The following is a 72089-nucleotide window of genomic DNA, read 5'->3' on the forward strand; positions in this document are numbered from 1 at the left end:
AATGAAAAAAAAAACAAAAAAAAATCCCAAAACACACACACACGGCCGAGAGCTCTTGGAGGAAAGGAGGAAAAGTGTTTTTTTTCCAATTCTTGACCGATCGTCGTTCCGTTCGTTGCTAATCGAAGACATCGAGGTATAGTTACTATCCCTCACTTCTGATCGTCAGATCTGTCGACTTTTTCTATGTTTTTCTGAGCTCAAAGTTTGGAGCTTTTTGTAAAACTGTCCAAATAACTTGATTTCAGTGTCTAAACTTATTGCCTACGTGCTCTAGAGCATGAATATCCGGTTGTTTTCTGTTGAATCTCGCCGAATTGCCGCCGAGTTTCAATTCTGCTCAAAAACCCATTTTTATGCTGAGGTTCCGCTTTTTGGATCAAAAACTCTCGACTGAGCTTAGCTTTAGTAGGATTAGTTGTTATAAATGTCGTTAGGATCGACCCCATCTAATTTGTTTTTCGAAATTCTGATTTTGAGTTTCCGAGCTAAAAATATTGACCAAAATACCCCTGCGACAGTTTTCGACCCGATAATTTTTCTGAGTTTCCCTGGCCTAGATATCGCCTAAGAATACCTAGGAATTGATTTAGATCGAAGAAAAAGTTCGAAAACCCTATTTTCCATAGTGGCCGAAACCTATTTGCTTGGGTACCGTGTCCAAAAATAATTTTTGAGTCTCTATGACCTGAGCCATTGCGTAGCTCTTTCAATTGTCGAAATTTTGGCGCTGGTTTTGTGTCATTCCGAGTTCTGTAGCTCGAGTTATGCACGTTTTAGCGAATAAAGTGTTTTTGTACAAAACTTGAATCGAGTCAAAACTCATCCATTCGGGGGAAGCCCTTCCATTCGTGCCTAAATGTTGTACTCTGGAGCTTCTCGAGCTTTGTCGACCATTAGTTATGATTGTTTCGACTGTATCGACTTGTGTTGATTCATTATTGCTTTGTTTGCTCAAAGGTTCAATTGTGGAAACCTTGGGATTGACTGAGCAAGCTTGTGAGCGAGACCTGCACCGCGAGACTAGAACAACTCGAGGTTAGGGCAACTTACTTACTAGCTATTTGTATTGTAGGCGTCGATAACTTCGACTTGAATATTGCTTGGATATTGTTTATCGCTTTGAATTGGAAAATGTTTTCTGGAGGCTTCGGCCGGGTGAACTTATATGAGACGTGTGTCTCCGTTTTCTGAGAGGCTTCGGTCGTTTACTGGTTTCTGTCTTACCGCTTTCTAGTGGATATGACAAGGTTATGTTTACAGCACTGCCATATTGATTCATCGCTCGATAGAGCTTGATGTATTTGCGTTTATGATTAAATTGTGCTGACTATATTCGTGCATTTTGATGCCACTTTTGGAGTGTAGAATACACTTACCTTCGTCATGACAAGGACGGGTTTGTTTTGGGAACGTTTGTTAGGTCGGACCAAGGTTCGAACCTTCATTGTTCTAGGGGATCTAGTGTTTTCTCGGGGAGTTGTTTGGGTTTGATGGAAACTTTGAACTTATAGAGTTTTGGACTGAAAATAATCATAATCTGTTTTATGTAAATAAATCCATAATATATTTATTAAGAATATAATGTTTTTAATTAATGACGATGATTCAACGGAAAAGACTTAGGAATGAAAGTGAGTTGGAAAACGGGAATGGGTCGGTGATCCTAGCTTTGGGAACTTTATTTTGAAAGGTGTTGGAAATGAAAAACTGAACTTTGGAATTAACGACATAATGGACTAATTCACGATGGAACATTTTACCTAATAAGAGAACTATTGTTTTAAGGGAACTCATTTTATGGGGAAGAATTTGAAGACGGGCTTTAGCCAAGGGTCTGGGCGTTAGTAAGGTACCTAGTAGAGTACACTTGGCACAACAGGTAGTGACGGTCAGCCGTGTAGAGTTGTATCGTGCCTGTTGATGTCTGGCGTAGCAAGCAGAATGGTTAAACCCGTGGGGTCACAACCGACTTGACTATAGCCTAGGTTTCTCGTTGTAGATGCCTTTGGTCAATGAACCAATTTTACCTGTGAGGACGAATCGTTGTTTAGCTAACCATATTGCACCCATGCATACACGCGATAAAGTGCCAAGTGGAGTACTTCGGTATAGCAGGAAGCAACGATCAGCCGTGTAGAGTTGAATCGGTCCTGACTATACCTGGCACAATAGGAGGTAACGATCATCCATGTAGAGTTGTATCGTGCCTGTTGATGTCCGGCATAGCAAGCAGAAATGGTCGAACCATGTAGAGTTGGATCGTCTTGACTATAGCCAAAGGTGATAAGCGACGCCCGAGCATAAATGGTTAAACACGAGGCCAGTGTTACGACCGTCTCGAGGTGCCCAGCCTTTAAGTGGCAATACCATTGGTTTGTCCCGTCGCCAAGCAGAGTGACGTTATTCGGGTTTGTGTCAGCATATTCTGCATTGGCACACCATGCATCTTACTATGATTACCGTTGTATGACATATCATGCACTCTAACTATAATTGTTGAGACTTGATGATTTGATGTTGATAAACATCGTTATGTGTTTTGATGATTGAATTGTGTAAGAGATTTGATAACATGTCATGTATATACCTTAGGGTAGGCAACGCATAACTTATATGTATATATACAACATATATATACCCCCTTTATCGCATGTTGGTTGTATATCTATTGTATTCTGTAAGTTGACCCTAGCGCCTTGGCTTTGTTTGTATGTTTGTGTTTGGGCGGTCGGCCTGCTGCCAGGCGTCCGTCAGCCGATTCGTGATGACTCGTCACTCGAGGAGGACCAGGAGCGTAATGACTATTACTGAAGCTTTCGACGAGGACCCGGACTTCAGGCCTGATCGAGGAAGGGTCGATGAAAGTAGTGTGGGATATGGGTGGTTAGAGTCTTTGAGTTGGTTGTTAGAGTCATAGCTCTGATTGTCATTCCTTATTTTGGGGCAGGGCAGGTCCCCGACTATTAGCTTTTCGTGTGATTCCCTTCCATGAGGATCACAGGGAGTTTGTCGGACGTAGGAAGTCTTTTGAGGCCGTTTTGGGCCGACTTACTTTCGTTGGAGGACTGTATTCAGAATACTTGACCTTTTGTTTTAGTTTGTACATAATTGCCCACGAGCACTACCTTTCCGTCACTGGAGGTCACTCGTGACGATGTTTTTAGTTGCAGCGAGGGCTGTGCTTGTATTGTATATTAATCGCTGTTAATCGCGATTGGGTTGAGTCTTTATTTCGACAAGTCTTTTTATTTAAACAAAACGAAAAAAAATAACTGCTTTTCGGCTTTATTTTATTTTGAGTTACTAAAGTGACGCCACCGAAATCGGGGTGTTACAAAAACTAGAGCAAAGAAATTGTCGGAAAAATTTTAGAACGACCGGGTCGAATTACGACTAGTTAGGGGCACTTTAGTCCAAAATTAAAGCTCAAAAACACAAAGTTGAAACTTCGGAAAACAAATTTGATGGGGTCGTTCACAACGACATTTATGACAAGTAATCCTAAGGGCACTAAGTCGGATTGTGGCTTTTCGAAGATAAAGTTTCAATATGTGCGTAAATGGGTTTTTATACAGTTTTTCAGATCTTTGGCGACTCGATCAAAATCGGCGCGCATCGGCGAATGATTTAGCTAGTTGGGCAATTATAGAAGGTAGTTTAAAAGAAAACTCGGGAAAATCGAACAATTTTACGAAAAGCTCGAAACTTTGAGCTTAGAAAGAGATAAAGAAACGCGATAAAAAGAATGATCAGAGGTAAGAAGTAAGTAGATTACCTCTGTGTCATGAAGTAGAGACAAACAGCTCGAAGATCCGTCAAGAAACGAAGAAAATCTCTCCTCTCCCTCTCCTCTTCTCACTCGTGGCCTCAACAAGGAAGAATGGTGAGATATTTTGTTTTTTTCGGATTTATAGGAGAGTGAAATCGCAGGAAAATGAATATTTCGCGATTCCAATTTTTGCAGTACGTTCATCTGTGAATTCTAAGAGAGATTCTGGCGACAGAATTCCAGAACTCAAAACAAGTCTCTTGAATTTGAAGAAAACGATCCAAAAGCGGTGTGAGTTAAATTGCATCCAAAAACTACTTTTTGCTGTGAAAGTCGGATGACAAAACTTCGTTTTGAAGAAAGGTTGGAAACGTCGAAAGAAAACTGGCAACGTGGATGGAAACTTCGTTAGAAGCTCCGAATAGAAAAGTCTTCATTCAGCGTTTGAATTTAGAGTTTTTAGAGAAAAGAATTTAGCGTCGTCAAACTTCCGAGAAGTGAAACCTATCGTGCGTATAGTCCAGAGTTCCGAAATGAAACGCTGGTCGAGGGAAAATTAAAGAGAACTTCTTATTTTTCCAAGGATTTATAATTTCGCATAAACAATGCTTTAAGAGCGGAATTAGCCTATTATGGACAATCTCGCCATAAGGCGGGTGTGCAGACGACTCGTGCTAACTCCTAAAACGTCCATGGTACTATCCTCAACCAATTCCTGAACTTTCTTCTTCAGTATACTTTCCCAAACAGCAAACTCCTGTCACGCTTACACCGATCCTACGCGTGAGTCGGAAAAATAATCATTGTGATTTTAGTGGCGTTGGATAGATACGGAGGTAAGGATCGTCATCCTTGCAACCTTTTCTTCTTTCTCATATCTTTTTCCATGTCTATCTGTGCTCAATCTTTGGAGGTTTTTGATAAAATTTGAAATTAACTTCATTTCTTCTTTCAAATACCTTCTATACACTCCATAACGATGACCCATGCGCTTAGATTCTCGTTGTGGTGCCGTAGATCTAAAATTTGAGCCAAAAACCAATTTTTAATTAATTGTTGCTTTTTTACGCTTAAAGCCTTGAACTTGCTTAGCGCCTATATGATTTATTGCTAGTAAATGCATTTTTTATAGCTATTTAAAACTCGTTTCCAAAAATATTAACTTTGAGTTTTTAAGCTTTAAAGTTGGACCAAAAAGCCCTTATTCTAGTTTTAAGTCCCATAATTTTTCCGAGAGTTTTTCTACCCTAGATATCATCTAAGAATGCCTAGGAATTAAATTAGATCGAAGTAAAATTTCGGCGAGCTTTATTTTTGGCGGAGGTGGCCGAGAGCTCAATGGGGGAGGGGGAGAGAAATCTTTTTCGTTAAAGCTCTTCCATTCGTGCTTAGATGTCATACTCTGAAGCTTCTAAATATTTTTCCAACGTTAGTTAGCATTTATTAGATCGATTTGTCCATTAGTCACTAAGTAATGTTTTGCTTAAGGTTCAGACTTAGCTGGATCTAGAGGAGCTGACTTGGAGCAAGCTGAGGATTAGCTGGATAGAGCAGAGCATACGAGAGGTGAGGGAAACTTACTTTTTAGCTAATGCCTTATGTGTAGATAATTTGACATATATTGATTATTGTGTTTGTTTGAGGCTTATACCATTATTGACTGCTAGGATTATGCCATTGTTTTTTGTTGAGGCTTCGGTTGTTTACTCTGGTTTCTGTTTTACTGCTTTCTAGCCTTAGGACAGGGTTATGTTTTATAGCACATATAATCTGTCTTACTACTTTCTAGCCTTAGGACAGGATTATGTTTTACAACACTATATTGTTGTTTCATCGCTGAATCAAGCTTGATGTTTTGTGCATAAATGTATTTTGTTGGACTGTGTTGACTGGAATTTATGCATGTTTATGCAATTTCGGAGAGTGGGTAACACTGATTTATGTCATGTTGATGACCGTTTGTTTTTAGAGAGATGTTTGGGTAGGCTCGGACAAGTGGTCTGAGCCATTGTTGTGTTGTGGATCGAGGCTTTCCCGGGGAAATCACATGGGGGTTATTGAGAACTTTTGACTTAGTAGGTTTTGGAAACAAAAGAATAAGGAGAAATTGATTTTGTAAATAAATGACATAATGAATTAACTCATGATAAAACCCTTTTTATGTGTTAATTGAATCAATTCGAAGGAAACTTAAGCTTTAGAAAAAAGTTTGAAAATGGGAAATGCCGACGGTCCGACTTCTGATAAAGGTGGAAAACCTAAGTTGCGGACTTCGAGGGATGTGCCGTTGTGACGGGGAGGTCACTGGAGTGTGGAAGTTATGCCTTACTGCTTACGTGTATTGTTTCGAACATCATAAGGATGCGCCGATTTGATGGGAAGGTCACTTTACTGCGGATGGCACTTTTGCTGGTTAAGCAAGCTTTTGGTCTAAGACCATCATTTTCCTTAAGGTACCATAAAGACAATATACTCTAGCTAGACACATGTATCCTGGGGAGGACGATTGTTGTTTGGCTAACTATATTACACTCATTCATGAAAGTGCCTACGAGTATCTCAGACACGATAGGGGATGTGGTCGGCCGTAAGGTTAGAATCTACCTGTTGAAGTCGGGCAAAGCGGAGGGGGGGGTATAGTGGAGCCAAAGGGTTAGGACTAGTCCGGCTATGTCAAGATTACTAAGTGACACCCGAGCGGAAATGGTCGATACAAGGCCTGTGTTAGGACAGACTCAATACTGCCTGATAGCTCCTTTGCAAGTGTACAAAGTTGCCCGTAGTAATAAATTATCGATCCCTCGAGGATTGTGATTCAATACTAATTATATTAACTTCTAGTATTCAGATTATGAAAATAAAAACCAATTTTAAGGATTTTAAAGATTGTAACAATCACTCATAAAAAGTAAAAGCGAAAAATTAAATAGTTTATGAAATCAGATGAGAAAAATAGTACTTGGGTCCTGTTTCACCTAATCGGCTTATGCTTTCATTCTAACAATGTTCATATGAATCAAATAAACTTCTCTACGGCGATTTAGCCTATGTTCTAAGATGTTGATAACTCACACGCCCTAGACTTTCAATTCAATTACTAAGTCTGTTTTACGAGCCCCTAGACCAGGGAATTGAAGATTAAGTTCTGTTTAAACTAGCCAACGCAATTAGGTTCTACTCTTGAATCAAGCAGTAGGGAACGCCTAATCTAATTGTTTCCTTGTTTCTCTAATTCCTAATCAACTTCCGTTCTCATAAGAATCAGTAAATTACTCGCATGCATTCAAGTATAATCAAGATAAATTGAAACAACTACGTAGATTAATAAACAAAATTCATATGAAGCAAAGGTTCGAATCAAAACATAATCCTAAAAAGGATCCACACCCAAGTACTAAAAGGGATTTAGCCAAGCATGGCCATAATCAAGAATTCAAGAGAAAAAGAAGAAAAACCTATCAAAGATTCACCGTCGTTTCTCAGTTCTTCTTTACGCTATTTTTCGTCCAAAAACCTCCTCCTTTCAATTCTCTCGTTTTTTCCAATCTATATATATTAGAAAAGAACAACTTCTAGCATGACGTGTCGCTCTCACAGGCCAAGTTAGTGACGTGTCGCTCCGAGATTAATTCTCACTTAATTATTTACACGTCAGCTTTTCCACCTATTAATTATCATTTAATAATTTACACATCAGCTTTTCCACCTTGGCCCTATTTGCCACATGTGCCTTGATTATTCTTTACCTTATTTCTCCTTTAACATTTTTTCAATTGCACAGCTCACTGTATCTTTTCAATTGCATCTCGGTAAAAAGTCTGCTAGGGTTCCACTGCCTTTCTCAAACACGAGTCTGCTAGGGTTCCTAATTTCTCTCTATTGTTTCTCTGCTCCGCACGCGGCTTCTTCTCTCGGCGGATTTCAATCTCTCACCGCCCCAGATCCAATACCTCTACTACCCTAGACGACCCAACCACCGCTGTCGACGCCGTTTCACCTACGAACCCCAATCCCATGGCGTTCGTCGTTCCCCAACCCACACCCCGAAGGTCTCTCGACCTGAATCCCTCCTCTTCCTCCAACGGAATCATTTGATTATTAAGTGTGTCACCCTAAAGGTGATTCACAAGTGAGTGTGTAGAGCAGAGATGTGAGTGAATCGTTTTTAAGCTCTAATATGAGTTCTTGGTTGTTGATTTCTTTTAGTGATTATTTGGTGTCCTTTCTTTTGTTTGAGGAAGAGACTTTTTGTGTGTGAATTCTTTCTGTTTTTGATAAATGAAAGCTTAATGGATTGCAAGGCACAAAAAAGGCGCACATGAAGCCGCTGGAATTGTTCGGTGATAAACTTTATGATAGGTATAGCTAACCTTATTGGCCATTTACCTCGCTGTTCGATACCGGCAAAGCACGGTTGCACATGTAATGTAAGCTTCTGAACAAACTATTTTTTTTATCAATTAATCAACGTGTTCTTCTGATGATACTGTGCTTCCTGATTGGTCTTCTGGCAATTTGTTTTACCCAGTTAAAAAGATTTCAAATCTATTTGATTTTAGGAATTTCATTTGCTGATGATTCTCTACAGCAGAGTCAAAAAGTTTACTTTTTGCTGGTTTTAGGAATACATGATAATAAGTTGAGACTTGAACAAGTGAGCATTCCTCTTCAGCCAAATGCACCAAATTGCAAGGCTTCCATTTTACATGATGCAAACTCTGCTGAATGAGAAACACTCACTTAGGCTGTTTTGTGGCAATTACATTGAAATTCAAGATAATGGGATTCCTTTGCTTTGTGTGCTTATTAGCAAATGTACTTTAATTGAATTTTTCTTTTTCTTGCAACTGTAGAATTAGTAGCTGGACGTGATTAAAATGTTCCTTAGAAGAATAGTAGCTGCATGTCCTCAATCAAAAAGGATGTTCAGCTCTTCTGTTAGCCATGACTATTCAAGTGCTATTCAAGAACTCAACAAGGTGAACTTTTTCTTTGCCTTTTTCTGCTACTGAGGTATAGCAAACCTTATTGACCATTCAAAAATTTCAAGAGCACTTTAATGATGGTGTTGATAAAGAAAACAGTAATGGATCAGAAGTCTGAACATTCAGATGCAAAGGAGTTGACATGTGCCGGTGGGCTCCAAGAAGAAGAATTGGAAGCCAAACTAGATTACTTAGAAGAGGAAGCCAAAGCCATTTTCTTCTCATGTCTCCATTTTCTACTGATTTAGTTCACCCCATTTAAGAATTAAAAATGTTATGCATTAGCTTGAGGTTTGTTTATATTTTTTTGAACTGACCTATATTTTAAATGTGAATTTGTGCATTCAGGAGTATGAGTTCTTCTTTAGTTTTTGTGATAATTGTGAAGCATCTAATTGTGAAGTTACTGGTTATACTTTTACGAGTTGCTTTGGTTCTTGGTTCTAGCTGTGATTGTAAGTTTTTCATTGAAAGCCTGCCAACTTGACAACACATTTGTACCACTTTTTTCTAGGTATTTTATTTTTGTAGGCACAATCCACTCTCATCCTAACTTGAATCAGAAGTGAGCAGAAGAAATTTCCTTTCTTTGGTTTTGTTTGATAATATCCCTTTAAAGTTGAAAGCTGATTTCTGCTTTAATTTAGGACATATGGTGAAGTATTTTAGCAGAGTCAAAAAGTTTACTTTTTGCTGGCTAAAATGCAGTGAAGGGATCAACTATGATTGTACCCGAGGTATGTTATGCCAAATTGCTTTTTGTTCTCTTAGTTTTTTTGTCTCTTATTTTTATTTTTTTGAGGGGGGAACACTGCACTATCTCATTTAATTTGAAATGTGGATTTCCTAACAAAATGCTATACAGATTAGGAGTGCCCTTGAAAATTGATTTGCTCCCAATCAATCTTAAGGGGCCTATAAAGAGCTATGTATGTGTAGTATAACATAGAAGATTATAGCTTATATTTTTCGCTCATGAATATTATTCTAAGGTTTCTCAACATAATCTGGTGAATTTTAAACCAATGAGATTGTTTTTAAAATGAGTTTCTTATTTCGGATGACTATTGTCTCTGTATCTTGCACTGTCAAGTTATGTGATTAGAGTTTATTGGGTTTTGAAATAGCTTTTATACAGTTACTATCACCTAAAGTTGGTTAATTTAATTCTGGTGTTATTTTGTTATTAACATAGTTTAGCAAGGATTTTTCTACTGGTGCTTTTTTGGATTTTTTTTTTCCTCAACCTTAAGCAAACCTTAACAATTGATTTAATTGATTTATGATGAGAAAGACAACAAAACCTTAGGGTCCTGTTTGCTTTAGTTCGTGATATCCTATCTTCAATGCTTACTATTCTTAATGCAACTATTTTTAAATTACTAACCACCATTGGTGAAAAGAATTAAATTGTTTTGTGCTTTAATGTGCTATGTTCTCATCAATCCCTAATTTCATTTCAAGCATCTCATCTTATCTGTTTAACTTCCTTGCAGAATCGCAGTAAGCCAGTGACAGTCTTTCACTCTGTTTGTTCCATTACGGGCATATGTATATGATTTGTTTGCAGGAAATCGTTAGTACTTATTATGAGTATGAACGCCGAAGAGAATGGGGCAGCCGCAAGAGGAAACCATCAAGTTGCAGGGAACTTAACATGGTAAGTTCTCATACTACATGATTTAATTTTTTTCATAACCATTATCAAGGCAACATTTTCATAACATGTAAAATTTTGAATATAACTCTTGGCCTACAGACTAGGAACTGAACAATTAAGTTCCAGTTTTTTCACCTAATCACCTAAGATAAACTAAAAGATTATTTTTCTTCTTCATTCCCCGAGGTGTTTCTGATTTGTTCTTTTGTTTTGTAATGTCTCTTATTGTTTGTGTGTTACTAAATGCACTGCTTTTATCATTTGTTATTTGTTTTTCAAACTCCTCTTCCTCTGATAGGTCTATGTGGTGGTTCCAGGTTAAATGCTCAACTCCTCAATTAATTTTATCTTTTCCTATAAATTGCTTTCAATACTTTCAAATTCCAGGTTATAGATTGGATTTGGACATTATTTTTCATTGTAGACTGCTTTGATTGATTGGCTAGATTAGAAATGTTTTCACTGAAGATATCATTGATTGAATTCATTATACTTGCAGGTATTTGCTCTAAAGCTTCGGGTCATTAATTTAAGTCTTTGTATTGGTCTTTGAAATCCTCCATATGATGTGATTACCGCTAAATGGTCGAGAATTCTCACTCATCTCACTCATCATATATGATATTCCTTCTTATAGTGTATTTTTCATGCGCAGCCTTTGAATGCTGCAGTTACACATTCCAATGTTTCTCTTTTCATACTCCACGCACCTATACATTGCTTCTTGCAATCTGGATTTTATTATAGATACAGGTGAGAACTGAGAAGTTAATCATACATTTAATTAGTAGTTCTCCCATATCATTGAACTGACGCATCCTTAGGTTACAACAGTTGTTCTCTAAGTTCCCTTACAATATTAGCATATGATGAACAACAAGGAAGATTAATAGAAGAAGACCTCCAAATGATATATTTTGATTCTTATCTCAAACTTTTATTTTTTTGTACTCTTTATTTATGACTAGCATTCAGTGTATTTTGATTTTTCCTTGTGAATGTTTTCTTGCCTAGATAAAATGTCCCCGAAGCAATCATGGATTGATGCTTAAGTAAAAGGCCTGACATATATGCTTTCATGAATTTTTTGTCTCATCTGATTCTGAGTTTTTTACTTGCAATTTGATATGAGGCTAGAAGCCACATGGGGAAAGGATCATCTATTGTGGTCTGTTTGCCTGTCCGCAATCTATTAGTGGAGCCAAGATGCTGGTAACAACTAAAATAATTGGGATTGGCAATAATTAGATGAAGAGAGAAAAAAATAACTTTTTTCCTCTTCATTTCTCTTCTACAATTTCTTTGCCGGGAACTAGGATTTTGCTTAGCTCGAAGTCCTTGAGCTATGTTTTGCATTAAATCAGATCAACATGGATGCAAATCAAAAGTTGAACTGGATCTGTTTCGTGTCCGAGATTTGTCAAAGCTATCATGCTCTCTCCTTTGCCAGGTGCTGGAAGCTATAAAACATTTTAGAGGACATGAAACATCTGTTGTGGTTCTTCTCATAGAATCATATTTGCTCTTATTTGACAGATTGTATTTGGGGATGCAATTTCGGGGGCCATTGGAATGTGCTGCTTTTTCAGATAGATGAGTTCGTGTTTGACATTGAGCTAGATGGTTTTGGTTTCTTATAAAATTCTCTTATGTTTCCAGCTTCCTCTCCTTTTTAAAAGATTATTTTTTCAAATCTTTCTCTGTTGTCTGTACTATCTTCAGCAGATGGCATGGATAGGAACTAGATGTCTATCATATAACTGAAGAAGACTTTTTATCATTTGTCATGTCCCTTTTAAGTTATTTACTTTTTTGTCTACAACATGAGTATCTAGAACAGAACATGAACAATCATGAGTTATTTGCTTTTTTTCTATCAAAGGCTTTTTGTAGTTTTTCCTATATGTGCTTTTAAACTGGATTCTTATTGGCTCTTTACCAGTTGGAAGCTTATCCAGGATTTCTTGATGGGTCCCTGCGTCCAATATTAGACTGATGACTGTGCTGATTTGGCGTGCATTTATTCGTAGTCTACTGGAGCGTTAACGGGGCACTTCAGGCGGGGGGGGGGGGGGGGTTGACAAATATGGGAAGGAGAATGAGGCCTATTTAACAAGGAGAATATTTGATGTGTTTCAAGTTATAGGTTTTAGGATTGGTAGTTTAAGATTCCTAGCTTTTGTAGGCTCTGATATTAAATTGTATTTCAGTTTCTATTTTTGGATATTTAAAGTGTTTTTTATTGGTGTTCTTAAATTATTCTTTATGGAAATAATTAATATATTTACTTTTATATTTTGTTTAAAGTTTTATTCTTTGTAGAAACAACAATTTGATTGAGAGGTTACCACTATATTTAGATAGGTAAATAGAATGTATAACCGGAGTATACAAATCCTCTCCACTAACTTGACCTATGAAGTTTAGTAAGTCCCGTCTTTACATTGCAGCTGTTTGATTCTTTTAGATTGCAATGCTCTAACCTTCTTCTAAATCCAAACCTATTTTGAAAAATGCTCCGACTTCTCTTACTCTTTGTTAGGTTCTACTGATCTTTACAAATGTTTGATCATTCCTTTTCTTGCTCTTCATCGTACTCTTTTTTCTTTTTTCATTTTGTTGGTCCACAACCTAATAGATCCAGATATATGTATTTTCATCTTGGTAAGCAAAAATCTTTTGTACCTCGCATAAATGAAGATATTTACCGATTGATTCATTTATATTTTTAATCCTTATATTTGTTAAATGAGTGTATGAGTACAATATACTATAATTGAGTTTCACAATTTAAATTTTTAAAATATCTTTATTCTTATTATGATTTTTTTTCATTTTTAGTATTTCAACTTATTTGAAAGTATTGATTGATGTCTTAAATACAATAACGAAATTTGTCGTGCAACGCACGGGTAAAAAACACTAGTATATATCCCCTTTCATCAACTAACCAAAACCTAATATAATATAATAATATTAATTTTCATTCCAATCAGAATCTGTTTCCTCTTCCGATTCAATCACGTGATCTCCTTCTCAAACAAGTCAAACTTTGTCTTACTGATACCACGTGTCACCCTTCTATTGGTCCATGCTTTACGTGAGTAATCCAGCGCTTAGCAATTCACAGCCTTATGGTGGTGCCCTGGCCAGGTTGTGCCACGTGGCATGGAAGAACACAAATGCCATCTGATCTCCTGCGGTGCATGACAGCTACGTGGACCCTCAGCGCAGGATCAGCGCCCTTTTCCTGATTTTCTCTTTTCTTTTTATTCTGAAAATCCTAAATAAAATAAAATAAAAATAAGAAAATAAATCAAATAAAATACAAGAAAGATAAGAACCCAAAAATAAACAACTTAAATCCTAACTAAATCTATAATTTAAAAAGTACTAATTAATAATAAGATAAAAACTACTAAAATCTACCAAATCATAATAAAAACTCCTAAAATCCTAAAATAATTAAAAATACGAAAATTATATAAAACTACCATAAAAACTAATTAAAACTTAGAAAATAAACTAAAAATAAAATAAAAGACCCACAAAAATACCCTTATATCACCGGGTCAACACTGCCCAACCTAAGTGGCGATCTAGCGTGACGATTTTCGGATTAGTGTGAGCATACATTACATTATCACACCATGCATTTAACTCTATAGCTCATGTATTGAAGATAGAATTGTCATTTTTGATTTGATAACATGCTATACATATATACACTAGGAAAGGCCATGCAAAACCTATATATATATGTATATATCCCCTTATCTTTCACATGTTGTTTGTATTATATTGTATACCGTGAGTTGACCCTCGCACTGCCTTGTTTGTCTGTTTGTGTTTGGGCGGTTGGCAAACTATCAGCGCCTGGGTGGTGGACCCTGATCGCCATAGGGCCGAGTACACGGGGAAGTTCCTCGAGGAGCAAGAGGACGAGTACGGACACCTGACTAGGGGAGTGCTACGACTGATGACGCTGAGTTTCAACCTGCCACCATCAATGTGCACGAGACCAGGCACCAACGTGCCACCACCTTCACCACCTCCATCTTTAGAGGAGGAAGAGGATCCTTTGGATGTCCTCTCTATTGTAGTAGCACATTAGGATTAGACCTCTCCGACTAGAGTCAACCCCATGCACATCCCTTCCACCTCTGGTACGAGTACAGGAGAGGCTTGTGCGGTCGGAGATGTTAAACATAGAGACCGGTGTGATCAGGGCTCCGTTCAAGATCGTGAGGCGCAGGGTCGTAGACGTCGACACAGAGGTGATCACACTGGAGGACTCTGACTCTGATGAGGATTTGTTGAGCGAGCAGGAGGAGGAGGGCTGGGAGACACGTTTCCTGGCTGATTAGTGTTGGGATAGGTGTTCAATGTCATAGCTCTAATTAGTGTGTGTCTTGTACATTTTGGGGCAGGGAAGGTCCCGACATATTACTTTTTGTGTGGTTCCCTGTAATGGGGACCACAGAGAGTAGTCAAATGTAGGAGGTCTGGAGGAGGATGTTGTTTTGGGTTGACTCTCCCATATTTTGAGGAACTATATCTGTGATGTCACTACTTTGACTTCAGGATCTGTACATATTGCCTTCGGGCTAGCTTATGTCACTTTTGGCTACTTTAGTTAGCTTGGGGTTGTATATATTATATTTTGTTATGTCATGCTCTACATGAGGTTAAGTCTTTCGCCTTGAAAAAGAAAAGAAAAGAAAAGAAATTACTTGCATTTTCCGCATTTGTTTTAATTTGGGTTATTATGTGACACCCGAAAGTCGAGGCGTTACATTCATCTCCAAACAAATGAGAGAGAAGACAAAAAATGAAGAACACCTTGAATCCCTTTGAAAATTTGCTCTCAAATCTCTAATCTCTTGTGAAAGTGAATTGTGCTGTGTTTATGAGAGTACGAAAGCTTTATATAACAGTACCAAACCTCTCATACAAGAGGTATCACTTCTGAACTTATCCAAGAGAGAAAAGAAAGTGTTTTTATGAAAACCCGTGCTTGAAATCGATTTCCCACTAGTGGTAATCGATTACCACTATGTACTGTTCAGCTCGGTAATCTGTTACCGAAATCTGGTAATCAATTACCCAAACTTGTTGTTTGCACAATGAAAAACACTTAAAAGCACTGTTAAAATCATTTTTCCTAGGATTTCTAAGTCTTTTAATTGTGAAAACATTTAAGTTCATATTAAACACATTTTAGAGATTTAGAAAGCCAATTAAGTAAAGGACTTAGGTGTTCTTCCTAAAAATCAAAAACCTACTAATAAAATAATAAAGAAAGCAATAAATCTAGCTATTACAATCTTCATTTCTCTAACTATAGGTCTTCAATCATTCTTCTTCTTTGTAGTGTTGTTGTGAACTTGTGATCATGAAAACCATGCCCAAGATTGTAGGAGCAGATCTCTTCTCCACACTGCCTTCTAAAACGGAGGTGGCTTGGAAGTGGGCGCCTAATAAATCATCGTATTTTTTAATTGAAAGCAAATATACTTTTTCATTTAAGATGGTTTTATATCGTGTGTGTAACAGCTGCATATGTGGAGATCGGTAGTTAGAAGAATAAAAACTGGAAAATAATAATACTTTCCTTGTCTACATTGTTTCTTTCTTCCCTACTAAGATACAAAACGTAGCTTTTATGTGGTCAGAAAAATCTATAGATAAATACAAAGAGAGCCACACAACCATCCATGTAAAGAAGTTCCTTAAAGTATGCCTAGAGACGTGGTTATCATGTAAGTAATAAGTTCATGAAAAGGTCAATTCAAGTATCAACTTTTACTGGGAATTTCAGATCCAATTCACGTTCTCTTTAATTACCACATAGTTTCTCCATTTTAACCCCATTTGATGAATTTTCTTTAGAAGATATTACAACTCTCCTGTTCGATTTGTGCAATAACAAGTAGCAACTACCTCTGTGCTGTGTACTCTTGTCTAAGAAATGGATGAGATATTTGGATATATGGATGGAAGATTTGAAGTATCTCTGGCTGGTTCCACAATGATGTGGATTGTGCACCGGGCCATGAACAGAGCTCAGGAGAAAATGAAGACAAAAACGGGAGTCATTGAGCGCTTGAATGAGATATCGAAATTCTACGAGCTAGCAGTGATGCAACTTGAAGGTTGTCTAAGCATTGTTCTTGCAGAGACCGAAACCAGCTTCCTTGAGAGTAAACATGAAGAGGTACTAAACGATTTGAGAGAAATCAAAGATCGCCTTCAATGGCGTTTGAAGGAATCCGAATTAGCCATGTTAGAGAAGGATAGAGAATTGACAAAAAGATTGGAAAATGAGTTTCAACTCAGGCAAGCTTTAGAGGTAAAAGAGAGGGAATTAGTTGCTTTAGGCGCAAACCACACTATCGAAACAAGTAATTTCCATGCTGAGAATGATGAAACAAAAAGAACTGTGCATGGTGATGGAGATTTTCGCGATTTGAGGACTAGTGTGGATCAACAAATGATGAATATTAGACAAGGACTCGAAGCACCACAACATGATAACATGTTAGGGGAGGTAGCATATAGTGTTAATGACAGGAAGAAGATTGAAGAGATAGGTTCAGACATTGACATGCTAAAGGAGTCTATAGATCTTGCTTTTGGGAAGATGCAAAGTGCACTTTTCATGGGTGAGATGGGTCCAAAAGAGAGGCAGTGGAAGTTGACAATTGAGAAAGATGTAATGTCTATATCAATTAAAAGTTTCATGATGGAGTTTCAAAAGAACATTGAGAATCAGGTTTTCAAATGTTGGAAGAAGCACTGGTCACAATTCATGTATGAAATTACAAGTTTGCAGCATGAACTAGCCACCTTGAATGAAACATGTCCTGAAGATTCTGATTGTTCTACCCTTTCTTCCCCAACAAAGTCTTTACAAGAAGAAGGAACTCATGAAATCAAGGAGGAAAAATCATTAGCAGAGGAAGAGAATGAAAATGGAAGCAACTTTGTTGCTAAGATGAAAAAGATTCACGAGTCAATTATTCGCCAGAAGAGTGAAGAAGTGAATATGAATAAGCCTGGAACAGTACAAGAAAAAAAGGCCTTCAACTCAAAGAAAACAAAGGAGCTTAATTTTCTGAGAGAAAAAATTCATTCTGTTAGTGAAAGGTTGGAAAATATTATAAATTGGAATGGTAGATTGAGTGAATCTTTTTTCAACCAAATTGCTATTCAAGACAAGGAAGAACTTCCAGAGAGGAGGCTATCAGAAGTATATGAGGCTGGTAGAGTGAGAAAGAATGTTGATGCATGGGGAAGACTTGGGGAAGAGGTAAAAGAAGTCTCTAATGCAAGAAATATAAGTGTGTTAAACGTAGAAAAGGAGTATAGCTCAATGCGAAATTCAATATTTGAAGACATGTATGGTTCTATAAATGATCTTGTAGAAGAATTTGAGAGTAAATCATGTAATTTTGAGTTTGAGAAGCTAATACAGGAAGGTTTATACCTGTCCTACTTAAGGGAGATGATCAACGAGTGGAATGAAAGAATTGAAAGAAACACAATCGAAAGGAAAATTAGAGACGACATAGATCTCATTATCTTCTACAGGGCGGTTAAGGATATCAGTTATAATCAAGAATTTGCCATGGTCAAGAGTCATGGTGGTGAAGCTAAGGAGCATTGTTTGCAATGCTCAATATTTAGTAATCAATTAGACAAAATAAGAAGCAACATAGACGAGGATATAAGAGAAAAGATACAACATCTTGTGTTAGCAGAAACATTTAAAGATTTTGTCAACATTGCAACTTCAGTTTTAATGGATCATATAGCGAACACCATTCATGATACTTTTCATGATCAGTTAAGCTCCATAATCACAGAAGGTATTGTGAAGGAAGATGTCACTATGGTTGTATTTAGAGCTGTGCTTAAGGAATGGAAGTTGGATTTAGAAAATTACCAAATGGAGAACCTCATCAGAGAGAAGATACACCAAGTGCTCTTTGTTGAGACATTGAATGATGCATGTGTCTTATCCATGGAATTCAAACAACCAGTTAAAGACATTATCACTATAGATGACGATGACTCTATTATGATGCGAAATCAAATTCAGAAATTTCAGGGAGAGAGAAACTTGACCATTGTATTGTTAGAGTCTCTACTTAGTTGTTTTGAAGCTGAGGAGAATTTGATGCTAAGTGCTCGGTCCGAGATTAAGGAACATAGCAAACAACTTGACTTGGGTTCAGAGCGTGGAGACCTATATGAGCATGAAATATTTGAAGATTTGTTAACTGGAGAGGAACAAACTTTCTCTTCACTAACAAGCAAGGTGGAACATCTTTTGCAGCAATTAGGTATAAGCAAAGCACTTCTGAGGGAGTTAGGCACAAGCTTAGGACACAGGCTACGTGATTCGGAGAATTTTCATTATCAAATGTCTACCAACGTTGATGTGCAATTGAAGCTGTCTTCTATTTTCTTGCCTCTTTTCAATCTTTTACCAACATTTGCAGAATTTGACACAATGGTGTGCCAAAAATTTAAGATGATGACTATGAGGTATTTCACTTGTGATTGACCAATATTTTTCATTTTCATACTACATACCGACAGCCTTATACACACCCTTACATTTTCCCAAAACTATGGACATAGGCTCGAAAAGATGAAATGTTGTTTGAATCCAGTTATTGAGATGGTCGATTGCTTGAGAAACAAGGAATTACTTTACCAGAAGGCCTTCGTTAGAAGGTGCCAAAATCTCCAAAAAGCTGAATCTGAGGTACATATTGTTATATTAAATTCTAGTTTAGACTTCCTTTAGTACACCACCACTCCTCCACCTCATTATTTTCCTTATATCTCTCTTCACATCTCATCATATCAAATATCATATCTTTTTCTTCTCTCTCTTCTCATCCTATCTTTCTTCTCTCATTAACTGTGATTACACCTGTTAAGTCACACATAGAAATATGACTAATGGTAATGGAGTAGTTATAAATGAGAGGTCAATTCGCATTCACAAGCTGACTTTTAGGGTGGAGTAATGTCTTATCCAAATTTAAATATGGTATCACAATCAATCCTAGACCTATTGTTAGACCACTCATTGAAATTTGAAATACATAAATTCACCGTCAAAGCTCCCCGCGTCATTTCCTCGGGCTGAAAGAGTGTTAAGTCTCACATTGACTAATAATGTAATCTTAAATTGAAGGGGAATTTTCATCCCTAGGTCAGTTTTAGTCTACATTTAGAACTAACTATAATTCTAATAATACCCATGGACATAATCTTACGGTCTATACATTCAGTGTTATCTAGACAAGTAAGGAAATAAAAAAAGGTTATGGTATTTCATTTCCACCTTGGAGAAATTTCATTTCGGATTAGTCCCATTCATGGAAATGCTGGTATTTTTGAAAATGCTCAAAACTAAAGACTGAATGTTTGAATGTATATATATATATAGGTTGATCTTCTAGGTGATCAAGTGGATGCACTTTTAATATTACTTGAGAAGATATACGTAACCCTTAGTCTGTGTGCTCCATCTTTGCAGCAGTACTTTGAGGTGAGAAGCTTGCGTTCTTCCCTGATATTATTTTGGAAGAACATATATGCTCTTACTTTATATAACTTAATTTGGCACATCATAGTGTATTGCGTGTTTAATTGTTCTAATCTTTTTACAGGTCTATAACATACTGGAGTTAATAAAAACAGAACTGACTAATTGAGCTGTTAGGCTACCAGTGTCGTGACTACTGACTAGACTTCACCAATTGACTTGCAAAATTCGCTGCTATCAAATCTACATTAAGACAACTGGTTTTCAAGGGTTGATACTTGATAGTATATGTTGATATGTGATGCATATCTCTAAAAGCTTCAGCATTTTGTAGAGAAAACATAAGAGCCCATCACAATTGAGATGTTTGTAGAATTTGTATTTATAGAATGTAGTATCAATATTATTGATAAACACGGTGGAGAGATGCCTATAAATAGGCATGATTGTCACACTTTGCACACGCGTGTGACACCAACATGCGACGACATGCTTGGGACACGTGTCTAACACGTGTTTGAAGAGCTAAAATAAAAATTATCTTTTCGGTTTGGACATGGCTAGGACACATCTTGAACAATAAGCCGACACTCCTACATTGCTACATACCCAAAGTATGTTAGTTATGTGTTCTTTTGAGTTTTACATTTTGTTCCATCTCAAATAATTGTGTTGTTTTTTCCCCATGAGTTTTGTGATTAGTTCTTTATTCACATTAGTTTCTCATATTTTTGTGATTTTTAGTCGTTTGTTTGAACTATGAACTTTATTTCTATGCCTCATTCCCTTATTTTGAGAAAAATATATTAATGTTTATTTTTTAATATATATAAATTGTGCCCGTGTCCTCCTTTTTAGATTTTAACCGTATCGTGTGGTGTTCTATGGCCATATCGGAGTTCGTGCTTTATAAATTTGATGCCTTTCAACATTCCAACTACTCATTCTAAATCATGCTTTACGGTTCTTATAAAAGTTACAGTAATCATCCTGAAGCATTTCTTTCAAAGAAATTACTATTTTAAATTATCATCATCTATTACCTAGAACTACTGTGATATAACAGCTACGTTCGGTGCGTAAGCAAATAATATATTAAAATGAAGTACAAGGGTTACTTCAACCCAATACAAAAGAAGAGAAGGAAAGACTGAATTACAATTCAAAAACAAAAGCTAAAACAACCCCATTGGAGGTAAGATTGCACAAGCTAATGCCTCATTAAAACCTTACTAAGAAAACCCCCTTAGGAAAAACCTAGTGAAGGGAAAAAGAGTACATAGTTTATGCAATCAGAACAGCACCTCCAAGAAGTCCAAAATAAGTGATCCCTAGTACATGAGTCACTCTCTATTTATCTCCTTAAAGTAGTCAAATTATATCAAGTCACCCCACGAGCTCACAGGAAGCTTCCAATATCCATATGCTAGAAGGAGAAGCACGTATACAGAGGCCAAATAATTGTTTCTATCAAGCAGCCAAATTCCATGAAGATAGGCCAGCAAAAAATACATCCCGCGTAATCCGATGACCATTGAGATTGCGCCCTTGGCTATTATAATACACCAACGCTCAATTGCTACCAAACACCACACCTTCAACCTGGCAGCAACGTCCAAACGCCATCTGCCGTGGAGTTGCAGTGTAAGACCCAGGATTTTAGAATTAAATAAATAATTAATTTCCAACTCACGCATAGGATTTTGTGTCAGCGTGAGGGGAACCTGACTTTCGTTTAACGTTTGGATTAGTATTATGAAGAAAAAAATTACTCGCTTTATAAATCCATTTGGAAAATATTGCATATTTAATTTAATAGGTTACTAAAGTGACACCCGAAAATCGGGGCGTTACATGCAGCACCCATTCCAAACCAGTAAACTTTGAATTGCAAACCAGTAAAGCACAAGAATAACGCCCCACCCTTGTAGCCAAGGTTCTAAATATCGGTCGCGGTCGCGTTGCGGATTTCACGATAACGGATATTACCGTTGTTGCAGTATGTGTTGCGCCTGTTGCGGTGTGAATGATTCCCAGATTTTCACAAATTATGTTCAAAAAGCATAAATTATGTGAAAAAATATATATTATTATATAACCTATATTATAGATCATAATAGTAACCTATAACAAGTCACATTTTAAAATCAACAAATATAAAAAATTAAATTAAAACAATTCACTCACGGACATCCAATTACGCCAATTTCATATTTAATTTTCATAATTTTTTTATTCAATTAATATCAAGATTCATTCAAAAGAATCATATGATCAATTAAGCTAGATATAATATAAGAGAAAAAGTTTGATGCACCGACGGTGTAAAGTTTTTTTACACCGTCAACCAATCTGATTTCAAGGATGTGAGAAAATCTCTCTTTTCATTTAATTTCTTTAATTGACATGTCACATCATTGAAATTTGATTGGTTGACGGTGTAAAAAAACTTTACACCGTCGGTGCATCAAAATTAAACTCATAATATAATAACCCATTCATGATTTTTTTTAAAGTCATATAACCCATAATACCCATTCAACGAATTTGTATGAGCCCAATACACCCCAAACTAACACCCTTTTAAACAAACTAATTCAGTTTGACCAAAAAAAAAACTAATTCAGAAAACAACTAAATTATGGGCATAATTTTAGGGAAATCAGAAAATCAAAATATGATAAAAAAACAAAATAACAAATTGACCCCACTTCTCTGAAGAGAAAAAAAAAATCAAAATCTCTCCTCACATTCCAGAACGTTCTTTCCTCTTCTTCTCCCCCAAAAAATCAATTAAAACCCAAAAGCAAGAGATGATGACAACATATTTGAAGAGATTGAACTTGAAGGGTGGGTAACGTTACCACACTACTAGCTCACCTCAAGGCCAGAGATGATGATTGATGAAGAAGAGATAGAAGAGAAGAGTGAAGACGGGAGCGTCGTGGATGGTGGTTTGGGGTGGCAGCGTGGCTGCGCCTGTCGGTCGGAGGCTTGGAACACGAACTCGTCTCAGTTCTCACAATCAAAGTCTCAGAGAGCAAGAGGAAGAGAACACAGGAAGATAGATGCCTCAGCTGATGGAGATTGGAGTGGAATGGCTCAAAGATCTTCATTCTATTGAAATTAATGAAAATACAGGTTAAGTTTGCTATGAATTTTGAGTTCAATCTAAGAAAAAGATGAAATTTTGTACAAGTTTCTCTGATTCTCCTCTGATTCTCTCTATTATTGGTTATGAAAAGGGGTTTTTGGGGAGAAAAAAGAGCTGTCACGGTAAAACCGGCGTTGCGGCCGATACGGCCGTTACGTTGCGGCCGATACGCGTGATTCGGAATAGCACCGAAAAATCGTTCCATATCGGTAACGTCTCTTGCCATTATCGCAACATATCGGACGATATTCAGATATCGTTCTGATATGTAGAACCTTGCTTGTAGCCCTCAAAGTGACAGGACGCACATACTCAGACTCTGCTGCCATTCAAACTAGGAGTAGGTGAACCTATCGACTTTTGCCCTCAGCCACTGCCAAGCCTTCAGCTGCGCCAGTTCCAGTACATGTCTCTATCAAATTGTGCCCCCGCTAAAAATATCTTTGTTACGGGCTAGCCATATATTCCACATAATTGCCATCCATTTAGTGTACTCCTGTAAGGAGAACATAGGCAGTTAAGTTTGTTGACTCTGTTAGTGAATCAGTTATGGTTCAGTTAGAATTAGTTAGGGTTTGTTATTCATTCAGTTGAGCTATTCACACTATATAAGTCAGTCATGTAATTGATGTGACCACCGTTCAATTTCATTCAGTAAAATTCATTCTCTCTCTCTAACTGGTTCACTCTCTAACTCTCTCTTTGAATCTCTGATACCTTTCATCAGAGCAAGGTTCAGATCCATGGATCCCGTTGTGCAAACCTTTGCTCATGTGTTCTCAATCAAGCTCAACGATGAGAACTATCTACCATGGCGCCAGCAAGTACTAGAACCAGTAAAAGGCTTCAAGCTTCAGAAGCACTTCAATCAAGATGAGATTCCAGCGAAGTGTGCAACGGATGAAGATAAAGCGGCAGTCGATCAACTGCAGCATATTAACTTTGGGAGCAGCAAGATTCTCTTCTTCTCTCGTGGCTTCTCTCATCGATGTCGAGTGCGCTAGCAAATCGCATGGTTGGATGCCTCGTGTATGTCCATTACTGCCTTTGCTGATTCTGATTGGGGTTCAGATCCGGATGATCATCGCTCCACTTCTGGAATGTGTATCTACATTGGTGGCAATTTAGTATCTTGGGCAGCAAAGAAGCAGACTGTTGTAGCTCGCTCAAGCACAGAGGCTGAGTATCGCAACTGAGCCTTGGTTATCACTATGATTATGTGGCTTCGATCTCTTCTATTTGAGCTTCGGGTTCCTACCTCTTCATCCTCTCGTATATACTGTGATAATCTCAGTGTTGTTCATCTTGCTGCAAATCTCATTCTTCATACAAAGACTAAGCACGTTGCTCTGGATCTTCACTTTGTTCGAGAGCGTGTGGTTGATAAACAAGTGACTCTTGTGCATATTCCAACACCATCTCAAATAGCTGAAATTTTCACTAAACCTATTTCCTCTACTTTGTTTCATTGTTTTAAGACCAAACTCTGAGTTTTGGCTAAGCCTACACCTATGTTTGCAGGGGAGGGGGAGTGTAAGGAGAACTTAGGCAGTTAAGTTTGTTGAGTCTATTAGTGAATCAGTTATGGTTCAGTTAGAATTATTTAGGGTTTGTTATTCATTCAGTTGAGCTATTCACACTATATAAGTCAGTCATGTAATTGATGTGACCACCGTTCAATTTCATTCAGTAAAATTCATTCTCTCTCTCTAACTGGTTCTCTCTCTAACTCTCTCTTTGAATCTCTGATACCTTTCATCAGAGCAAGGTTCAGATCCATGGATCCCGTTGTGCAAACCTTTGCTCATGTGTTCTCAATCAAGCTCAACGATGAGAACTATCTACCATGGCGCCAGCAAGTACTAGAACTAGTAAAAGGCTTCAAGCTTCAGAAGCACTTCAATCAAGATGAGATTCCAGCGAAGTGTGCAACGGATGAAGATAAAGCGGCAGTCGATCAACTGCAGCATATTAACTTTGGGAGCAGCAAGATTCTCTTCTTCTCTCGTGGCTTCTCTCATCGATGTCGAGTGCGCTAGCAAATCGCATGGTTGGATGCCTCGTGTATGTCCATTACTGCCTTTGCTGATTCTGATTGGGGTTCAGATCCGGATGATCATCGCTCCACTTCTGGAATGTGTATCTACATTGGTGGCAATTTAGTATCTTGGGCAGCAAAGAAGCAGACTGTTGTAGCTCGCTCAAGCACAGAGGCTGAGTATCGCAACTGAGCCTTGGTTATCACTATGATTATGTGGCTTCGATCTCTTCTATCTGAGCTTCGGGTTCCTACCTCTTCATCCTCTCGTATATACTGTGATAATCTCAGTGTTGTTCATCTTGCTGCAAATCTCATTCTTCATACAAAGACTAAGCACGTTGCTCTGGATCTTCACTTTGTTCGAGAGCGTGTGGTTGATAAACAAGTGACTCTTGTGCATATTCCAACACCATCTCAAATAGCTGAAATTTTCACTAAACCTATTTCCTCTACTTTGTTTCATTGTTTTAAGACCAAACTCTGAGTTTTGGCTAAGCCTACACCTATGTTTGCAGGGGAGGGGGAGTGTAAGGAGAACTTAGGCAGTTAAGTTTGTTGAGTCTATTAGTGAATCAGTTATGGTTCAGTTAGAATTATTTAGGGTTTGTTATTCATTCAGTTGAGCTATTCACACTATATAAGTCAGTCATGTAATTGATGTAACCACCGTTCAATTTCATTCAGTACAATTCATTCTCTCTCTAACTCTCTCTCTCGAATCTCTGATACCTTTCAACTCCCTAGCTCGCTGCTCCTTGTTTCCATCAATTGTAGAAAATTACAATAGGTGATCTCGTGGCGTAGGTAACAATGTTGACAGCACTCCAAGCCACTCCGCACACTTATACCAAATAGAGTAGGTGGCAGTACAATGATAAAATAAGTAATTAGTAGACTCCTCCTCCTGCCCACAATGGGGACATAAGGATTCATCCCCACTCACTATAACACACCTCTTACAGAGATTGTCCTTGTTTGAAGTCTGTCCCGCAGCAACCGCCAAAATAAAAGCTCTAATATTTGACGGAACCAGAGTTGTCTAAACCAATTTGAACAAGCAACTATTCTAAACTTTCATAACAACTTCAAAATTTTCAATTGTACTTTTAACTCACTTCTAAGATTTTTCTAAGCAATTGTTAACTACATGACCCAACTATTATATATCATTGTCCCTATTTTCAAAAGTGTAAACTATGATTTCGGGATCATAAAGATTAATACATAATCTTGCTCCCATGAATCATAGGACATCATAGAAGAAGGGTTTATTACTCCCGTAGATACTTTGACTCTTACTGCAGCTCAACGAACAGAGTTGAAGGAATTAATATAAGCATAAAGAACCAAAAACGTTTATCACTATACAACAAGCCGTGCATGATGCAATTTTTCCAAGAATAATAGGTGGTAAAAGTGGCAAAGATGCACAGAACAAATTACAGAAAGAGTTTCAATGAAGCAACAATGTACGTGCTATTAAACGTCAGACTCTAAGTCATACTTCGAATTAAAGAATTCTATTCCAAAGTTAAAGAAAATTGTTGAAATTTTTTTAATTACTATTCTCCGTAAGTTTGACCCAATCGTGACAACGATTGAGTAAATCAAATATCTATCTACTATATTTGTTGGGAAATGAGTAACTCACCAAGGGAATTGAAGAGTGTAGGGCTAGGATTCAAACCCTAGTGAGTAACAATTTACCAACAATTTAAAACTAACATTTATCTATAAAAAACAATATATACTCTATTTGTTACAGAACTAATGAGCAAAGATTGTGTAGGCATATGATGAAGACACGCTTAAAAATAAAATTCAATCAAAGCTCAAATTTGGACCTCAAAATAAAGGAGATGGAGGAAATCAATATTATGGCAAAAAATTTAGCAAAAGATAAGTTTCTATAAATTTCCCCAACAATAAAAGTCCTCTACACAACATTTCTAAAAGGCCAAGAGTCACATGGAGAAATTTTTATGGTACCGTGTAATGTCATAATACAACTACCGCAAGAAATTTGGCCACAAGGAGAAAAATTGTCGCTATAAAAATAGACAACAAGCTAAATTTGCATAATAAGAGCATAATGAAGAGCAACATCTTTTCTACACGACCCAAAATTCAGCAGATGAAAGAGGAGGAAGATGGTAATGGATAGCGGTTGCAGCAATCACATGGCCAAGAATAAAAGTATTTTCATAAACTGTAACACCCCGACTTTTGGGGGTCACAATTAGTAACCTATTAAATAAAATGAAATGATTTTCCAAAAAGGATTTAATAAAAGAGGGTATTTTTTTTTTGTTTGCTTTCTTCTCAAAACATTTCCAAAACCTGATATGCATACTCTTACCCAAACCCTTACATCCGGCCTTGTCAAGGCAAGCACCCGTGAGTGACGACGGATGTTCAAGACATAAAATATACAATGAAGTAATGTCTTAACCGACAACAAAGTTCAAAATGCGATAACACCCTAAGTCCAATATACTTCCTACAATCCCCTCACTGGAGATTCGCAGAAGAGTAATGCATCAGAACCTACCCAAGACCAAAGTAAGTAATACAATCATCCCTACGAGCTTCAACCAATGACGGTAAGCTTCTCTACCCAAGGCTCTAGCCTTACATCTAACTATTACTTCCACAAGTCTTCGGTTGGTTCACTCACTCCAAGGAAGTCTCATCGTCAATCAGTCCAATCACCTTCTTGCAGCAATCAACAGCTCCTCAGAGACATACCTGTTAGGGCCTGGCAGTTTGCCGACCGCCCAAACACAAACAAAGCAAACAAGGCAGAAAGGGTCAACTTCCTAGAGTAATGTAATATAAGTCCTAGCTTGATTTAGCATAGTTAAGTAGCGTGTGAATAATAATTAGACACAACATAAGTCAATCTCTATCCTGTGAACGTCAAGTCATCAATCCATCACTCGTCGTCTACGCCTAGATGTATCTTCATTTCCTTGCTAGGGCAGCATCACGTCTCACTAATGGAAACGCACGACTCAACGGTCAATCATCTAGCACGATGAACTCTATACTCTCTAATCAACAAACAGATAACAGGATCAAGGACTAGCCCCTTAATCGATCCAAGTAATAGGAGTTAAGGTCTAACCTCTTAAGCAAATAACAAATAGTATGACTAAGGTCAATCCTCTAAATCAACTAACACATAATAGGATTAAGGTCCAGCCACTTAAATCCAAGGACAAATAATATGATTAAGGTCCAACCACTTTAATCAAATAGCAAAAATAGGATTAAGGTCCAGCCACTTTAATCCACAAGCAATAAATAGGATTAAGGTCAATCCTCTTTAATCCATAAGCAAATAATAGGATTAAGGTCCATCCTCTTTAATCCATAAGCAAATAATAGGATTAAGGTCCATCCTCTTTAATCCAATAACGAATAATATGATTAAGGTCATATCCCTTAATCAAGAGTAATTAATAGGATTAAGGTCCAGCCACTTTAATCTAGGGGTGAACAATACGATTAAGGTCCATCCTCTCTAATCGATGGATAAATAATATGATTAATGACAAACCTCTTAATCAAAGAATAATTAATAGGATTAAGGACAAGCCCCTTAATCAAGTCATGCAGGTATGCAAGAGCTAGCAAACCACGATTCGTCCTCACCCGGATACGTGTCTAGCTATGGTTCATGTCTCTATCTTTTTTTCCCTAAGGTAAACGTCGGTCCTTTGACCAATCACTTCACACAAGGAGTATCACTTGCACTTAATGGCGGTTCTACTCATAACGGCTCCTCTTCATGATGTTCACAACTCGAATCATTATCTTTCCTCGAACATCGAATCTTCGACCCTTCCCATTTTCGAACTCATTTCATATCCTAAGTTTTCCTCAAAATGGGTTATCTTTATTATTCAAAGTGTTCTATTTTGAGTTAATTCATTATGGAATTTATTCTCAAATCAAGTCTTATGCATTCACTTGTTTCAAAATCTAACAAGTCAAAAGATCAATATCATCCCCAAGTTCTCTTTCCTGAGAAAGCCTCGATCCATCACGTCAGCAGTAGCTCAGACCTTCCGTCGGGTCCTACTTGCTAATTCTTATAACACTCCGCATTTACAATCGATATAATCATAAGGTTTTGGCATAACTTCATGTGTATGCACATACCTAATTCAAGAAATAGCAAATGTCTATCCATTAAAAGAAATAAGACTGAAATCTCAGTAAACGGCCGAAGCTTCAGCAGTCAACAGAAGCATAAGCCTCACATATCAATATCATTTAACAATTGCCGATTCCTCGACACCTAAGCATATAGCTAATAGCTAGGAGAGTTGCCCTTACCTTAGCCAATATTTCTTTCTCCTTCGCCTTTCCTCAAGCGTTCCAATTTCCTCGAGTCCCAAGCTTGCACGTCTCAAACCTTAAGCAAAAGTACGATCACTTAATCACTAAGTAACAACTCGACTTAAAACGACTACCAAAACCGGAAAAGCTTTCTAAGCTTTAGGAATGCAACATTTAGGCACGAATAAGAGGATTACCCCGAATGAGTGAAATTGACCCAAAACGATGTTTCAAGTAAGCAAGTAGCAAGTACGCAATTAATGTTCTAACCTCAAATTAAAAAACATGAAACTTGTAAACAACCATAATTGATTATCCTAATCATGCTCCTAGTGCATTTGGACATTTTCTCTACTCATTTTCTACTTTAAACTCACGGCCTCAAGCCCCCTTTTTAGCATACAATTTCATATTCATTTTTACGCATGCCATCACCGAAACCTGGTAACAACAACAATAAGTAGCAACAGCAAAACAGCGACAACAGTTACAGCAAAACAGCAACAATAACAGTAATTACAGCAGGTCAGCAACAGCAATTACAGCAAAAACAGAAACAGTGACAGCAACAATAAAAACAGAACAGCAGCAGCAATTACAGCAAAAACAGAAACAGTGACAGCAACAATAAAAACAGAACAACAGCAGCAATTACAGCAAAAACAGAAACAGTGACAGCGACAACAAAATCAGAACAGCAGCAGCAGCACTTGATACATAACAGAAACAGCAGCAATTAAAACAGCAAAGTCCCGTTTCCTTTCTCATTAATATAAAATTCATGCAACTTGATCATGCTTCAAATCTGAACAGGTCTCTATAATTTTTCCCAAAGCTTCAGCTCATTTTTAAATCACCATGCTTATAGTTGAATCTAAATTTCTCACCATGCATTCATTTATGCCATAAAATGCACTTACTTAAGAAACAAGTAGCACTTAGCATGTTTGAAATAACACATAACATATTCCACATTTCCATTGCTTCTCACATAAGACATGATTACTTAAAGGAAAAGTAACATTTAGCATGCTCAACCATTCATCCACAAAAATCTACCCAAAATTTTCCCCGAAATCACCCTAAACATCATGCATCATTACTAGAGTTTCAAGAAAAGGTTTTTCTCCCCCAATACACATGCTAGCTCTCGGCCAAAAATGGATAATCCAAGATTGATGTTTTCTTTTACTACAAGCTAATTCCTAGGCATCATGCATCATTATTAAGGCATAAGAATTGTTTACCGCATGCTTATACTCTCGCCAAGGCGCTAGAATAAAAGCCCCAATTTGGAACCCTAAAATTTCAAAGTTATGATTTTTCTGAAATTGGTTTTACATAGCTCAAATTAAAGCATATATAAACAACTAATGCAAAGACCTTAAGCATGAATATGACTCTAACATAATCAAAGTCCAATTTTTTTGTAAAAGTTCAACTTTTCCACACAACATTTATATTAATAGAAAGCTACTCCTAGTTTATAAATATACATTTTGATAGCCACTGCAATTTTGATACAAGTATTCAACAGATCAAAAGAAAAGCAATCCGCAACATGAAAACCCACATCATCAATTTATTTGTCTAACTACATGTATCCACTTAGCCTAAGACGAATGAATCAGGTCCATAAGCCATCAAGAAAACCAAAAAGCAAGCCTTATCACATCTCCATGATACAACATAAACAGGGGAAAAACAATTGAATACCAGAAATATAAATGTAATGAAGGTGAAATGAGGGACTAGGGAGTTCATACATGGTGATCTTGGTGAAGAAGAAATTGGAGCATGGCATGGTGTTGGTGGTGCTATGGCTAGCGGTGGTGATTCTTTGCTGGCCATATAAGGAGAAAACCATGGCGATGGTGATGGTGTGATCAGCGGCTGCAAGAGGGAGAGGAAAGCATGATGATGTTGGTGATTTGTGGTGCTGCAACGTGAAGAGATCAAGGTTGTATGGGTGCTGTCATCATGAAGAAGAATAATGAGGCTGGTTCTCGCATTGATGGAGACACAAGGTGGGGGCGGTTGCTCACGTGAAGAAGGAGAAGCTCGTGGTTGCTTGCTCCATTGAGAGAGGAGGTACGGTGGTGATGAGAGGAAGGATAAGTTGAAGATGGTGATAGGGTTCGGTTGTTGTAACAAGAAAGGAAATGAAGGAGAGTTTAAGGGAAAATTGGAGAAGTGTGGGTCGGTAGCTTGGGAGAAATAAGGAGGAGAAGAAAAGAAATGGGTCTAAAGCAGCAAAACAAAGAAAATGAAACTGAAATTAGAAGAGAGGGACAGTGTGCGTGAATGATAGTAAGGGAGAGGACAATAGATATTTGTTGGTAGTAAGAAAAATCAAATAAACATCTGAGCAAGGGACGTGGAGGAGGGAGAACCAAGGAAAATGAGAAGATATTTCGTTATTCGGTACGAATTGATTTAGACACCGAAAGATTTAGCTCATAGGGTTAAGAGAAAAATATAGAGGTGATATATTATTATCCTAAAAATTATGAGGAACTTTATGAAATAATAAGATATAAATTAGGATCACTTTGAGCAAATTAAAATAATCCATGAACCAAGAAATGAGTCAAAACTGAACTAAAGAATAATTGTGAGACAATTAGAATAAATATGATGTTATCATATTATACAACTAAGCTAAGTATCCCTTTATAAAAGGTCGATACTTGCTTCGGAATTTCATTTAAGTGAGAAAATTGCTTGAACGCGATCTGCTTCAAAATATGCCGCAGAACTACTTTTTGCAAATGACGTCGAATGAAGAAACTTCTTTCTGGAAAGAGATCCCAAAAATCAAAAGAAATGAGGTTACGCGGATGGAAACTTCGTTAGAAGCTCCGAATAGAAAATCTATTTGTTCAGGCTCCTCTCACGCTTACACAACATCTTAGGCGTGAGTCAGAAATTAATTAATTATTCTAATTCAAAAATGTGGGTCTTACATAAACTTTCATAACTCTCTCAAAGTCAAAGTTCAACTAGGAGCAAGCTAGTTCAGCGGCACATCGACGTAGATCCTGGGTGCTGTTTGTGTGACAGAGAACACGAAACGGTGGACCACATCTTTCTGCGGTGCAGCGAAGCTGAAGTTATCCGGTTTGGCACCAATTTTCCACTTCGTGTTTCTGGGTTTGCCTCGTTCTTGGAGTTCTGTGAGGCAGTTTTTGCAGAGAATGATCCAGAGGTCCTTGCGTTGGTCCAGTCGGTGGTATATGCTATATGGGAGGCCTGAAATGGAGTTTGCTTTCAGCAGAAGAGGTTCACGGTTGAGATGGTGGTGCAACGAGCGGTGGATATGGCAGTCCCGCGCGAAGGAGGTCTCGCGTAATTAATTAAATTTCAACTCACGCCTAGGATGTTGTGTAAGCGTGAGAGGAACCTGAGCAAATGATTGAGGATTTGACAAGTGAAACAAGTTGGAACGTTCAAGATATGTTTAATTATGACACTCTAGTCAGTTTCAGCGATAGCATGAGTCATAAACCGCACCCGACTGAGGTTCGGCGTGTCTGAAAAAGGCTAATTCCGCTACTAGAGCACTGTTTAAGTTATATTTCAAATCGGTAGGAAAATAAGACCTTTAGGGTATTTTTCTGATGACGTGTGTTCTATTACAAATCTTGGTTTCACTTAATTTGGAAATATGTAGAGAGAGTTATCCCCCATGCAAACACATCATAAGCCTTCTTGAACAGTTTCAGAACCCAATTTTTCCCAGAACCTTAATTTCGCTCAAAATCAATTTCGCTCACCACATTTTAAAACTCACCACAGTATCTCAGTTTTGAACTTTCAAATAAGTTGGGGTTTCCTTCACGTTAAACTCAATCTCCATTATACTACAATTATAGAAGGTAAATTCAGACCCTTACCTTCTATGACACCGGTACAAAGCCTCCTAGACACTTTTCTTCTTGATTCTCGGCCTCCTTCCACTTGAATCAAGGTTCTTCCTTCAATCTACCAATCGTGTATAGTTTAAGGTGGGATTTGGTGTGGGTTTTGTGGAGGAAAAATGCGAGTAATTATGAAGGAATTGAGAGAGGAAGAAAAATCGCTACTTACTGTGCACAAAAGGAAAGGAAAACGAAAATGAAAGAGAGAGAGAGCAGAACACTTTTTTTTTTTTTAGCTGCTGCCCCATGCTTAAGTAACCATCTAAACCTAATTTCTCAAGGGTTAAACTAAAAATCCTAAAATCTCTCCTAGTCCTTGTCTCCATTTTTATCCTATCTTTCACCCCCTAACTCTCTTCCATTTCATAAAACACACCCGACATCACATAAAATATTTTATTTCATTAAAGTATTATTATATCGCCTAATAAACCACCAGCACCAGATCAACTACCTTTTTCTGGAATTAACATTAAATAAATAATAAGATAAATTAAGTTAAAACCAAGAAATAAACAACTTAAATTATCTAGGTAAATCTTAGATGATTAGGGGAAATTTTTTAAAATTCGATTTTAAGATAAAATAACACAACAAAAGAGAAGCTATCTAATGTAATGACAAGTGAGATTTTTTTATTTATGAGAATGACACATGAATTTCTTTTTTTTATGAGAATTAAGCTGAAAATGACACGTCAATAAATCAAACTGATAGAAGTTCTTCTTTTCTTAATTGATATTGATTAGTGACTAATGTATTTCTATTTTTATGTCTTGTATCTAAAATAGATTGGAGAAGAGAGTGTAAATTTTGAATGTGGTGAGATGTGGTCCCGCAAAACATGGTTGAGTATAATTTTCACTTTTAATTAACTAAAGATGCTGAAATTGTAGAAACCACTAAATGCTTACATTATTTCCTAAATCCCTAAATCTAAGGAAACAAACATATAATCTCCTCTTTTAATGGTATTTTCGGTTTCACACTGAAATGGTGCAGAATATAACATTTAACTAACTAGATGATTTAAGTCTTAACTCCGAAGAAAACTTACATTGACGACGATCTCCTGGATTTACCGACAACATTCATTCTCCATCCAATGTTCTGCGACTAATGAACCCGCACTCTGCTGAATCGGTGATGCTAATCCAGCTTCCTCATGATCAATAGAAATTCTCTCCGAAAATTAGAATGCTGGAATGCCTCTCCTTCAAAATCATCCACCGCTTTAAGCCCTAATTCCAGTACTCAAGGTAACAAACTTCAAACCAAAATTGGAATCAATCATTGAATCTAATCCTTCAAAATTGGTAGCAACATTTCAATTTTTCAATTCCTAACAGAACACCTGTTATCTGTTTGTGGAAATGTCTCACAGAGTACACTCCCGCAAGCACCACTCCCAGCGTCTCTCGTGAGTTCAGCCTCGCCGTGCATTCCGCCTCCTACGCCGAAACCCGCTCCCTGATCCAAGCTGCTCCGCCGCAAGGCCAAACGCGCCTCCTCCATCCCGATCGAGAGCTCGTCGAACAAGCGCTGATCCGCGACGAAAGCACCACTCACAGCGATCTCATCTCCAAATACTTCGACCACAGCGAAACCGCGTCCGAGCTCTGCCTCCACCTTCACCAACACGCGGAACTCGCACGCGCCATGTACGCGCCTCTCCTTGATATTTTCGCTCTAATGGAACCTTCTTGCGATCGCGCGTTCATCCTCTTCCTCGAGTTCGACAATCGCGACAATCCTCTCCCTAATTCCCACACCTTCGGCGATATTCGCAGCGCCTTGTCGGTTCTCAAGACACAGCTTGACAAACGCTTCCTCAAATCCCGGTCCAGGGTCGGCCTTATCCGCCGCGTTGTCGCAGCGGCGCCCGTCTGCGTAGGAGGTGCCGCGTGCCTTCGGAACCCTGATGCAACTGAGAATAGGGAGCTGGCGGGGCTGGCGCAGCTTGATGCCACTGCCAAGTGCGCCTACGTGCTGAGCAACGATCTCGGCACAATCGACAGCCTTGTCGCCCGCCTCCGCGCTGCGGTGGAGGGCGACAAGGCTCTGGTTCGGCTGGGTTTGGAGAGAGGGAGGGAGAGGTTCACCGTGCAGGAAGTACTCAAGCAGCTATCCAAGAGCCATGGGAGTTTTCTACAGCAGCTTGAGGACCTTGAGGAGCACATATGCCTCTGCTTTTACACTGTTAACAAAGCAAGATCATTCCTCCTTCAAGAGATATGCAATTGTCAAACTCTCTAGTTCGTCTTATTAGCTAACTATCCTTTCTTTTTATTTTTCTTGGTCTATGATCACTGATAGTTTATGATGTATGATCACTGCAAATATAACTAATGTTGTCAAGATCTTGATTTTACTTATCATAGTAAATTAGTAATCCTCCAAATCACAATTCTTAATTAATGATTTAAATTCTGCATTATTCTTTCAAGTGTACCGTGCCCTTTACTAAAGATAAATTTCATGCACTACTTGTTATTCATGTTTGAAATTTGGGTTCTATGATGTGTGACATACACGTATGTCTAGTAATCAGTAGTTGTTGTGGAAAATTTTATTGCTCTGTTTATAATGCCAACGGTGCCATTTACTTACTTTTTGCTAAAAGTTTATGTCCAACCTAGTAGAATCCGAGTTCTTCTGTGTGATGATGATGATGCTCTGCAGTTACATACTTCTTCGTGTGTTGTTTTAACTTTTGACAGCAGTTTGTTTTGTCCTACACATATATGGGTTGTAAATAGCGCGTGATCTTTGCGGCACTACTATGAATGAATGCTGAAAACCCATGATTTCCTTGTTCTCCTAGAAATAGAACATCAAACACATTTGATCTTTGTATGGTAGATGTAGGTTGAACGCTTTGGAGGCAGTAGCAATTTTCACAATAGAGCATGGCAGAGTAAGGCGGAGAGTAAACTTGCAAAGGAAACCCGATGCTCAAATTAGCTTCGAGATCAAAAACATAATCTCAAACTCTTAAATGAATATTTAAACAGCAAAATGAGTAATGCTTATCTAAATGAACGATCAAACTTGTGTATTTGCTTGGTAAGACCTTGCCAAGGATTGGTTGTTTGTGGTTGAGTGGACGGTTCTTCATGTGAAGTTTCTGATGGTTGACCTTCATTTGTTGGCACTTCTTCGTCTTGATCAGATAGGTCTAGGTTTAAGAAATCTTTCTCCAAACGATAAGTGGCTTCAATTGATTAATCATCAAATTTAACATTGATTGATTCTTCAACCACTTGCGTTCTAGAGTTGAAAACTATATAAGCTTTAGAATTAGAAGAATAACCAAGGAGAATTCTTTTATCAAATTTGTTGTCAAACTTCCCAATGTTGTCATTTGTGTTGAGGATGAATCATTTACAACCAAAGGGATGGAAGTAAGATACTGTTGGACGTCTTCCACGCCATAGTTCATATGGAGTCTTCTTTAGCATGGGTTGCATTGATATTCTGTTATGACTGTAACAGGCAGTTTCAATAGCTTCAGCCCATAAGTATTTTGGAAGAGATGTTTCATTGAGTATGACACCCCCTTCCCCCTTCCTGAGTGACGTCAACTCAGAGAGTGGAAAGTCACAGTTTTTTTTTTCCAACTCTTTTTAACTAACTTCCTTAAGTACATCAAACTCTCAAATCTCAACTCAACTTGTCATCGGGATAAAAGCGGAATATCAAAATCCTTTTTTAAACTTCAAAATCAAAGTAGACAATGTCTATCCTGAAACACTCTGAAACCTAGTTCTACATCATTGAGTCCTACTTGCCTAACCACCAACAGCTACCATGGCTTAATAGCTTCGGCAAACAACAACCACTCGATCTAAGCCCATCTCAATCTTTCACCTGAAAATGTTAACCACTGGAGGGAGTGAGCAACCAACAATATAAGAACATGAATATGTCAATAGCACTGACTCGAGTCACATGCCAGCCAAACACAATTAAAATTCTAGATATATCAATATTATTATATCATAATATCATGACAGCATACCATCAAACACATACAATATGATGCAGCGTGATTGTTTACCACCTTGTCTCTCCTTTCCTTCAGTCAGACTTCTCCCCCATTGCGTCATGGGTTAAGAGGGTCCCTCGCCTGACCTTTTTAATTTATTTAGGTTACATATGTGTGTTTTAGGCCCGAAGCTTTTAGCTCCACACTCTTCGGAAGGTCGTCTCGGGAACATGGACACTCCTTACAGTCCACTCTTTACCGGACAATGATCGCTCAGTAGCTTTTCCGACAGACATACACGCTCAACTCTTGCCTTAAACTTCTTGCTAGCCCGACCTCAGGGATCCATGTCGTAAACTGACAACAGAGGTGTGTCGCCGTGTAAGTCCCGAACCTATTCATCTCTGAACAAGGCCACCATTGGCGTCTCTGTATTCCCACTCTCTCAAGTGGTAGTGACAACACCTTCCTACTCCTTATTGCTTCTTGTGTTTTCATATGCAATACATACGCCCCCTTATTTCTCTGTTATCATTCAAGGATATTCATACCTAAGATGAATTCCATACCCCTCAGACTCAGTCGTCACACCGGAGGGTTAGTACCTCAAAACCTGCAGAGGTACAAGGCACACCTTTTGGTGCTAGTCCCCGACTTTATTGTGGCTCATGATGCGTCCCAGTCCACATAATGTCCCACTCACGCCGACAACTAGTCCCAGGTACGTGGTAACTTTGAGCACTATCCTCGGGGGTCAATCTATGCATCCACTCTTACCTTTATTGAAATCTTTTTCAAACCAAACAATAACCAAAAGGGGTAAACCTATTCTTCAGGGTTTTATTAAATCTACCTAACTTTTCAAATGAGAATCTCCTGAAGACTACGACCATTATTTCAGAGGAAACCTTTTTGGATTATATAGGCGTCCATTCTTGTGTGCACAAACTATAATAATTCCCTCGGCTCAGGTTATCATTATGCCACACTTTCACTATCTCTTCCAAGGTCAAAGCCAAAGGCTTTATCACCTAAAGTACCACTATATCCCATAGTGTACTTATAATCCCCTTGTAATAAGTGCAACATTACAATCATGCACATCCAGTCCAAACAAATCAGACATCCATTTATTCATGCTTATCACAATCAATATTACTTTCAGGCAATTATCATATGGCATATCATTCAATAAGCATGTTATCATAACAATCATTTATTCAAGTCATGCATATATCAGACAATCAATTCAATCCGCACATAATCCAACCAAACATATAACCAAAGCAAGAACTAAAGCAACATTCAAGCCCTTATAATGAAGGTAAACTCAGTCCTCCGCTGACCTGGATATCCGATGCAATTGAATATAAGTTCGGAGATTCCTCGTTTTGGCGTCATTTCCTTCATGATGCCTAGTGACGATCTCTTTGATTAAGTTCTCGTACAACCATTCATTCGGCAACGATTTATGATGTTATAGCGCTACTCCTAGAGTGTCAACATGTTAACGCCCTTAATTATTGCTCTTACTTGTTCTACATGCATATGCACTTATTAACTGACTTCTCATTAATCATCTACTTTAGTTGGTTATCCTAAGGTTCTTCTAACTACTTCACATAGACACCTTATTCAAGTTCTCTTATTATTCTTAGTCATCTATGTTGAATTATGTTCTTAAAGACTTTAGTAAACTTCTGATTAACATAGTTAACTACACTTAGGTTAACTAGTTATTATATCCTAGTTCATTTGTCTTGTACTACACTATTTTATTTTTATTCCTGATTATGGTCTACTTAAGTTACCATTTCCCTAATTTCTTTCTTACTTACTTCATTGTCTAACCACAACGTCATTAACACTTAGCTTAACCAATTAATCTCGCACTAACATTAGTCATTCACCTTATTTAATCACCTTATCTAATTCTTTTTCTACTATCATCTAATTATTTCATACTAATCTGATTTAACCTTACTTGATTATGGTCATCCACTAATTATCATCATTAACTTAATTAATTCTAATCAACCACTAATTAGCTATATTAATCCTAATTAATCAAGATTAGCTACACTTAACATGAGTAATTTTCCTTAATTAATCCTGTAATAATTCTAATTAAGCATATTACTAATCTCAACTTAATTATTTTCTACCAAATGCTATCATCATCTAATTACCTCACATTAATCTAATTTAGCCTCACTTGATCATGTTCTATTACTAATTACTACCAATAACTTAATTAAGTCTAATTAGTCACTAATTAGCCATATTATTTCTAATAAATTATGAATAGCAACAATTAGCATTTTTTTCTTCCTCATTATAAATCTGATTATGACCTTAACAACATTAAAACTATTCTAATTTATTAACTAACCATTTTCTCAATTAATCTACCATTACTAGTGTTTCTTATGACTTAAGAATGCAAGTTTCAAGACAACACTTATACTTAGGCTATCCTTTCCTACTTTCAGGTTCAGAATTACTCTGAGGCTACATGCAGCAGGTTCCTAGTGAGTTCAGCCCTACTCCCCTTGGTGATCACCAACTTCACGATCATCACCATGAAGGTGAGGAAGAGGAAAATCAAGTTTTCCATTCCAGTGATCTTCTCCTTCGTTTCTGTGCCCAGAAAGCTTCAAAAGTTACCCAGTAATGATTCTAATAGTTCAGAACCGAGTTTGTACAGTCCCAATGCCTTAGAGTTCTCAAAATATGCAAATTTGAATTTTTGTTAATCTAATTCGAAATTAGCTTACCCAGTGCCTAAAACTATGCTTTTCATGTCCTAAATGCTAAAAAATAGCTTAAGAATACATCCAGAAAGGCTAGAACGAACCAGAAATGAATTTCACGATTTTTCCGGCGAGAAGCATGCCAGAGACGGTGACCGGAGATGCGTTTTCCACGGGTTTTGAGCGAGGTGGTACAATGGGCAGATGAGTCTCGCTTCCAGAAAGAGAATGGTGGTGGTTTCGTGCAGTGGGTCGATCGGACGGAGGAGGAAATGGCATTTACTGGTCGCTCAAAGTCGCCGGAATCTGGGCAGTGTCGCCGGAGAAGTTGCAGCTTCTTGTTCTTCGCGATTTCTTACCCAGAACTTGTCTAATTTCGCCCAGAATTAATATATGATCTTCCAGAAACAAAATGGGACAGGTTTGGAGTGATTTGGATGAGAGGAAAAGGAGAATCGAAGATATGAAGTTTTGGAGCTTAAATCTTGAATTTGAGAAGGGCTAAGAGCTTCTCATTCTGCCTCTCACGTTTCTGAACCTAATACTAATGCCCTAGGACCTCAAGAGCTTCAGAATGCACGAATTTATAGTGCTGGAAGTGATTAGCAAGGAAATCAAGTTTATTTCCTTAAGCATGTTGCCTCACCAATGAAGTTTCATGCATGGTGATTAACATTCAGCTTATGGGATGTTCTGAAGCTCATTTATGAGCTGGCTATGTAATGATTAAGCTGCAGAAATTTTTGGCTTTACTTGGGCATAATGATGATGGTGAATAGTAATTTTACTATTCATTCCTATTTGTCATGATGACTATTTTGTTGGTTTGTGAAGGTAATGATGGTGGGGAATAAATGCTTGTTTAGATGTTAATGGTGAGGAAATGAGTTGTACGTGTGGCATAAGGGAGCTGGGATCCTCTCAAGTGTAAAAAAACTTGAGAGTGTCAAGTTTTACCATCTCACCATTAACTTTTGTGTAGATAATAAATGAAAAATAAAATAAAATAAAATTAATGGTGAGATGATGAAACTTGACACTCTCAAGTTTTTTTACACATGAGAGGATCCAAACCCGGCATAAGGCTTCAGAAGAAGGATTCCAATGATTTCCCATGATGTATGGTAAGGTACTATGCATCATAATGCATGGATGTGGAAATGCCATCTTTTATTGGCTTGAGAAGGTGATGATGATGTGAAGATGAATTAGTGATGATGATGATGATGATGCCTTAGAGCTTGATGTACGTGAAACAAAGCTGAATAGGAAAAGCTTGGATGGTTCCATGTTGTATTATCATGCACATGTGACATCAAGTTATAATGCTTGACTATTGATGATGGTGTCATAGTCTTTGGATGCCATTTATATGTCATGGAGGTAATTAAATGGCTGGTCACATGAATAAATAAGGTGAACAAATGATATTGGATCACTTAAGATCAATTTAAGTGATTGAAAGATAAAGCATTTCGTTCGTATCGAGTCCTTTTCCAATCGATTTAGCTTGTTCGCTTTTCGATTACATAAGTACGCACTTGACGTGCATATTTTCTAAGTAGGTGGAAATGTTGGATGTTACACTGAGCATTGTCCTAGCCATTTCCTGAAGTGACCTGTTCTTCCGTTCAACAACACAGTTTTGCTGAGGAGTTCTTTGAGCTGAGAACTGATGAGTGATTCCTTCTTGTTCAAAGAGTCCTTCAAACTCTTCATTAACAAATTCTCCTCCTTTGTCACTAGGAATGACTATGATGCAGTAGCCTTTCTCATTTTGAACTCTCTTGCTGAACACTTTGAACGCTTGAACGGTTTTGTCTTTGTTTCTCAGGAAATAAACCCAAGAAATCTTGTGTAGTCATCGATAATGATAAAACAATATCTTTTTCCAGAGATATTAGCTACCTAGTAGGTCCAAATCTTGTTGTGTCTCTTGGCCTTCTTTCTTCAGCAGTTTCAAACTTGATTACTTAGGAACAAAGCAAGGAAAATATCTAGGAGCTCCAAGATTTTATTAGTACCATGGACCCTCAATTCAAGTAGAAAAGATATGCAAGTCCTAAACTTACTTAAAATGGAAGATAGGTCCCTATAAAACTACAAAATTACCAAAACAAAGTAAAAACACAAAGAAAGATAAAAATGCATGAGAATGCATGAAACACTAGATGAGAGTCAACAAAAAGACTCAAAACTAACAAAGAAATGACCCTAAAAACACTACTAAAATAGAGTCGTCCCACCACTATACTCAATGACAGCTCGCTCTCGAGCGTAAACATTACTCGCTTGCCCTCAAGCGCAAGAAATGCTCCCAAAACAAGTGCTCAACAAGGAATACTTATCACAAAACCGGGGGATTTAGCAACTACAGCAGGTTCCAAAAGGAAGACACAACAATCCACTTCATGCAAATTTTAGACAAAGAAGAGTGTAGAGTCCATGCATGGGAAGCATATAGATCTAAAACTCCTAGGATGAGATGCCATTTAGTGCCCTGAGTACACAAGCAGTTCATAAGTTTTGGATATCATTCACTCAAGAGCAACAAAGATCAAGCATGCACAAATTCTAAGAGACTTCAAAATGGTTGAAATGTTGGCTTGGTCAAACACAAGGTGGTTGGTCCCTAAAGAAGACTAAGACTTCAAAACATATTGAGTGTGGTCCAATTAGTAACCCCTAGAGCTTTAAGCAAAACACATTAGCACAAGTCTCTTTACCCCTGTTTCAAGTTTTGTTTTTTTTGACACTCTAATTCTGATTAGGAGTTTTTTTTTTCACTTGGGGCAAGAGACAATTCCAACTTTACTTAGCTCCAATACAATGCAAGGACAAACACTCCCCAAATTCTAACCTATCATCGATCCCAATCATTTATCTAACAAAGAAATCTTCAATAGGCTCAAAAGGGACAACTATGGGCAAATGTCCAAGCCAACAAACTCTGAAGCTCAAAAACCTACAGGTCTCAAGAAGTGTGCAAGTATCACAAAGCATGCAAAGAGTGAAATCAATACAGAACCATGAAGTACGAGTGAGTCTGGATCCTCCAGGGAAATTTTATGGTGAAGGGTTGATGACCCGGATTTTGTCCTAGTTTTTAGGGTATTTCCTTTGCTAGTTTTGAGTCTTTTTCCTTGTCTCATGTAGTGTTTCATCCTTTTTCATGCATTTTTACATTTTCTTTGGCATTTGCATGTGTTTAGTAGTTTTGTGGTTCTTTAGGGACCTTTTACATATTTAAGCATAGTTATGTGTCTTTTAGCATTTGTCTTTGGTCTAGGGTCTCTTGTGTCAATAAACCTTTGCTATTCTTGATATTTTCCTTGAGCTTTGATGAGAGTATTCAGGTTGAAACAGCTGAAGAAAGAAGGTCTAGGGGCTTAAAGGCTTGATGGGAGCATTTAAGTGGGGTTAAAATGAAGTTCAAGAGGCCTCCATGCGTGCAAAGGGCGCTCAGGCGCCCCTGATTGGCGCCTGAGCGCCAATTCAACAGAAACATTGAGCGTCAGAAAAAGCAAGGGCACTTGAGCGCCCGGCACTGGCGCTTGAGCGCCCGACACAATAGAAAACTCGCCCATTTTGCCTATAAATAGGTTTTTAGTTGTTTTCTTTTGTAGCTATTCCATTTTTACATAATTTCGGAGGTAGAGGAGCTTTTAGGAGAGTGTGAGAGGGCTTCCAAGCTTGTAATTCAGGTTCTTAGCCAAGCATGGCTAGCCATGCTGACTAATCTCTCTTCTATTGCTTTGGTTTTCTTTGTAATACTTTTCATATTTGGGTTATAATCTTAAGTACTTTCCCACATGTTCTTCTTCTTCACTTGAATCTCATTTTCTGAATTTCAATCTAAGTTTGTATGCATGCTTGCTTTATGCTTTTCTATAATTAGAACATAAGTTTGTTATAGATTAGGGAACCGATTTGGGATTACCCCTTCTATCTTGGCTACTAGGAATAGAGGAAGGGTTGGGGTTTGTTGGCCTGAACTTTATAATCTTTATGCTTCAAACAAATGTTTAAGTACACAAGGAATTACCTATGCGAGGCATCGATAGGTAGTTGCTTAGGCTATAACATCAAGGAGAGATTCATGAGTTCATGTGCTTAGAATGATGTGCTTGAATTGACTAGTTGAACAAGAACCCAAAGCATTTCTGAATTGTCTTTTTATTTTCCTTTTTCCTTATTACTACTTCGACATATCTCTATTTCAATAACACAAACCTTTGATCTCAAGACTTAAACCGAATTTAGTCACTCACAATCCTTGTGGTTCGATAATTAAAACCGGGTGGATTCGTACACTTGCGGATTTACCAACAAGGGTCAAAGATGGACCCTTATAGACTCACACCAACTCTATCCTTAAGAAACACTCGGAAGACCGAAGTGTCCTCCTATCTTCCCCAAAGCATGCAATCACTCATCCCCAAAAGACAACACAAGTATTCACAAAAACATTTTCAAAACCAGCAACACGTTAGAGAGCATAACTACGGGCAAAAACCTGTGAGTATAGGGAAATAAAAACCAAAAAACGACTCTAACTAAACAATGCACGATCAAATAGAAAATGAAGATCTACAAAGAGAAAATATGCTAAAAATGCATGAATTAACTTAAAGGTAAGAGATACATCTCCTCTCCAAGTCAAGCACTTTCTCATTCCCTGCAAAATGCAACAAGCAAACAAGAAAAATAAAACAAGACTTGGGTTGTCTCCCAAGCAGCCCAAAGTTATAGTCCTAGGTGGAATCTCCATCCTTTGGTGTTAGGAAGGAAATTCCTTACCCTCAATCTTCCTTCCACATGTGCAAGGTAGGAACCTTGCACAAAATCTTTTGAACAACTCCTCCCAAGAGAGGGTATCATCTAAACCATCGTACCAAATCCCTACTCCCCCCTTCAAGGAGTGAGGAAAGAGCTTAATCTTGAGCTCATCACTAGCTACATTCTTCGGTCAACATCACCGTCTCATCAACCACCTTCAACTTCCTTCTCTTACTTAAAATTTCCTTCATGAACTTAGCATAGATAGGAATTTGTTCCAAAGCATCGGAAAAGGGATATCGATATGGAGTTTCTTAAAAACATCCATAAATTTTGAAAACTTTTTATCCAAATTCTTTTTAGCCAATGCTTTAGGAAATGGAACTTTGCCAAGTTCAGGAATTCATCACTCTAGTTTTAATAGAAACACTCCCTTCCTCCTCAACTATTTCATCACTTTTTTCTCCCTCTGCTTTCTTTTCTAACCCATTCAACACTCTACCACTTATAGTAGTCATAGCAGAAGCACGTTCTTGTTCGGGATTGGGGATATTATCAGAAGCAAATTTACCTTGAGGCCTTTTGTTGCGTCCCTCTTTCACAAGTGACGTCTCCGTCCAAATCCTATCACTTATGAACGAGCGACTCGAATTTTTTGTGTGTGTTAGTTCAAGCATCGATTCAGAGACCACTACGGTCGTTTCCAATCGAAGAGTTCCCCTCTAACCTTTTCAGATAGATGACCGCATACCTAAGGCAAGCAAGTTAGCAACAAACAAATCATCACACACATAATATGCGTGGCCTAGGCCACTACAGAGTTCAAATGACATAAATCAATAGAGTGTTCAAGTGAAGATATACATATCCCCACAAGGCATCATCAAATAAAAATTTAATTAATCAAGAAACTGATAAGAACTATCACCGGACCAGTCGACTTCATCCCCCAATCTCCTCCTCCTCAAGATCTTCCACCATGTCTCTGCTGTTTCCCTCCTCCAGCACTGGCATAGGTACCCTCTCTCCCAACCCATCTAGTTTCACGAACCGCTGTCTGTAGATCCGGGCATGCCTAGAAAAACTCGGTGATCACACCCTCTTCCTAGTTGTGGTCTTGAGGCACGGTGCAGTCCTCCGGGGTGGAGAACCTACTGACTCTCGGGATGCCTGATCGGGCGTAAAGAGATCCTGCGGGCTCCTGACTCGGATCAGCACTACTCGATATGGCTCCTCCAAGGCACAAGATCCACTCCAACACGCGGATCGGGCCCTACTCCGGTCTGAGGGGCTAGATCCACCTCCGACTGAGGCTGTGGCGGCGGATCAGGAACGTGCGGTCAGAATCTCTTGGCATGCCTCGGCATATAGAAGGAAAATGTGAGAGGGATGGTCACCGGATAGCCAACTCGTCAGATCCCGGTACCCTGCACCATAACATAGTCAGTCTATTGTAAAAGCAGAACCCGGTGTTGGGTTCGAGATACCAGCCAGTGCGGAATGGAAAGTCAGCGTGAATGGCGAGCATCGGAGGGAGGCTCATCGTCTAACCTGTGATCTGCTTTATGATAAAAATAATGCAAGGGTGAGTTAAACGCGACTTTGTACAAGATACATGTCAAATAAATAAACGATAAAGTTCAAGATAACATACTACTAAATACAAGAATGTTAACAAACACACACAATGTTACACATATTTTGAGGTTCCATCACCTTATACCTTCGTCCTTCGAATTGACTTCTCTCACTACTTCTTTGCGAAATGGTGAGTCCATCGCCAACCTTTTTATTTTATTTATCATGTGATGAGTATGTTTTTATAGGGCCCGATGTCTTGGCTTCTTTAATCTTTAGAAAGTCGTCTCGGGAACATGGACACTCCTTACAGTCCACTCTTTACCGGACATGATCGCTCAGTAGCTCACATGCAGAAATATACAACTTTGCGACTCTTGAAGCTTTGCATCAGGCCGGCCTTCCGGACCCTGCCGGTAGCTGATGGAGAGGTAGAGTCATTGTGTAAGTCCTGGGTCTATTAATTTCTGAAAAAGACCACCATTGGCGTCTCTGTATTCCCACTGTCATTAGTGGTAGTGACAACACTTTCCTACTCCTTGTCCCTCCGAGAATTTGTTTAAAAATATCATTCATCGCACCCTTATTCTTCTTGATAATTTCTAGCAAACTAGAAAAAAAAACATCTGTACCTTACTCTTCAAGTAAGTACACCTCAATGTGATTGGAGGTGAGATCCATGGGGATCAAGTAGTTGGGTTTTAAGGCAGGAAATTCTTATTCGTTCCGCTAATGGTTATGTACTTTTTCATAATCAATTTGATAAAAGGGGTCATCACCGAGGTCTATTAATTTCATTTTATAACTATTATTATCTATCTCCCTAAGGTGAATCCAAACATGTGACGGGTAGGTCAAGTTCTCAAATCAAGTAACAATAACACATTAAGCCGGTGAATTATTTCCCTATACCCTCCTACCTCAGATGTTTAATTTTGTATTGTCATAAGACAAATCTTTTATCCGAGCCTTTAGGCCAATTTCCTAAGTATCACCATATCCCATGGTATACTTTATCCCCTTTCTAGCAATGCAGCAATACAACATCCACAAGAAATTCACAACATGAATCACAAGCAAACATTCAGCATCACTTCATCAAGCATATAATTCAATAGCATTTGCAAACAATCAAGTAAATAACAATATGTTTACTATCGCTTTAACGGTCACTTATCCGTCATGTACAAAGACAAGGTATTGTCCAACTCCCCTTAACTTTGACTCAATGGTTTTTGGTCTCGAGAGCCTGAGTCTTCACTCTCTGCATCATGGATTATGCTCGGGTTATTATAAATCTATTAAGCTAAAACATTAAGCTAACTTATGAACTATTTCATTTTCTTTTCAATACCCTTATACTCTTTGACTTAATCAATCCTCTTCTCTGACCTGACCATGTCTTTTATTTTATTCATCTACTAAATTAATAATCAATTCTAAATTTTCTAAATTGATTTATAACTTAAGTCATTTTTTTGCTAAAATCACTTATTAGGCTACTAACTTAACTTTTTAAATCCACAACCTAACCTACTGTTTTCTGACCTTTACTTATTTTATTTCCAACAATTCTAATGTGAGACCCAAGTTTTTAAGTTTGGAATAAACCGAATAAACTTTCTCTTCACGATTAATTTGATGTAACGTGAAGGAAAACCTGAACAAGTGTTTATTGAATGGAATAAATTTGTGAAGGAGAAAGTTCAGGAAAAGGCTAAGGATTGTATCAAAGTCGATAAAAGTTATAGCACGATTAGTATTCGCTTAAACCTAGGACAAGAACCTTAGGAAAAGATTAATTCCACCCTTGGAACACTATGGGAATAAATTCCAAAAATCTTCAAGAGGAATATAAGACTTTCTCTTATTCCTTTCCATAACAAGCGTTTCGATACGAAACCCTGAAATGTACGAACGACAAATTCCAATACTCGGAAGTTCGCCGAAACCGAAACCCTGATAGTTCAGAAACCCTAAAATCAACGGACGATGAAGACTTTTTCCATTCGGAGCTTCAAATAAAGATTTCATCTGCGTACGCCCACTCTAATCGACGTTCCAAATCTTTCTTCAGAAGGAAGTTTCTGCATCCGAGGTCAAAACCATAAAGTGCATTTTAAGCCGGTAAACATTAAAAACAAGCCTCGAAAACCAAAAATCATACTGATATTTCTTTGAAGAATTAGAAGATTCAGCGGGAAGATTATCGTGTCTAAAATACGTTGGAATCAGTAGGAAAAATCGGAATCGCGAAATTCTCATTTTTCCGCATTTTTCATTTCCTATATATAGTTTGAAAAATGAAAAAAAAAACAAAAAAAACATCACAAAACCCACACACACGGCCGTGAGCTTCTTGGAGGAAAGGAGGAGATTTGATTTTTTCCAATTCTTGACCGATCGTCGTTCTATTCGTTGCTACGCGTAGACCTCGAGGTACTGATGCAATTCTTTACTTCTGATCGTCAATTCTGTCGCTTTTCTCTATGTCTTTATGTGCTCAAAGTTTTGAGCTTTTTGTAAAACTGTCCAAATAACTTGATTTCAGTGTCTAAACTTATTGCCTACGTGCTCTAGAGCATGAATATCCGGTTGTTTTCTGCTGAATCTCGCCGAATTGCCGCCGAGTTTCAATTCTGCTCAAAAACCCATTTTTATGCTGAGGTTCCGCTTTTTGGATCAAAAACTCTCGACTGAGCTTAGCTTTAGTAGGATTAGTTGTTATAAATGTCGCTAGGATCGACCCCATCTAATTTGTTTTTCGAAATTCTGATTTTGAGTTTCCGAGCTAAAAATATTGACCAAAATACCCCTGCGACAGTTTTCGACCCGATAATTTTTCTGAGAGTTCCCCTGGCCTAGATATCGCCTAAGAATACCTAGGAATTGATTTAGATCGAAGAAAAAGTTCGAAAACCCTATTTTCCATAGTGGCCGAAACCTATTTGCTTGGGTACCGTGTCCAAAAATAATTTTTGGGTCTGTATGGCCTGAGCTATAGCGTAGCTCTCTCCGTTGTCGAACTTTTGGCTCTGGTTTCATGTCATTCTGAGTTCTGTAGCTCGAGTTATGCACGTTTTAGTGAATAAAGTGTTTCTGTACAAAACTTGAATCGAGTCAAAACTCATCCATTCGGGGAAAGCCCTTTCATACGTGCCTAAATGTGGTACTCTGAAGCTTCTTGAGCTTTGTCTAACTTTAGTTAGTATTGTTTCGAGTATATGGACTTAATTTGATTGATTTTTGCTTTGTTTGCTCTAAGGTTCGTTTGTGGAAACCTTGGGCTTGACTGAGCAAGCTTGTGAGCGAGACCTGCACCGCGAGACTAGAACAACTCGAGGTTAGGGCAAATTACTTACTAGCTATTTGTATTGTAGGCGTCGATAACTTCGACTTGAATATTGCTTGATATTGAATATTGCTTGGATATTGTTTATCGCCTTGAATTGGAAAATGTTTTCTGGAGGCTTCGGCCGAGTGAACTTATATGAGACGTGTGTCTCCGTTTTCTGAGAGGCTTCGGCCGTTTACTGGTTTCTGTCTTATCGCTTTCTAGTGGATATGACAAGGTTATATTTACAGCACTGCCTTATTGATTCATCGCTCGATAGAGCTTGATGTATTTGCGTTTATGATTAAATTGTGCTGACTATATTCGTGCATTTTGATGCCACTTTTGGAGTGTAGAATACACTTACCGTCGTCATGACAATGACAAGTTTGTTTTGGGAATGTTTGTTAGGTCGAACCAAGGTTCGAACCTTCATTGTTCTAGGGGATGTAGTGTTTTCTCGGGGAGTTGTTTGGGTTTGATGGGAACTTTGAACTTATAGAGTTTTGGACCGAAAATAATCATAACCTTTTTTATGTAAATAAATCCATAATATATTTATTAAGAATATAATGCTTTTAATTAATGACGATGATTCAACGGAAAAGACTTAGGAATGAAAGTGAGTTTGGAAAACGGGAATGGGTCGGTGATCCTAGCTTTGGGAACTTTATTTTGAAAGGTGTTGAAAATGAAAACTGAACTTTGGAATTAACGACATAATGGACTAACTTACGATGGAACATTTTATCTATTAAGAGAACTATTTTTAAGGGAACTTATTTTATGGAAAAGAATTTGAAGACGGGCTTTAGCCAAGGGTCTGGGCGTTAGTAAGGTACCTAGTAGAGTACACTTGGCACAACAGGAAGTGACGGTCAGCCGCGTAGAGTTGTATCGTGCCTGTTGATGTCTGGCGTAGCAAGCAGGATGGTTAAACCCGTGGGGTCATAACCGACTTGACATAGCCTAGGTTTCTCGTTGTAGAAGCCTTTGGTCAATGAACCAATTTTTACCTGTGAGGACGAGTCGTGGTTTTAATAATCATATTGCACACATGCATATACGCAATGAAGTGCCAAGTGGAGTACTTCGATATAGCAGGAAGTAACGATCAGCCATGCAGAGTTGAATCGGTCCTGACTATACCTGGCACAACAGGAGGTAACGATCATCCATGTAGAGTTGTATCGTGCCTGTTGATGTCCGACATAGCAAGCAGAAATGGTCGAACCATGTAGAGTTTGTACCGTCTTGACTATAGCCAAAGGTGATAAGCGACGCCCGAGCAGAAATGGTTAAACACGAGGCCAGTGTTACGACCGTCTCGAGGTGCCCAGCCTATAAGTGGCAATACCGTTGGTTTGTCCCGTCGCCAAGTAGAGTGACGTCGTTGGTTTGTCCCGTCGCCAAGCAGAGTGGCGTTGTTGATTTGTTCCTTCGCCAAGCAGAGTGACATTATTCGAATTTGTGTCAGCATATTCTGCATTGACACAATGCATCTTATTATGATTGACATTGCATGACATATCATGCACTCTAACTATAGTAGTTGAGATATGATGATTTGATGTTGATAAACATCGTTTTGTGTTTTGATGATTGAATTGTGTAAGAGATTCGATAACATGCTATGCATATACCTTAGGGTAGGCAATACATGACTTATATGTATATATACAACATATATATATACCCCCTTTATCACATGTTGTTTGTATTACCGTCAGCCGGTTCGTGATGATTCGTTGTGCGGGAAAGACCCGGAGCGAAATGACTATTATTGAAGCTTTCGACGAGGACCCGGACTCCATACCTGATCGAGGAAGGGTCGATGATGGAAGTATAGGGTATGGGTGTTTAGAGCCTACTAAGGTTGAGTGTTAGTGTCATAGCTCTGATTCGTCATTTGTACTTTTGGGACAGGGTAGTTTCCGACAGGTTGCTTTCGGTGTGGTTCTCCGTAGATGGGAATCGCATGGAGTAGTCGGACGTAAGAAGTCTTTTTTTTTGGGAAGCCGTTTTGGGCTGACTTACTCTTCGGAGGATTGTATTCATAAAACTTATGACTCTATTTATGAGTCGCACTTGTTTGCCGTTGGGCAATACTTTTAGTTACTTGATGTTACTTTCCGTCACTTGAGGACACTCGTGACGATGTTTTTAGTTACAGCAAGGGTGTGCTTGTATTGTATATTAATCGCTGTTAATCGCGATTGGGATGAGTCTTTATATCGACAAGTTTTTTTTATTTAAACAAAACGAAAAAAAATACCTGCTTTTCCGCTTTATTTTATTCTTGAGTTACTAAAGTGACGCCACCGAAATCGGGGTGTTACATTGTGGTATCAGAGCTTGTCGAGTCTTTCGGGAGTCTTTGGGGAATAGGTCTTCTGTGCTAGGTTGTGTGACTCTGCAAAGAGTAAAAATTGATTGTCTGCCAAGCGATTTTTCGCTTAGAATTGATTGAAGTTATTGCTTAATCATATTGTATAGTTATGGTAAAAGCTATCTTATGATTAGTACTGACTGTTGGTTTAACTAAACCGAACGATGATAACCTTCTAACCATTCTTCCCCATTCCAGTATAATACGCTTCATGACTCTCGTAGCGTGTGCAACACGCCTAACTTGCCTATATTGTTGAACTTTGACCTTATAGTTATTACACCTACTAAGAATTTATTTGACTGCTGCTCGTGTTTTAACTATAGAAGTTACACGAGGTTTAGAATAACACACTAAGTCTAGAAAGTAGTCTTCCACCGATGCGATTATGAGGAAGCTAGTAGCTGAAGAACGAATCTTAGGGAGATTCCGTATGGGTAGTATACGTGTTATGTTGAGGGTGCGTAGTTCCGTAGCGGAATCATTAAAGGATTTAATATGAGGATATTTGTGACTACTGGAGGATAGGAACTCATTGACTGTTCCAGTGAGTTTTTCTAAATTTTCACCTTCGATGTATTAGGCCTGATCAACTTAATATTGAGGGGGTGATATTCGGAATCACAGCTGGTAATGGACTTTGATAGAAGGATGTGTAAGATGAATTTGAATTGATCGAGGATTAGTCGGATTTGGGAGGCAAGTTCGTGTTAAGCACTTGATTGTAAATGATTAAGATTAAATTTTGGAAGTTGATGATTGTCGTATAGACATTAATTGGTTAGTTCGCGTGATTACTCCAAGTAGAGGTAGACTAAGTCAAGAGATTTAATGTTGGAAAATCTTAAGTATTCTTTCGGAAGTTATGAAACCATAGGTTATGTGATTTCTGAGGTGGAATTGTTAGAAACTAAATGTAAGACCTGGATTTACAGAGCTAGTTAATTTCCGACTCACGCGTAGAATCAGTGTAAGCGTGACAGGAGTTTGCTATTTGAGAAAGATTAATGAAGAAGAAAGTTCAGAAATTGCTTGAGGAATGTTGCGTAGTTGCTTTCGGAGTTAGTGCGAGTCGTCTGCACACCTGCCTTATGGCGAGCGTGTCCAGAATAGGCCAATTTCGCTTTAGAGCAACTTATTAAGTGAGATTTCGAATCCTTGGGAAATTTAAAGGTTCTCTTTATTTTTCCTTCGACCAGTGTTTCATTTCGGAACCTTGGACTGTACGCACGATAGTATTCACTTTTCGGAAGTCCGACGACGCTAATTTCTTTGCTTCGAAACCCTAGTTTTGAGCGATGGATGAAGACTTTTTCTATTCGGGACTTCTAACTAAGTTTCCGTCCACGTTGCCAGATTTGTTTCGACGTTTCCAATCTTTCTTCAGAAGGAAGTTTTGTCGTTTGAGCATCACAGCAAAAAGTAGTTTTTCGGGACAGATTAACTTACACCGCTTTTGGGATTTTAGATATCGTTTTTCCCAAATGTTAGATATTTGTTTTGAGTTCTGGAAATCTGTTGCCAGAATCTCTCTTAGAATTCATCGGTGAACGTGCTGCAAAAATCGGAATCGCGAAATTTTCATTTTCCCGCGATTTCACCTGCCTATAAATAGTCGAAAAAGCAAAATATTCCCCATTTGCACCCAAGGAGGCCGCGAGTTCTAGGGGGAGAGGAGGAGAAATGATTTTCGCGAAAACTCGACCAATCTTCGTGCAGTTCGTCCCTACTTCGAGGTACTGAGGTAACTAGCATGATTCTTACCTCTGATTACTGTTTCTACCACGTTTCTGAAGTCGTTTCTGTGCTCACAGTTTTGAGCTTTTTGTAAAACTGTCCGTTTTCTCTGATTTCTTGCTTGGGTTATCTTCCTTACGTTCCCAAGAGTCTAAAACCTCCGTCAGTATTCGCCGATTGTGATCGAGTTGTCCAGGATCTGAAAAACTGTTTCAAAACCCTTTTTGCGCACATTTCGAAACTTTATTGTCGAAAAGTCGTAATCTGACTTCGTGCCTTTAGGATTTGTTGTCACAGATGTCGTTAGGATCAATGCTGTCAAATTTGTTTTCCGAACTGATAACTTTGAGGTTTTGAGCTTTTATTTTGGACCAAAATGCCCCTGAACGGCCGTATTTTGATCCGATTGTCCGAAAATTGTTCCGACAGTTTCTTTGCCTTAGTTTTACCCTAAAACTACCTTGTAAACAGATTTGATCGAAGAAAAAGAGCCGGAGCCCTTTTTCTCTTATGGCCGTGAGCTTGTAGTGTTGGGGGGGGGGGGGAGTTTTCGTTTTCGAAAACTTGTCTTTTCGTATCCGATGGTCGTATTCTGAAGCTTTAATGCTTTGTCTATCGTTTATGTGTTGTATTGCGATCGAACTAATCGATTTTGTTTGGATTCTACTTTGTTTTTCGCCGAGGTTCAGTTGAAGGAACTTTGGAAGTTTCAAAGCATTTATGTGAAGGAGATTTTGTTTGCGAGGCTGGAGCAGCTCGAGGTTAGGGCAACTTACATATTAGCTATGATTGCATGATAGGCGTCGATAAATTCGACTTATGTTTTATCTGATGTTGATTATGATGATGAGTTGATGTTATGATGCTTTTCCATAACTTGTGATATTTTTGGATTGTGCGTTTTGACGCGATTTCGGAGTGGGGAACCTCTGAACTGGTTAAAGTTGGTGTTTCGGGTTGGATGAACAACCCTAGGCAAGTCCAAATGTGGGGTTTGATACTTAGCCATATGTTGGAATTCTTAGACTTTCCCCGGGAAATGTATTTTGGGTGGTTGATCTTTGAAAACTTAGAATGATTAGACTTTCGAAAACTAAAGACTTGGGAAACTTAGACTTTGAGAAATAAACTCATAACCTGACTAATGTGAATTGAAATCATTTTTATTAACGTTTAAGCATAGGGAAACTGAAGGGGAAAATATTTACGAGAGACGGGGAAAAGTCGACCTTTGTTGTCGGTTTTGGTATTGGGGAAAGCCACTGAGGTGAGCTACGGTGATGATTGAAAGTCACCGAGTACCTTACGTACTCTTGTTGTTGGGGTTGTGTTGTATTGACCGACACTAATCCCTTGGGTTCTCTTGTTGTTGGAGCTGTGTTGTATTGACCGACACTAACTCCGAGTCGTGTTGTATTGACCGACACTGACTCTGGCTTTGATTTTGGGTTCTTTTGTTGTTGGAGTTGTGTTGTATTGACCGACACTAACTCCGAGTTGTGTTGTATTGACCGACACTAACTCTTGGGTTGCTTTGAGGTTGGGTTTGAGCTAAACACTTGTGTGGTGAGGACGATTCGATGTTTGGCTAACCATATTGCATCAATCGGGTGAATAACGGGAATGGTTCACCTGTGCATCTCATGGTGAATAACGGGAATGGTTCACCACTGCATTAATGATGAATAACGGGAATGGTTCATCATACGGTGAATAACGGGAATGGTTCACCAAGGATGAATAACGGGAATGGTTCATCCAGGATGAATAACGGGAATGGTTCATCCATAGTGAAGAACGGGAATGCTTCACTTGTGGCGAACGGGAACGCGTCACAAATCCGGATCATGATTTCATTTCACGCATACATTCATTCTGACTGGGATTGTGTGCTGTTTGATTTATTGAAGCATTGTTAGAGTATAACATGCTAGGATTATCTATATGTTTATATAACAACATATATATCTATACCCCATACCACATGTTGGTTGTATATCTACTTTATTCCGTGAGTTGACCCTAGCGCCTTGGCTTTGGTTTCATGTTTGTGTTTGGGCGGTCGGCCTGCTGCCAGACGTCGACGGTGGATTGGGTTTCGACGGTCTCTCCCTCGGGGGGGATCAGGTTTGAGTTGGAGGACCGTACTGACGAGCGTGGACGTCTGACGGAGAGAGTTCTACGACGCATGGAGCTGAGCTTCAACTTGCCAACTTCAGTTCGCTGTGGATTCGGTTATGTGAGCAGTAATGGGAGGGTAGGTTTAGGCAGGCGTCATATTTTGTGTAGAGCTCTGATTCATCTTACTTTTGGGATAGGGTAGGTTCCCGATGCATGGATTTTCGTGTGGTTCTCTTATTGAGGGATCACAGTGAGTCAGTCGGACTGTAGGGGTCTTTGCTTAGGCCATTTTGAGGCCGACTTTCTCTTAGTGGAGTGTACTTATCACTTTCTTACTCAAACTTCTGGGTCTGTATATATTTGCCTACGGGCACACCACTTTGGAGTCACTGCGAGTGCGCGTGACGTGGGAGTGCAGCTGAGGCTGTACATGTTTATATTTGTTGTACATCGGTTAGTTTAGTTGCTGGGTTATGTTTTTAATTTCTATCACTTTCAATTAAAGGAATCAAACGAAAAAAAAAAACCTGTTTTTCGCGTAAAGTTTATTTTTGAGTTACTAAAGTGACACTTGGAAATCGGGGTGTTACACTAAATAGGTTGGATTTAATATCAGGTTATAGATGATTGCTTGATGGTAGCAAGATTGAGAAGAATTAACTCTGAACTAGATTGTTGTTAGTCGAGTTCGAGGAATAAGTTTTGCTAAGCGCTTGATTTCTTTGTGGAGATGTTGTAGTCTTAAGAGATGAATTTTCACTTGAAAAGTGTTGAAGGGTTAAAGGACATTACCGAAGCAAACTAGGTAAAAATTTAGATTTTTAAGCCATGAATTTTAACTTGAATGTGTAAGACTTGGAGAATTGCCAGGTGTTTGCTGGAGTGACTAAGTGTTGAATTGATTTGGGAATGATTAAGTTGGAGAAAGAAAGTTTTAGCATAAGTTGATTACTTGAGGTTGTTGATATGGATTCCAAAGAAATATGCTAAGATTACTACGTGAGATTTACTAAGTTGGATTGAAATCTTAGGGTTAAGATTGACCTTGAGAGTTGAGAATCGCGTACGAGTAGGAGATCTTATGGTTGTAGGTGTGACAATAGGATTTGAATCTTAGAAGATTGGAGATCTGAACATGAGTTTCGGGTTAAGACCATTGAGGTATAGTATAAGAGAGATCTTGAAGTAAAGGAATTCTGGGTTGTGTAGAGTGTTAAGGTTGGTTATAGGTTGGTGATCGATTGATGTTGATTATGAGGTTGCGGACATAATGACCATGTGATAAGATTTGAATGATGTTAGCATAATAAGTTATGATTATGGATATCAGGATCAAGTTGTGAGTGTGAAAGCATGACGACACTTATCAGGTCGTTTGTGTAAGCGAAGGAGTTATAGTTTTAAGAAATGGATATTCATTTAAGAAGTGATGGAGTGTTAAAGGATATTGGTGGTCCAAACTTAGTGAAGGTTTAGATTTTAAGCCAATTGATTTTATCCCAAACGCGTGAGACATGAAGTCTTGTCAGGTTCTGATCGAGAGGCTAAGTGTTGGATTGATTGGAGGATGATTAAGTTACAGAAAGGAAAATGTTAGTATTAAGATGAATACCTGAGGTTGTTATATTTGGACGAGTTTCGTAGAGTTTAAGAGTCAATGGAACTTTGTTATGGATTTTGATGATGCATATTAGGGTTAGCAAGTGAATTTTACTAAGTTGAATGGGAATCCTAGGGCTAAGGTTGACCTAGTGAGATGAGATTCATGTACACATAAGAGATTTAGTGGTGTTAGCGGTTACGATAACAGTTAAATCTCAGAAAGTTGAAGGATCGAATGATAAAATGACTAGTTAAGTCCCTTGAGGTATAGATATGATTTAATCTTCTAGGGGATGAGATCTGATTTGTGCGAAGTGTTAAGGATTTCAGTAAGTGTAAATTGGTCTGAGTAAGGAAAGTTTTAAGGAAGGAAACGACAATGAAGGTCTGTTAGATATTAAGATGATGATTAGCTTATCAGTTGTTTGTGAATTGATGTTAAGGGAATGAGTTTAGTGATGCGCAAAGTATTTAGACTCAAGTCGAGTTTTAATTCGAATGGAGACTAAATAGAAGATTGATTTCATGATGCGAATAAGGATAGTTACGAAGTTGGAAGTGATGTTAATAGACTAGTAGATTCCAAGGAAATAATTCGTCTAGGAGTTACCAAGCGATCGAGTTGAGTTTTGAATCATGAGTGAACATCACGAGGACAAGTTGAGCATTCACTCCAGAACATGGAGATGTACCGAGTTTCTAATCAGAATTTTGGACGAACAAAAGCAAAGGAGTAAGTGGTTAAGGTTGTGCAAATGCATGGAATGCCAACAAATATTATTTCCAACGTAGACTAAATGCAAGTGGTTAAGCTGGACAACATAGAGCTGAAAGATGATATGTCTTTTTGAGACGCCGTCGCTCAACATTAGGGCTAGCAAGTTAAACAATCGAGAGGAAAGCAGAGTGCTTTAGTGAAAGTTATTTGGAACAAAGACACGTACGATGCTATATGGGAGTGAGAGGAAAAAGATCAAGGAATAATATCCGGAGCTTTTTGCTGAACCTTAAGTTTCGAGGACGAAACTTTCTTTTTGGAGGGTAGTAATGTGAGACCCAAGTTTTTAAGTTTGGAATAAACCGAATAAACTTCCTCTTCACGATTAATTTGATGTAACGTGAAGGAAAACCTGAACAAGTGTTTATTGAATGGAATAAATTTGTGAAGGAGAAAGTTCAGGAAAAGGCTAAGGATTGTATCAAAGTCGATAAAAGTTATAGCACGATTAGTATTCGCTTAAACCTAGGACAAGAACCTTAGGAAAAGATTAATTCCACCCTTGGAACACTATGGGAATAAATTCCAAAACTCTTCAAGAGGAATATAAGACTTTCTCTTATTCCTTTCCATAACAAGCGTTTCGATACGAAACCCTGGAATGTACGAACGACAAATTCCAATACTCGGAAGTTCGCCGAAACCGAAACCCTGATAGTTCAGAAACCCTAAAATCAACGGACGATGAAGACTTTTTCCATTCGGAGATTCAAATAAAGATTTCATCTGCATACGCCCACTCTAATCGACGTTCCAAATCTTTCTTCAGAAGGAAGTTTCTGCATCCGAGGTCAAAACCATAAAGTGCATTTTAAGCCGATAAACATTAAAAACAAGCCTCGAAAACCAAAAATCATACTGATATTTCTTTGAAGAATTAGAAGATTCAGCTGGAAGATTATCGTGTCTAAAATACGTTGGAATCAGTAGGAAAAATCGGAATCGCGAAATTCTCATTTTTGCGCATTTTTCATTTCCTATATATAGTATGAAAAATGAAAAAAAAAAACAAAAAAAACACCACAAAACCCACACACACGGTCGTGAGCTTCTTGGAGGAAAGGAGGAGATTTGATTTTTTCCAATTCTTGACCGATCGTCGTTCTGTTCGTTGCTACGCGTAGACCTCGAGGTACTGATGCAATTCCTTACTTCTGATCGTCAATTCTGTCGCTTTTCTCTATGTCTTTCTGTGCTCAAAGTTTTGAGCTTTTTGTAAAACTGTCCAAATAACTTGATTTCAGTGTCTAAACTTATTGCCTACGTGCTCTAGAGCATGAATATCCGGTTGTTTTATGCTGAATCTCGCCGAATTGCCGCCGAGTTTCAATTCTGCTCAAAAACCCATTTTTATGCTGAGGTTCCGCTTTTTGGATCAAAAACTCCCGACTGAGCTTAGCTTTAGTAGGATTAGTTGTTATAAATGTCGTTAGGATCGACCCCATCTAATTTGTTTTTCGAAATTCTGATTTTGAGTTTCCGAGCTAAAAATATTGACCAAAATACCCCTGCGACAGTTTTCGACCCGATAATTTTTCTGAGAGTTCCCCTGGCCTAGATATCGCCTAAGAATACCTAGGAATTGATTTAGATCGAAGAAAAAGTTCGAAAACCCTATTTTCCATAGTGGCCGAAACCTATTTGCTTGGGTACCGTGTCCAAAAATAATTTTTGGGTCTGTATGGCCTGAGCTATAGCGTATCTCTCTCCGTTGTTGAAATTTTGGCTCTGGTTTCATGTCATTCTGAGTTCTGTAGCTCGAGTTATGCACGTTTTAGTGAATAAAGTGTTTTTGTACAAAACTTGAATCGAGTCAAAACTCATCCATTCGGGGAAAGCCCTTTCATACTTGCCTAAATGTGGTACTCTGAAGCTTCTTGAGCTTTGTCTAACTTTAGTTAGTTTTGTTTCGAGTATATGGACTTAATTTGATTGATTTTTGCTTTGTTTGCTCTAAGGTTCGTTTGTGGAAACCTTGGGCTTGACTGAGCAAGCTTGTGAGCGATACCTGCACCGCGAGACTAGAACAACTCGAGGTTAGGGCAACTTAATTACTAGCTATTTGTATTGTAGGCGTCGATAACTTCGACTTGAATATTTCTTGATATTGAATATTGCTTGGATATTGTTTATCTCCTTGAATTGGAAAATGTTTTCTGGAGGCTTCGGCCGAGTGAACTTATATGAGACGTGTGTCTCCGTTTTCTGAGAGGCTTCGACCGTTTACTGGTTTCTGTCTTATCGCTTTCTAGTGGATATGACAAGGTTATGTTTACAGCACTGCCTTATTGATTCATCGCTCGATAGAGCTTGATGTATTTGCGTTTATGATTAAATTGTGCTGACTATATTCGTGCATTTTGATGCACTTTTGGAGTGTAGAATACACTTACCATCGTCATGACAATGACGGGTTTGTTTTGGGAATGTTTGTTAGGTCGAACCAAGGTTCGAACCTTCATTGTTCTAGGGGATGTAGTGTTTTCTCGGGGAGTTGTTTGGGTTTGATGGAAACTTTGAACTTATAGAGTTTTGGACGGAAAATAATCATAACCTGTTTTATGTAAATAAATCCATAATATATTTATTAAGAATATAATGCTTTTAATTAATGACGATGATTCAACGAAAAAGACTTAGGAATGAAAGTGAGTTTGGAAAACGGGAATGGGTCGGTGATCCTAGCTTTGAGAACTTTATTTTGAAAGGTGTTGAAAATGAAAACTGAACTTTGGAATTAACGACATAATGGACTAACTTACGATGGAACATTTTATCTATTAAGAGAACTATTTTTAAGGGAACTTATTTTATGGAAAAGAATTTGAAGACGAGCTTTAGCCAAGGGTCTGGGCGTTAGTAAGGTACCTAGTAGAGTACACTTGGCACAACAGGAAGTGACGGTCAGCCGTGTAGAGTTGTATCGTGCCTGTTGATGTCTGGCGTAGCAAGCAGGATGGTTAAACCCGTGGGGTCATAACCGACTTGACTATAGCCTAGGTTTCTCGTTGTAGAAGCCTTTGGTCAATGAACCAATTTTTACCTGTGAGGACGAGTCGTGGTTTTAATAATCATATTGCACACATGCATATACGCGATGAAGTGCCAAGTGGAGTACTTCGGTATAGCAGGAAGTAACGATCAGCCATGCAGAGTTGAATCGGTCCTGACTATACCTGGCACAACAGGAGGTAACGATCATCCATGTAGAGTTGTATCGTGCCTGTTGATGTCCGGCATAGCAAGCAGAAATGGTCGAACCATGTAGAGTTTGTACCGTCTTGACTATAGCCAAAGGTGATAAGCGACGCCCGAGCATAAATGGTTAAACACGAGGCCAGTGTTACTACCGTCTCGAGGTGCCCAGCCTATAAGTGGCAATACCGTTGGTTTGTCCCGTCGCCAAGCAGAGTGACGTCGTTGGTTTGTCCCGTCGCCAAGCAGAGTGACGTTGTTGATTTGTTCCGTCGCCAAGCAGAGTGACATTATTCGAATTTGTGTCAGCATATTCTGCATTGACACAATGCATCTTATTATGATTGACGTTGCATGACATATCATGCACTCTAACTATAGTAGTTGAGATATGATGATTTGATGTTGATAAACATCGTTTTGTGTTTTGATGATTGAATTGTGTAAGAGATTCGATAACATGCTATGCATATACCTTAGGGTAGGCAATACATGACTTATATGTATATATACAACATATATATATATACCCCCTTTATCACGTGCTGTTTGTATTATCTATTTTATTCCGTGAGTTGGCCCTAGCGCCTTGGCTTTGTTTGTATGTTTGTGTTTGGGCGGTCGGCCTGCTGCCAGGCGTCCGTCAGCCGGTTCGTGATGATTCGTTGTGCGGGAAAGACCCGGAGCGAAATGACTATTACTGAAGCTTTTGACGAGGACCCGGACTCCATACCTGATCGAGGAAGGGTCGATGATGGAAGTATAGGGTATGGGTGTTTAGAGCCTACTAAGGTTGAGTGTTAGTGTCATAGCTCTGATTCGTCATTTGTACTTTTGGGACAGGGTAGTTTCCGACAGGTTGCTTTCGGTGTGGTTCTCCGTAGATGGGAATCGCATGGAGTAGTCGGACGTAAGAAGTCTTTTTTTTTTTGGAAGCCGTTTTGGGCTGACTTACTCTTCGGAGGACTGTATTTATAAAACTTATGACTCTATTTATGAGTCGCACTTGTTTGCCGTTGGGCAATACTTTTAGTTACTTGATGTTACTTTCCGTCACTTGAGGACACTCGTGACGATGTTTTTAATTACAGCAAGGGTGTGCTTGTATTGTATATTAATCGCTGTTAATCGCGATTGTGATGAGTCTTTATATCGACAAGTATTTTTTATTTAAACAAAACGAAAAAAAATACCTGCTTTTCCGCTTTATTTTATTCTTGAGTTACTAAAGTGACGCCACCGAAATCGGGGTGTTACATCTAACACATAATCAGATTCAGGATCACTTAATTAAGCTGATTATTCTAGCTTAAGTTCAAATTAATCCAAAGCTTACTTGAAAATTAAGATATTCACAAACTAAGCTAAATTCAACTTCTGATACTCTATTCCTATAGATTCCTATAGTTTCCAACCTTCTGAGTTCATCTAAACCATTTTCAGAAGCATCTAGGCACTGTAGCTACCTCAAATTGCCAATTTTTGAATCGGCCGAGAGGTGAAATTGGGGTTTTTCACCTTAGAGCTCTACCATCCTTTCTACCTATACTAAAAGGCTCTAACATGTTCCAGAAGCATGAACTAATCAATTTGGCACTCTAACTCGAGGCCTGAAGTTCAACCCGATAACATGCTCGAGTTTGAAAATTTGAATATTGGTTCCATCGATCCCTAGCAATTCATGGCTCTAAACTCAAAGCTTCCTAAAAATGTTCTAACATGCTCAAGGGTACGTTTTGGAGTGAAAACAACGCAAAAATGAGTGAGTTGCAGAAACTTACTCGCCGGAGAAGATGAAACTCGCCAGAGAAGATTACCAGAGTTGTCCAAATCGTCACGGTCGTGGTGTTCTGGGCACTGGAACTTGATCTACAGGTTATGGTGATGAGTTTGGTATCAATGGGTGCGGCTATGGAGGTTTAGAGTGCAAGAAATGTCGAGTTGCAGGTTGGTGCTCTCGCCGGATTTTGGAAAATGCTCGCCGGAGTTGCAAGTTCCTCTCGGTTTTGAGCTTTCCTTGCTCAAAGCTTCACAAAAATAACCCAGATCGAATCCTCACCCTCTCAGAAACTCAATGGACCAAGAATTACACTCTAACACTCAATAATTTGAGAGAATCGAAGAGGAGCAGTTCTTGATGTTCTTCTCGGTTTTTCTTACTTTCTGGGCTCTCTGATCACTCTTGGTTTGCTCTAAGACTTGGAATGGAAAGATGAGGACTTAGGGACTTCAGAATGGTTCATTTTATAAGCTGAAAGCTAGTAATTATGGATAATCAAGTTTAAGATCTAATCCAAGTTGCACCACCTATGGAATTGCATGCAATCTGATTATCACAAGGTTCTAGAGGCTGCTGCAGGTCTGAGCACGTCCAGACATCATTCAGGAGGGGTTTATGGGAACTTGAAGTCATCATGGTGCTTACAATTGATGAATAGTAGTGTGTCATCATGGATGAATAGTAACCTAGGGCACCGGCTGGTCAATTATTTTATTCCGTCTTCAAGTCGAGACAAATTGACTACTATGCTTCCTCATTTCTGATTATTAAGGGTTTTCTAGTAGTGTATTTCCCCTATGAGTGCTTAATACTAACACATCTTGTATACTAGGGTTTGGTTCGTTGGTCCGACTATCGATCGATCTGAGACAGTGTATCTCTACTGTCAAGAGATTCGATCAGAGTAGCTTCCTATCCTCATCTACTTGAGTTACTCATCTAAATGGGAGTCATGACAACCATGTCTTTGGTACTTTTGATTGTCAGTTCGATCTAATCGTCACACCGACTTTCTATCGTCGCATCGTAGATTGTGTATAAAAAATTAAGTCACATATATACACACAAACACACACACATACATGTATCATATATATATATATATATATATATATATATCTATTTATACCTACTCGGGTTTAGTTAGAGTTTTAATCCTAGCTCATTCCTAGTTCTAGGGTTAAGTCATCGGCTAACGCTCATCACCTGATTGGTTAGAGTGTGGGATGTTTCATTCTCCCCTCCTTTTTGAGAATTTCGTCCCCGAAATTCACCATCCATTACTTCAAACAGATGAGGGTATGTCTTTCGCATATCCTCGTCCAATTCCCATGTAGCTTCCGGGTCTCCCCCTTCTCCCCAAGCTACTTTCACTAATGGTATTTCTTTCTTTCTAAGCTTCTTCATCCTCCTATCTAATATTTGTTTAGATTTTGCAGTGTATGTTAGGTTTTCTCTAAGTTGTATATGTTCAGGTTTCATCACTTGAGAGGGGTCGGATATATATCTTTTCATCCGGGACACATGAAAGACATCATGCAAGTTTGACAACGAGGGTGGTAATGCTATCTGGTAAGCTGATGTTCCCGCTCTCCTAAGGATTTGATAAGGTCCTAAGAACTTAGGTGTGAGTTTCATCGACTTTATAGATCTTCCTATCCCTATGACCGGACTAACTCGGAGGAAAACATGATCTCCTTCTTCAAATTCCAAAGGTTTCCTCCTACGGTAGTAGTAAGCCTTCTGTCGGTCCTATGCTATCCTTAGTTTCTCCCGAATCCTTTTCACCTTCTCAGACATCTCCTGTACCACTTCGGGTCCTAAGACTAACTTGTCTCCTTCGTCAAACCAACACAGTGGTGTCTTGCACTTCCTTCCGTATAGCGCCTCGAAAGGTGCCATTCGTAAACTTGAGTGGAAACTGTTATTGTAGGAAAATTCCATCAACGGTAGGCAGTCTTCCCAGTTTCCTTGTTCTTCCAAAATACAAGCCCTCTACATATCCTCTAGTGTTTGAATCGTTCTTTCGGTCTGTCCATCCGTTTGTGGATGATAAGCAGAACTAAATCTTAAATTTGTCCCTAAGGCTTTGTGTAGGCTTTTCCAAAATTGCGAAGTAAATCGCGGATCTCTGTTCGTCACTATACTTGTCGGTATTCCATGCAGTCTCACAACTTCCTTGATATAGATCCTGGCCAACCTTTCCAGTTATTATGTCATGTTTATTGCGATGAAATGTGCACACTTTGTGAGTCGGTCCATGATTACCCATGTTGCATCATTCTTGGCTTGCGTCTTTGGCAATCTTGATACAAAATCCATTGAGATACTTTTCCACTTCCATTCGGAAATCTATAAGGGTTTTAGTTCTCCAGAAGGTTTTTGATGTTCCGCTTTTGCCTTCTGACACACCATACACGTCATCACCTTCTTCAAGATGTCTTTCTTCATTCCTGACCACCAAAATCTTTCTTTTAAGTCTTGATACATCTTGGTGAATCCTTGGTGTATACTTAAAGCACTTCCTTTGTGCTTCTTCCAAAATCCTTTCTCTCATTTCTTGGTTTTCCGGAATGTACACTCGCTCTCTGAATTTCCACAGTCTGTCTCTTTCTTTTGTGAATTTGCCTTTCTTTTCCCTTTCATTTTTCCGCATCTGCTCTTGAAATTCCTGATCGTCTTCCTGACTTTGCCTTATCTCTTTTAGAAAATCACTAATCACAACGATCATTCCGAATTTCATCCGTCTGGGCCTAAGCTCCATTGCTAAGCTCAAATCTCTAAATGCTTCAAGCAGCTTCATCTCTTCGATCATCAATGGGGAGATATGTAAGCTATTCCTACTAAGAGCGCCTTCTACAACGTTTGCTTTTCCTGGGTGATACTGTAGCTCGAAATCGTAATCCTTTAGGAATTCAACCCGTCTTCTTTGTCTCATTCAGCTCTTTCTGGTCGAACAAGTACTTGAGGATTTTGTGATCACTGAATACAGTGAAGTTTGCTCCGTATAAATGGTGCCTCCATATCTTCAAAGAAAACACGACCGCTGCTAATTCCAAGTCGTGTGTAGGGTAATTCACTTCATGCGACCTTAATTACCTAGAAGCATAGGCTACCACCTTACGCTCTTGCATTAGTACGCAACCTATTCCCATTTTTGACGCATCACAATACACTTCGAAGTCCTTCTTGGGATCGGGTAAGACCAATATTGGTGACGTGGTCAATCTCTTCTTGAGCTCTCTGAAGTTGTCTTCACATTCGGGTGTCCACTTGTAAGATTGATCCTTTCTTGTAAGCTTTGTCAAAGGTGTGGCAATCTTTGAAAATCCTTCGATGAATCTTCTGTAATACCCAGCTAATCCGAGAAAACTTCGGACTTCCGTGACCGTCTTCGGTGCTTCCCACGAGTTTACAGCTTCTACGTTCGCCGGATCTACTGCTATGCCAGCCTTGCTCACTACATGCCCTAGGAATTGCACTGATTCTAGCCATAACTCGCACTTAGATAGTTTGGCGTATAATTTCCGCTCTCGCAAGATTCCTAGCACTAGTCGAAGATGTTCCTCATGCTCCTCCTTGCTCTTTGAGTAGATCAAAAAAACCCTAAACCCTAAACTACAACAAACTTGTCTAGATATGGGTTGAAGATTCTGTTCATGTAGTCCATGAAGATTGCGGGTGCGTTAGTCACTCCGAATGGCATGAATAAGTACTCGTAATGCCCATATCGCGTTCGAAAAGCAGTTTTCGACACGTCCTCCTTCTCTACTCGAATTTGGTTATATCCAAATCGCAAATCGTTCTTGGAAAACGCTTCGACTCCCTTTAGTTGATCCATTAAATCGTCAATCCGTTGTAACGGGTACTTGTTCTTGATGGTTACTTTGTTATGCTGTCGATAGTCGACACACAAAATGCTACCATTTTTCTCTTTGACTAGCAAAACGGGTGCTCCCCAAGGAGATACACTCGGTCGGATGAATTTATTCTCCAACAACTCCTCCACTTGCTTCTTCAACTCCGTTAGCTCCAATAGTGACATTCTGTAAGAAGCGATAGAGATCAGTCCTGTTCCGGGAATCAGGTCGATAGAGAATTCTATCTCCCTCTCGGGTGGCAGTTTGGTGACTTTTTCCGGGAACACGTCGGGAAATTCTCTCACTACGGGCGTCCCTTCCATGCTTGGACCTTCTTTTCCTACTTCTAGCGATCCTAAAAGTACTTATAGTTCGCGCTCAGACTCGTTCTCACCTGTTCGTTTGAGTCGTTTCGGTTGTCCTTCATCCCCAAAGGTAATTTTCCTATGTCTACAGTTCAACGTAGCATTGTTGGCCGACAGCCAATCCATCCCTAGAATCACGTCTAGTCCTTATAAGGATAAGCATACTAAGTCTTGTTCAAAGGTTCTTCCTAGAGTAAGTACGAAACATACCGCACATGCCTCAGAGGTTCTACTTGTATTCTTAGTAGGGGTAATAACTTCTAAGTCTCAAGTCAAACTTGTCACTAGTAATCCTAATTGTTTGACCCTCTCGTGTGATATAAACGAATGCGTTGCATGTAACATCCCACCAACCAGTTAAAGACCTCATAGGCAACGCGAAACCCTAGAGAGTTGGAATAGGTGAATATTCGCTAATAGTATAACTGTACTATATAATATACATATAATATATATATATATATATATATATATGTGTATGCGTGAATATCTTATGATAGTACTTGTTTGCACGTAAATCGAGACGTCGGTCAATCGACTTTAAATCGACCAGCAATAGAAGTACCAAAGACATGGTCATTATAACCCAAAAAAGAGGATGAACTCGAGATAGAGGTAGGATAGTCTAAATAAATGATCTGGTCACATCTCTTGGCAATGATAGATACATTGTCCCAGAGTGATCGAAACCCAAATCAAGCTAACAGAGTGATACCTTAATCACTCTAAAGAGATGATATTGAACCTTGAGAAGGGAAATACACTCTAATTTAGCATTAACAAACCTGAACCAGTATAATATTGCATCGGTTTTGTCCCGACATGGAAAATGATAAAGAAATCGACCAATCAGTGCCCTAGGATTTGTGTGCAAATGACCTAGGCATGCAATCAGCCATTACACCATGCAAACCTCACTTCTGATTGCTTCTGACCCTTCCCAAGCTGCAGCCACGCAATCTCAAGCCCTAGGATAAACCCCATGCATGAAGAGCCATTGGTGGTGCAACTTTGATTAAGTTTAAGCTTGGTTTAGCAAATTAATCACTCTACAGCTTATATAAAGGGTACCATTCGACTCCACGCGATCCTAGCTACCTAGTGAGTGCCCTAGAATGTAACACCCCAATTTCGGTGGCGTCACTTTAGTAACAAAAGATAAAATAAATTGGAAAAGCAGGTATTTTTTTTTCGATTTGTTTAAATAAAAAGACTTGTTGAATTTAAAGACTCAACCCAACCGCGATTAACAACGACTAACAAACAATAAAAGCACAGCCCTCGCTGCAACCAAAATCATCGTCACGAGTGTCATCGAGTGACGGAAAGTAACACCTAGTAACTAAAAGTATTGCCCAACGGCAAACAAGTGCGACCCATAGATAGAGTCATAAGTTTTATAAATACAGTCCTCCAAAAAGTAAGTTAGCCCATAGTGGCTTCCAAAAGACCTCCTACGTCCGACAAACTCCCTGTGATCCTCATGGAAGAGAACCACACAAAAAGCTAATAGTCGGGGACCTACCCTGCCCCAAAATAAGAAATGAAAATCAGAGCTATGACAACGAAACCCTATATACTACACCCCTAACATCGACCCTCATTCGATCCTGCATGAAGTCCGGGTCCACGTCGAAGGCTCAGTAGTAGTCATTTCGCTCCGGGTCTTCCCCGAACGACGAAGCATCACAAAACGATCCGTCAACGACATCTGACAAAAAGGGCATACATAGCCCCCCACACACAGGTAGCACGCGCAAGGGTCAACTCACGGAATATAGTATAGAGAATACAAGACAACAGGTAAAGTAAAAGGGGTATATATATATATATATATATATATATATATATATATATATATATATATATATATATATATATGTTGTATACATACATATAAGTTCTGCATTGTCTACCCTAAGGTTTATACATAGCATGTTATCAGATCTCTAATACAATTCAATCATCAAAACACATAGCAATGTTTATCAACATCAAATCATCAAAACACATAACGATGTTTATCAACATCAAATCATCAAGATCTCAACAAATATAGTTAGAGTGCACGATATGTCAATGCAACGTCAAATCAAAAGGTTCCGAAAGAAGTAGGCTGGGCACGATCGAGTCGGTCCTAACACTGGCATTGTGTCGACCATAACCCTCGGGTGTCACTTACAACCTTGACATAGCCGGATCAGTCCTAACCCTGTGGGTCGACTTTTCTCTCCACTATGCCTGACATCAACAGGTCGATCCTAACCATACGGTCGATCATATCCCCCATCGAATGCCCGAGTTACCCGAAGGCATATACTGTACCCGAAGGTATATACTGTACCCGAAGGCATATACTGTACCCGAAGGTATATACTGTACCCGAAGGCATATACTGTACCCGAAGGCATATACTGTACCCGAAGGTAAATGTCAATTCTGCGACAAAAGACAGGTAACTATAAAAAGAGTGTAATCACCCTTGATGACTTCTTGAGTCATCTGACTCATCAAATTTCGATGGTCAAAAACTGCTCAGCGAGCGGAAGAGTATAAGCATACTCAGAAACTTATGAGCTTCCCCAAAACTTCCATTCGGCGACACTTCTCATTTTCCAAAACTAATATCCAAATCCTAGAAGTTCATTTGAGATCCTTAACATTTAACTAAAAGAGTTTGAATGTTGTTTAAAGCATTATGGAATTTCTCATGAAAATATTTTCTTTCCAAAACTATAAGTTCAAAAGATCCCGATGTCCCCAAAAATCCCATGAGAAGGTCTTGAAACCACAAAAGAAGACAAGAGTCTGAACCTCAGTTCATCATGTCGAGATAAACCCTTAAGAATTCGCCACCAACGGGGCATAACTAACCGTTATTCCTCACATTTTGGTAGTCCACGAACAAACGATATAAATTGCACCATATATGGTCAGCATATTCCAATAATAATTGCATGTTCCAAAATAATGCGCACAAGTATTCACATAGCCTAAGATTAACCATTTAGCACATAGCAAGTATGGCATGTGAATCAAGTAATTGCGGTAAAACATAACCCTGTCCTATCCACTAGAAAGCAGTAAGACGGAAACCAGTAAACGGCCGAAGCCTCTCAGAAAACGGAGACACACGTCTCATATTAGTTTCACACGGCCGAAGCCTCAAAACATTTTCTCCAGTCTAAGCGATAAAGAAACATAAATAAGCAAGTCGAAGTTATCGACGCCTAAAGCATTAGCTAGCAGTGTAAGTTGCCCTTACCTCTAGTTCTTCCAGAATCACAGTGTAAGTCACACTCCCAAGCTTGCTCAGTCAAGTCTAAGGTTTCCACAAACGAACCTTAGAGCAAACAAAGCAAAATCAATCAAAATAAGTCGATACACTCGAAACAATACTAACTAACGTTAGACAAAGCTCAAGGAGCTTCAGAGTACCACATTTAGGCACGAATGGAAAGGCTTTTCCCGAATGGATGAGTTTTGACTCGATTCAAGTTTTGTACAAAAACACTTTATTCGCTAAAACATCCATAACTTGAGCTACAGATCTCAGAATGACACGAAACCAGAGCCAAAAATTCGACAACGGAGAGAGCTACGCTATAGCTCAGGCCATAAAGACCCAAAAATTATTTTTGGACACGGTACCATGGCATATAAGTTTCGGCCATTATCAAAATAGGGCTTCCCGAACTTTTTCTTCGATCTAATTTAATTCCTAGGTATACTTAGGCGATATCTAGGCCACGGAAACTCTCAGAAAAATTATCGGGTCGAAAACTGTCGCAGGGGTATTTTGGTCAATATTTTTAGCTCAGAATTTCAAAATTGGAATTTCGAAAAACAAATTGGATGGGGACGTTACCAACGACGTTTATGACAACTAATCCTACTAGCGCTAAGCTAAGTCGAGAGTTTTAAACCGAAAGAACGAAACTTTGCCTCAAAATGGGTATTTTCTACAGAATGAATTCCGGCGGCATTTCGACGACATTCGACAAAATGTAATCCTCTAGAAGTACTCTTGGGTACGTAGGGAAGATGTTTAGACACTAAAATCAAGCTATTTGGACAGTTTTACAAAAAGTTCAAAACTTTGAGCACAGAAATACATAGAGAAAAGCGACAGAATTGACGATCAGAAGTAAGGAATAACATTTATACCTCGAGGTCTGCGCGTAGAAATTGTCAGTGAGACGATCAGGCAAGAAACGGCGAAAAAACTTCTTCTCCCTCTCTCCCTTTGTGCTCGCGGGTTTGGTGCTTGAAGGGTGATGAGAAAATTGGCATGGTGATGAATGACTATGGTGCGTGGGTCGTTTGTTGCAACAAGGAAAAATGAAGAAGAAATTGGTGATGAGAAGAATTAGAAGGCATGGT

General features: G+C 38.6%; 2 protein-coding genes and 3 long non-coding RNA genes across 5 annotated transcripts in view; 2 read left to right on the forward strand and 3 right to left on the reverse strand.

Annotated features, from left to right (window-relative positions):
* The first annotated feature begins 16388 nt into the window (after positions 1-16388).
* Positions 16389-20154, forward strand: LOC130736392 (WPP domain-associated protein). Its single transcript, XM_057588227.1, has 5 exons — positions 16389-16967; positions 16998-18970; positions 19025-19193; positions 19887-19988; positions 20110-20154. The coding sequence occupies exons 1-5, from the start codon at positions 16389-16391 to the stop codon at positions 20152-20154; spliced, it is 2868 nt and encodes a 955-aa protein (XP_057444210.1).
* Positions 20155-27462: 7308 nt separating this feature from the next.
* LOC130737958 (uncharacterized) lies at positions 27463-31852 on the reverse strand. Its single transcript, XR_009019050.1, has 3 exons — positions 31294-31852; positions 29525-29603; positions 27463-27938 (listed from the first exon to the last, which is right to left on the reverse strand). It is a non-coding gene; the product is annotated as an uncharacterized LOC130737958 (long non-coding RNA).
* Positions 31853-34320: 2468 nt separating this feature from the next.
* LOC130737957 (UPF0496 protein At3g19330-like) lies at positions 34321-35854 on the forward strand. Its single transcript, XM_057589833.1, has 2 exons — positions 34321-34706; positions 34832-35854. Exons 1-2 carry the CDS (start codon positions 34613-34615, stop codon positions 35701-35703), a joined length of 966 nt encoding a protein of 321 aa, XP_057445816.1. The 5' UTR covers positions 34321-34612; the 3' UTR covers positions 35704-35854.
* A 1286-nt stretch (positions 35855-37140) lies between these two features.
* On the reverse strand, positions 37141-40976 carry LOC130737959 (uncharacterized). Its single transcript, XR_009019051.1, has 2 exons — positions 40293-40976; positions 37141-37317 (listed from the first exon to the last, which is right to left on the reverse strand). It is a non-coding gene; the product is annotated as an uncharacterized LOC130737959 (long non-coding RNA).
* A 27976-nt stretch (positions 40977-68952) lies between these two features.
* The window catches only part of LOC130735364 (uncharacterized), a 3182-nt gene continuing 45 nt past the window's right edge, over positions 68953-72089 (reverse strand). Inside the window, exons 1-3 of the long non-coding RNA XR_009018413.1 lie at positions 71874-72089; positions 70972-71049; positions 68953-69417 (exon numbers count right to left, since the gene is read on the reverse strand). The exon at positions 71874-72089 is cut by the window's right edge and continues 45 nt beyond it. This is a non-coding gene — a long non-coding RNA (uncharacterized LOC130735364). The remainder of the gene's footprint in view (positions 69418-70971; positions 71050-71873) is intronic.

The sequence above is a fragment of the Lotus japonicus genome, chromosome 2 (genome assembly GCF_012489685.1).
Source record: "Lotus japonicus ecotype B-129 chromosome 2, LjGifu_v1.2".
Taxonomy (NCBI): domain Eukaryota; kingdom Viridiplantae; phylum Streptophyta; class Magnoliopsida; order Fabales; family Fabaceae; genus Lotus; species Lotus japonicus.

Excerpts from the sequence above, each read along its gene's own strand:
- LOC130737957 (XM_057589833.1), top strand. The coding sequence starts at position 34,613 with ATGATCAATAGAAATTCTCTCCGAAAATTAGAATGCTGGAATGCCTCT. Across the intron at positions 34,707-34,831 it reads CCCTAATTCCAGTACTCAAG|AGTACACTCCCGCAAGCACC; the intron begins GTAACAAACTTC and ends AATGTCTCACAG.
- LOC130736392 (XM_057588227.1), top strand. The coding sequence starts at position 16,389 with ATGGATGAGATATTTGGATATATGGATGGAAGATTTGAAGTATCTCTG. Across the intron at positions 16,968-16,997 it reads ATGATAACATGTTAGGGGAG|ATTGAAGAGATAGGTTCAGA; the intron begins GTAGCATATAGT and ends GACAGGAAGAAG. Across the intron at positions 18,971-19,024 it reads TTTAAGATGATGACTATGAG|CCTTATACACACCCTTACAT; the intron begins GTATTTCACTTG and ends ACATACCGACAG.